Source organism: Pseudonaja textilis, chromosome 1 (assembly GCF_049901715.1).
Source record: "Pseudonaja textilis isolate UNSWEBS1 chromosome 1, rPseTex1.2, whole genome shotgun sequence".
NCBI classification, from domain to species: Eukaryota; Metazoa; Chordata; class Lepidosauria; order Squamata; family Elapidae; genus Pseudonaja; species Pseudonaja textilis.
In genome coordinates, this window is record NC_141990.1 from 147,966,876 (window position 1) to 148,038,964 (window position 72,089).

Here is a 72,089-nt window from a genome sequence, read left to right on the forward strand (position 1 = left end):
TTTAGGTTTGATGATTCTCTAACAGACTTGACTTAAATCTGTGGTAGCAGAACAATTCACTGGGTAAAATAATAAAGGAGACCAAAAGACAACCATTATTGCAGTTATGTCGTATAAACTACAAGGTTTTGTGCAAGCAAATTGGTCCTGCAAGGTGGTTTCAGGACACTTACAGAACAAAGTCATAATTTTTCCAAGACAGGCAACAAAGATTTATTTTTTATTTATGTAGGCAATTTATATAGCCACCCACCTCTTGGTATTGATTCTGGGCAGCACACAAAGGATTAAAATCCACAAAACATAAAATAAGAAAGAAAAATCTAAATTAAAGATGATAATAATCATCCATAACAGAACCTCAATTTAAAAATCTTAATCCATAGGGACCAACCAATAAACTCACTAATAGGGCTGATGTATTGTAATTTCCTGGTGCCTTGCCTGGGAGAACATCCAGGTCTTTAATGCCTCACAAAGGGCCATAATCAATTCGTGTAGGCAGCCATGGGATTTTTTTCTGTGAGAATCTGAAAGGCTGAGGATGACATAACTCTGTCTGGGTGCTCATCCACACATGTATGGGAGAGCACATCAGTGATGGTATTCAAAGTTTTTTATACTACCGGTTCTGTGGGCATGGCTTGGTGGGCATGGGGTGGCTTGGTGGGTGTAGCGCGGCTTGGTGGGCATGGAAGGGGAAGGATCTTCACTCCACTAACCTGCTTTCCAGCTCTGTTCTCCTGTGCAAGGCAACAAAAGAAGACCCAGCTGATCAGCTGGGACTGGGAGGTAGAGAATAGATGGGGGCGGGGCCAGTCAGAGGTGGTATTTGCCGGTTCTCTGAACTACCCAAAATTTCCGCTACTGGTTCTCCAGAACTGGTCAGAACCTGCTGAATACCACCTCTGGAGCACAACTCATGCAGGCCACATTAATTTAAGGCAGTTTTTCTTAACATTACAAATATTGTGTGCACTTCACCTGCCATGTCATGCTGCCTGGGAAATTCTGGGAGTTGGCATCTGCACATCTTAAAGTTGAGAAACACCAATTTAAAGATAGGGTGACAGGTTCTCAGCCCATGCTATATACACACCATGCATGTCTTTGAGTTTAACTAGATATAATTTTCCTTGAAAGCCCACAACATATGTGACTACAATCTGTGACCTGGTTTCATTTATCATGATTTTCACTTTGTGTATTAAATACTGTTAATGGTTATAAACAGAAGTGGTATTCAGCAGGTTCTGACCAGTTCTGGAGAACCAGTAGTGGAAATTTTGAGTAGTTCGGAGAACCAGCAAATATCACCTCTGACTGGAGATTTTACAGTATCCTTCCCCTGCCACTCCCACCAAGCCACGCCCACAGAACTGGTAGTAAAAAAATTTGAATCCCACCACTGGTTATAAATCATAAAAGGCATTATGTGATTGTTTCTCTGGGAGAGGGTGATCGGAGAAATGCAGAAATATGAGCTCGTTGGACATTCCAAGTTGTCTTTAAAAATATGGGATTCATCTTAACAGTGCTTAACCTTCAGCGGTGTCAGTCTGTATTTATTCTTATGTTTTTGCACCAGTAGAGTCTTCTCTTTTTAAAAAGATTTCTTTCATTTCTTTCAAATATTTCTTTCTCGCTTTCTACCAAAAGATAAATACCATAAATACCATAAAACCGAAAACAGAACAGAAATACTGCTGTTGTTCAGTCCTACAGCTGTTTTATCTATCTTTGTCGTAATAAATAACTCTGACTTAGATAACATAAGGAGCTATTTACTATTTTCTGCTTATGTGCCTTAATTAAACTTGGAGATAATGTACAGCACCTCTCACCTTTTAAGTGGTGGGGGGCGGGGGGAAATGCATGAGAATGAATCAGATTCCATCTCCCCTCACAGCCAATGTTAAGTAAGCTAAACTAGCATAAGTTCAGGAAGAAAGGCAACACCAAATCATGGTTTGATTTAGATTATAGAATGAAAGGGTACCAGTAATATCTTTTGCCCTATCTAGGCAAAGCCCAGGTTGAATCATACCTGAGAACTACTAAAAAGGGAAAGGGAAACATTTCCCCTGCCAGTCATGCCTGATTCTAGGGGGCAGTACTCACCCCAATTCATAGCCAAAGACCCAGCATTATCTGACGATGCTTCTAGGGTCATGTGGCTGGCGATGCTTCTAGGGTCATGTGGCTGGCATGACTATTCATCAAAGGCTTAAGGCAGGGGTCTCCAACCACCGGTCCCCGGACCGGTACCAGTCCGTGGAACAATTTCTACTGGGCCGCCGGTTTGCTGGTCACGCCATCTTGTTTTGATGAAAAAGTGCTTCCGGTGAGCTTTTCTGGGTAGAAAGCGGTGTTTGGGTGCTGAAAGAATCCTCGCGCCTTAGTTTCATCGAGTGGGGGGGTGTCTTCGAACAAAACTAAGGTGCGTGGATTCTTTCAGCACGCATGGCAAGGCGAGCCGAGCGACCGTCCTGAAGCCGTCCCGAAGCCCATTGACACAGGTACAAAGGAGGAGTTGAAGGTGGCGGGGAGAAGCGGGGGACGGCTGGCTGGCTGGTCACTCAGCTCGCCTTGCCATGTGTGCTGATGCCGGTGCTGGGCCGCGGATGATTTTGTGATGCTGGTACCAGGCCGCGGCACAAAAAAGGTTGGAGACCACTGGCTTAAGGGACACTGTTACATTCCCACCAAAGTGATACCCATTTATCTATTTGCATTTACATTCTTTTGAACTGCTAGGTTGGCAGGAGCTGGGGCAAATAATGAAAGCTCACTATGTCACCTGGTACATGGTCTCAAACTGCAACTTCTACAGTACCCAAGAATCTTCAGAAGAAACAGAACAAAGAATTACAGGTGACTCTCGCTTAACAACTGCCTTGATTAATGAACATTTGAAAATACAATAGCACTGAAAAAATAATTTTATGATTGATTCTCACACTTACAACTATTACAGGATTCCTGTGGTCATGTGACTGCCATTTATGTACTTCAAAGTCAGTTTCTAACAATCTGGGTCCAAGGAGAAGCTGGCAATAAAATTGCAAGTCATGGTCTGGAGATGTTTCACATAACCAACATGGTGGAAGTGAGCTCATCAGTCTGTCAGAGTCATGTGATATCTTGCTTAACTGCATTGCTAAGTGATGCAATTAACAAATTAACAGAGTTGGAAGGAAACTTAGAGGTCTTCTAGTCCAACCCCCTAGACAAGCAGGAGATCCTACATGATTTCTGACAAACGGCAGTCCAGCCTCTTCTCGAAAGCCAGTGATGAAGCTCCCAGAACTTCTGAGGGCAAGCTGTTCCATTGGTTGATTGTTCTCACTGTCAGAACATTTCTCCTTATTTCTAGGTTAAATCTCTCCTTGATGAGTTTCCATCCATTATTCCTTGCCTGGCCTTCAGGTGCTTTGGAAAACAGTTTGGCCCCTCCTCTCTGTGGCAGCCCCTCAAATATTAAAACAGTGCTATCATGACTCCCCTGGTCCTTTTCTTCACTAGAATAGACTCACCCAATTCCTGCAACTGTTCATCACATGTTTTAGCTATTCCTGCCATCTTAGTATCATCTGCAAATTTGGTAAGTTCTCCTTCTATTCCCTCATCTAAGCTGTATATGAAGATGTTGAAGAATACTGGGCCTAAGATGGAACCCCACTGCTTACTTCCCTCCATGTAGATGTAGTAGCATTAAGGACTAGTCATTGCGTATGGTTTGTCAGCCAGTTTCAAATCCATCTGATAGTGAATCTATCTACCCCACTTTATTCTAGCTTACCAAGAAGTAGATTGTGGTCTACTTTGTCAAGTGCCTTGCTGAAGTCTATTATATCCACAGTATTTCACTGGTCTACTAATTTAGTCCCTATGTTGAAGAATGAAATAAGATTGGTTTGGCATGATCTGTTTTTAACAAACCCATGCTGACTTCTAGTTATTATTTTACTCATTTCTAGATGTTGGCAGATCTCTTTTTTTTAATTATCTTTTTCAGTATCTTCCCAGATATTGATGTTAGGCTGATTAGTCTGGGGTGAATTATTGGTCTCAGTGTGGGCATTAAACATTGACTACTTTTAATGGAATGCAAAAACGAAAGAATCGAAGATAGTAGTGGTTAGCTGTAATAATTTGATTATATCCTGAAGAATTATAACTCCGTTTTTGGAAAAATCTCCTTCTGGGTATCCTGTCATATCCCAACAGGGAAAAGAGAGCAGCACTTTTACCCAGTACTGAGTATTGAGGGACTGATGTAAGATCTGTTCCCAAGTAAAGTAACCTTTGCAGAAATTGGCTAACCAGATTAAATGGAAAAAAACAAACAACACCAAGCAATGTTGTATTATATAGCAATTATACATGACATTTAGGTTGGTGAATCCCTATATTAGTCTCCCTTTTTACATGCAGAAATAGTTCTGCAAGATTTCCATGGGAATATAGTTTGGTAAATAATACTCCCTATTTTTTTAAAAGTAAAATGAATGTTTCTTCTAATAAACAACCTATCCATGCCACTAATAAAATGTATGCTATTTTAGACAGAAGACAATATGGATTGGGTCAAGGCAGAACTCATATTGTCAGATTCTCATGAATAGACCATGTCCTGATATTACAATTTTGAATCCAAAATATTCTTTTTTGTTATACCTTTGTGCACTTCTATCATTATTCTCTTTTTACTCTATCTAGTTTCTCAACTGTTCATTTCTATGGTTTTTTTATGTGTGTGCTTTATAAAATTTAATAAAATTACTAAAAAAAAAATACAACTAATCCCGATTCAGAATTATATGCTTCCACGTATAGATTTTAAGTTCTTTTAATTGAATTTACAGGAATAGGGTATGGCAAAGAATAAAGGAATTTTCCATTAATAGATGTACATTCTTTTTATTGCAAACATGTAATGAAAACTTAGTAATAGAAGTTTTGTGTTGTTTGCAGGATCATTATAGTAGAGAATTACCATATTTCCCCATGTATAAGCACCCCCTTTGTATAAGCCACCACCCCAATTTTTGGACTGTGAAGTTTTGAAAAAAATATTTTATTAGAGAAACAAGTTATGAAGAAAGAAAATTTACAAAGAAACAAAATTCGACGTCTAGATCTACAACTTCGGTCATAACGCCGAAAGCGGTGCGGGCGACGCTAGCAATCTATGCATCGGAACGAGAGTAGGAACGAAGCATTCAAGCCGATGCCTAGCGTATGCATTTCTATCGCGTACTCGCACTCATAATCGTATCATCACGTACAATTTTTACAAAAAAGTATAGCATACTGCTGGAAAACCAGTTTATTCCTACTTTATTATTTTATGCATTTTTCACGTATAAAAAGTGTACCTGCTTTGTATATGCCACCCCCCTACTTTTTGGGCTTGAAAATTTTGGAAAAAAGGGGTGGCTTATACATGGGGAAATACGGTAGTAGAGAGTTAGGTAGGGCTGTAATCTTCTGGCTCCTTTATTCTATAAATATTAATCTCCAGGTTTTGTCTTTATTTAATTTGCCACATCATCTCCTCAACACTGGCACACAAACATGTTTCAACCCTATTTTTTGCAAATGATGTAGTCCTATTGGCAATGACCCATGTTGACCTAAGATGAGACTTATTGTTTTTTGTAGAATTCAGGTAGTCCTTGACTTACAACAGTTGTTTTAGTGACTGCTCAAAGTTACAATGGTTTTTCAATACCAATGGAAAAAAAGTGACTTATGGCCATTTTTCATAGTTATGACCTTTGCAGCATCCCATGATCATGTGATCAAAATCCAGATGCTTGGCAACTAGTTCATATTTATGACCATTGCTGTGTCCCAGGGTCATGGGATCATCTTTTGCAACCTTCTCACAAGTAAAGTCAATGGGAGGAGCTAGGTTCATTTAACAATCAGGTTACTATCTTATCAACAGCAGGGATTCACTTAACAACTGTGGCAAGAAAGGTCGTAAAATGGGGCAAAATGTCTCCCTTAACAACAGAAATTTTGGGCTCAATTATGACCATAAGTTGAGGACTACCTTTATTGTTCAAAGGAAGCTTTAGAGGTCTATAATGATGAGACTAAATTATAGTCTTTGCAGAGATTGCTAAAATCCACAGATGAAAACTAAATAGATGTGAGTTACACAGAGAATGTGGTACTGCAGGCTGCTTCTGCTGACTGTCAAGCTGTCTGAAATTTGGCAGATCAAATCTCACCAGGCTCCAGGTTGACGCAGCCTTCCATCCTTGCGAGGTGGTTAAAATGAGGACCCAGATTGTTGGGGGCAATATACCACTTAGAGAGGGCTGTAAAGCACTATAAAGCGGTATGTAAGTCTAAGTGCTATTGCTATTTAATAATTGGACCTAGTTTGGCTCCTGCTCTGTTTAGCTTCCATCTATGGATTTGGAAATAGTCTTCCAAACTACAAGAATGCACATTTAAAGCATGCCTTCCAGAATGTATAGAGACCAATGTCGTCCACTCAAGCCTTTTATAGATCTGAGGCAGCAGCAATTAAAAGATGTAATACTATAGGCCGAGAACAACTGATGTATAGTTACAGAGAGAACTCTTTAAAAATATCTCGTTGATATAGTCCTTACTATTTAAATTACTGAGAAACACTTTTGAAGTGCCATGATTTATCCCAAAGATTGTTCACTGGTTGGAAACTTGTATGAATAAAATTGAATCTGCATGTGGTTTTATACAATGATTAAGTGATTAAAAATGATTTTCTGCTCCAACAGATTGGTCATTCTAATTTCTCCTGATAAATTTATTAATACTGTAACATAGTTATTTACAAAGTGTAACCCTTTTGTTCATTTGATTCCTCAATTATATTCAGCACAGCTAACACATCGTTGAATGTTTTATAAGAGTATAAAAGGACTGTGCAATATTTAGGATGTGATTTAGAAGAGGTACTTCAGAATGATAAATATATATAATCTTTTATTGTTTTATCAATGTATAAAATACAAAGAAAGGTAAAAATAGGAAATACATTCCCTTAACTTCAGAATGCTTATGAATGCAAACCCTCTCTGTGACTCATTAAAGCATTTGTGTCTTTCCCACTTTGTGCTACAGCCATATAATTTTGGAAATAGACATGGCTGCTTTAATGAATCATAGACAGCAGAAACAGGTGAATTTGGATGTTAGTGTTTGATATTGTCATCCTCTAATTGAATGTGCTTATTTGACATAATCAGACTCAAAGTAGTGGCCTTATTATGATTCTCAGACATCATCTCATCCCATGACTGAAACGTGCTTAGTTTCAGCAAATTTCTATAATATTACATCTTCAACCCATTCCCAAAGTAATTTTAATGCACTGTCCAGTATTTGTTTTTCATTTACTTCAATTTTACTTCTGAAGTTGTTTTTTTTTAACACAGACATACAGAAATAGATTCACCATAATGTATTAAAATAAATTAGGAGGCATCCGTGTAGATAGCAACGGGCATTTATGGAGCTCTGAAGCAGAAACAGGTGCGTTTCTTTAAGCATTTCAAAAGCACAGCAGACAAATAAATAGATTTTAAATCTTTATCACTGCTAATTCTCTCGGTGGCTTACAAATAACCATTACTTTTCATTACTGAGGAACTGCCCTGGAAATGAGAAATGAATTGCAACCCCTTCAACCTGATTCTTACTCTGCAGTGCTTCCCTACTCCCAGCTGAAAATAGAGTTGTGTATATCAATTTTGTCTGAATTGCCATTTTTTGTCTGGAAATCTTTAGCTCAGAGACTTGTTATTTCTGTCTCGTTCAGTTTATTACATCCTGCCAGCTATGTCCAGATAAACGGTAATGAAGGTGGCTTCCGCTATTGTAAGCCTCATCCTCTCTAGCAGCAACCTTTCAAAAGCATGGCCGTTATGGACAGCCTTAAAACTTGATCCACCACTGATGACAGAAGACTTTAATTTGTGCTTGCCATATAGCAGAACTGATCTCCAAAAGGCACATCATAAGCCCTCTCCCTCCCCACCCCCACCCTGACTTAGAGGACCGTTTCAAACTCCGCTTCCTCCCCTTTAGTATGAAGGTCATTCCCTTGAAGCAGAAATTAAACTTTAAAGAGCATCACTGAGATATAACAAATAACCCCTGGAATTTTGGAGCATTTTTTCAGAAACTTGTCATTTGGCAAAGCATTTCATTTATCTCTGTACAAAACACAATGCTCGGCTAGAGCAGTGGCGGCGAACCTGTGGCACGCGTGCCAGAGGTGGCATGTAGAGCCCGCCCTGTAGGCAGGCACGCTGTTGCCCCAGCTCAGCTCCACCACGTTTCTCTGTGCCGTTTCTCTCCGTTGTTTGCAGGGAAACTTCTTCAACTGACAAAACAGAAGCTCACAAAAGAAAAAGTTCCCTCCCCATTCCAGGGGTAGGGGGGAAGGATACTACAAAATCCCCATTCCCTCCCCATCCCACTAACCTGCTTTCCAGCTCCGTTCTCCTGTGCAGGGCAACCAAAGAAGACCCAGCTGATCAGCTGGGACCGGGGAGGCAGAGAATAGATGGGAGGCAGGACTAGTCAGAGGTGGCAAAATTTCTGCTATCGGTTCTCCAGAACTGGTCAGAACCTGCTGAATACCACCTCTGATGTAGCACTGGTCCAGTTTGCACTTAACTTCACTTACAAAATGCCGCTCATACACATGTAGCACAGTGGCGCTAAGCCTGTTTTTGCATTTGTTTATCAACCACATTTATATCCATGAAGGACAGGGAGGGAGCTGTATTCTCATAGGTCTGTGAAGCCCTTGCCAAAAGGGGAGAGTTTTTGGCCCTGCCTGAACTGGAAAGATGGCAAGGGTAAGACGGAGAAAGTGCCATAAAAATATAAGAGTGCAATGTTACCTCTGCTATTCAGTTGGAACAAAGATAATTTACGGAGATGATAGCTATGCATGAGCAATTTGCACAAGATACTAAGTAGTGACAAATGTTTATTACTGTTGTAAAACCTACTGTTGTATAATATAATATTACTAATAATAGAAATATACTGCTTGTGATAGGAAAGCAAATACTGCAAAATACAGTACTTAGCATATGCCAAATTCAGAGAAGCTGACAGCAGAAAAACTGGGGAATGGTTGTGGTTGTTTTTTTAGAGGGGAAATTGGTGAGGAAATGATGCGTCCTCTAATTTATAACAAATTGGCCTTTGGTGGGGGTTTCTGCAAACCAGCAGGATAGTATCCATTTCTCTGTGCAGAGAACTTTCCAGATAGCAATTGTTTGCATTTCTGTTTAAGCAGCTCGGAGACAAATATTCTGAAACAGATCAACATCTAATTTAATTGGCTTCCAACGTGCAACAACGGATGGAAAATTGTGTTATGCTACCCGAAACTATTTAGGTCAAAAGCTCAACTGGTAGAACCCTTATCAGTCCTCATTGCTCTTGTGAAAAAAATCAGAAAGAGAGAGAGGGAGGGAGGGAGGGGGAGGGAGAGGAAGGGAGGGAGGGAGAGAGGGAATGTTCTTTGCCATCACACCCCAGGAAACGAGATAATTTTACTTTAGCATTGCAAGTGAAACTTCTGTGCCATTTGTCACTGGTTAGATCATGAAGCGGGATTCATTTTTAAAAGAAACTGCCAAAATGAGTAAATATAAAATTTCAGTGCTCTCCAATTATACCAACATGAAGCCAAACCTTTTTTCTTGTCTGTGTGATGACAAAAAAGAAGAAGACATACATCTCCTTTTTTCAGATGTTCCTTTCCCATTTAAATTAAGATCTGTGAAAGTTATAGTTTGATTTGGTGTACATACAGCCTAGGAAGCAAACATGTAATATCCAAATCAAATCAAAATGTTTCTCTGTTATCATCAGATCAGTTGGGCATTCCTAGATGCAGCCTAACTGAACCATCAAATCTCTTCCAAAGTTGAGATTGGGGTCACTCAATACACCTGTTTTAGAAACGAATATTTTCAAATCATTGGTCAGCGAAAGAACCATCAAATCAAAGCTGTAAAATCTGTAGCTAATAAACAACATCAAGGGGATGATTAGAGAAGATGGCAGAAGCAGGAACAAATACCACAAAGGTCCAAGTATAAGTGCTGCAAGAGGGGGAAAAAACCCTGGTTCGCCAAACCAGAAACAAGAACCTGGATTGGTTTATTTGGTCAGGAGTGCATAATTCTTTCTGAAATTATATTGAGAAAAATAAATACTGTTTAAATATTCATTGCCACTATACTAATGATAAATGTAAAAAACCCAAAAAGTTCTTATATTAATGTTAACTCCCCCCTTTTAAACTTATTTATTTTCTTATTATAGATTTAGCTATTATCCATCCATCCACCCACCCACCCACCCAACCATCCATCCTTTTGCTTTCCTTTAACCATGTTTTTTTAAAATAAAGTTTTATTTGGGTTTTCACACACAAAATACAAGTAAAACATCTTTTTTGAAAATAGCATGGTCCCGGGTAGAACTTCTTTATACAGACACAAAACTCAATTTCATGCTCCTTTTTGTATTCTATTCCATATCTTATACTATTTTACATTTTCTATATAGTTTTTCCCCTCTTTTAATTTTCTCAATTTTATTTTGATTATCTCATCTCAACTCAAATCATTATATTTATACTTTTGTCTATTCTGTTTCAATTTCATATTATCTTTTCTCATTAAACAAATTTCTCCTGTAGTTACTAATTGGAGTATGACACCTTTATATCTTTTAATTACATCCGTTCAACTCTTATTTAAACTTCAATATATACCTTAAGGTTATCACCTTCAATATAATACATAATACATAACTTCCAATCGAATTCTGCTTGGTACATTCTTATAATACACACTATATTCTTTAAAAAAAATTATAAATATATGTAATTATAAACCCTCATTCCATTCCAATTCAGTTCTATCATTAATAATCATTAAAACCATAACATCTTTAACAGTTCTTTTCAATTAAATATCATACTTCCTTAAAAACACATATAATCTCCATAATTAATTTTTCCCTTATTTCTCTTCACATATGTTTTATAAATCATTAAATATACCTTTTGTTACATTTATTTATTGACAAGCATTCCACTGAATTACGATAGCTATTTTATCAGACATTTTAATCGTACATTGTTTCATATTTTCTAAAATTATTTCTGCTTCTAATATAACCATACTATCTTATGTACCTTTGCAGAATCCCTTTTTCCATTAAGTTTTCACCCATTATCTCTAAATAGGCCCTGTTTCTCTATATTTTGCTTTTGTCCTTTATAACTTCTTTTCCTTTCTTTCTTCCCTCTCATCTTCTCCCTCCCCTTTTTACCCCCTTGTCTCTCTAGTTTTAATTCTCTCTTCTGCATTTCCCTCTTCTGTTGCTTTCTGATTTTATACTTATTTTTCACTCTATTTTGGGGGGGGAGTTGTTTTTCCCAATCTTAAACTTTCCATTCTCTTTCCCCCCTTTCCTTTTCCCCACCATCTAAGATTACTTGTTCATTAAAGATGGCTTCTTCTTTGTCGCAATCTTCTTGTTCTGCAGACATTTCTTGTTGTTTCTCATAATTCCAAATCTCCATTTCTAAAAACTGAAATACAAAGCCAAAAGAACCTCTCCCTTCTTGTGCATCTTCTTTGTACTTTTTAAGTTCCATTTTCAGTTCTTCTAAAAGTGGAGCCATTTTAAAAAGTTTTAAACAACCCACCCGATTGATTTTAGTCATTCAAAACAATAACCAAGAATCCAGAAATCATCAAGTAATCCAGATAGTCCCAAGTTATATCTTCTTATTTCTTTTTCGACTTTCTCTTCCTGGATTTTTTGTTGCGATATTTCAGTTAGAATGTATCTTTTGGAAGTCTTGTGGAAATTTTGCTTTAAGTTCTTTTTTAATTCCAGGCAGTCTCCTCCGTTCCAGATCCTGCCCTTTTATTCTTGCTCTCTCCTTTCCTGTTTTCAAAAGCTTTTAATTATCCAGAAATCTTTATTATCCCTTTGACTTTTTATTTTCAGCATTAAATGCCTATTGATGTCAAAGTGGATTTTTTTCCAATTTCTTGCTTAAGTCTCTTAGCTGTCAGTATAGGAAAAGGAGAAAACCAAATCTTTTCCCTTTTCTCTCTCCTTCGCAGCTTAAAAATCTTCTTAGGGAACAATGTTATTGTTTTTTAACAGTTTCAATTCCAGAGTACCTTATTTGTTGCTTTTGCTTCTTATCTTCCTCCTGCACATTCTTTTCCAGTCAAGTTCTTCTTTGTGGTGGCCATTTCTGACCACTGCTGCAACCGCCTTCGGGAAAGGGAATAATGGCCAGCTGGGGAGAAGATATGCGGCTCTCCTCAACCCTGCTGGCAGTCTCCCCCCTCTTCACCACCTCTACGGGGTGGCTTAGCCCTGAAACCAGGTGGCACAAGGCGCTCCAGTGGCGAGCACAGACCGAAGCCTCGCGGAGAAGAGGTTTTGGTCTGTCGCTGAAGAAGCTCAAACCAGAAGTCCTCTTTAACCATGTATTTTTGCTTCTAATCAGTGGTGGGATTCAAAAAAATTTTACTACTGGCTCTGTGGGCATGGCTTGGTTGGCATGGTACGGCTTGGTGGATGTGGCAGGGGAAGGATACTGTAAAATCTCCATTCCCACCCTACTCCTGGGGGAAGGATACTGTAAAATCCCCATTCCCTTCCCTTCCCACCCCACTAACCTGCTTTCCAGCTCCATTCTCCTGTGCAGGGCAACAAAAGAAGACCCAGCCAAACAGCTGGGACTCAGGAGGCAGAAAATAGATAGGGGTGGGGCCAGTCAGAGGTGGTATTTGCCAGTTCTCTGAACTATTCAACATTTCTGCTACCGGTTTTCCAGAACTGGACAGAATAACATTTTCAGTTTTGTGTAGTGGTTAAATTAGTGTATAGAAACTAGGGCATCATGAGTTCTAGTCCTCCCTAGCATCAATGCCAACTGGGTAACTTTGGTCATTTTAATTGTACAAATAAAATCACGATAGAAATAAAAGAGTAATTAAATAAAATGTGAACAGAAGTTTAATTCATAGTGACATCAGAAATCAATAGCAATAGCACTTAGACAGCTTCACAGTGCTTTACAGCCCTCTCTAAGTAGTTTATAGAGTTGGCATATTGCCCCCAACAATTTGGGTCCTCAATTAACTGATCTTGGAAGGATGGCAGTCTGAGTCAAGCTTGATCCAGTCAGGAATGAACTGCTGGCAGTTGGCAGAGTTAGCTTGCAATATTGCAATAACCACTGTGCCACCATGGTTCTAGATGCTTACACTATCTCCTGCACATTCCCCTACCTTTCTGTCATTCTTGTAAATATCTACTTAATCCTTTATTTGTTTTAAGTATTAAGTATCATATAGCTGAACTATTGACTATGGAAGTTAAAAGTGTACGAAATTAAAAAAAACCGCGACGAAGCATAAATAATTATTTGCATCTGCCATCACTACAGAAGACATATGGTAGATTCAGAATTGAAAGGAATTAATCAAATAGTGGTAAAAAGAGGTGAAGGTCTAGATTTTGTTTGCAGAGAAATAAGAAGTGAAACAACATTTATCCCAAAGTTCTTAAGTTATTCACATGTTCAATGGCTAATTTCCAACCAAAAATGTACAACACATATCCCTAAATTCTGCATCTGTGCCAGAGGACTGGAAGGCAGCCAGTGTAAAATAGATTTTTAGAAAGTCATCTACAAAATTACACCCACTTTAATTTATGCTTTGAGAAAATTGAAAGACCATTGAACCAACTGAGAAAAATCCCACAATGAAGAAATAAATAACAGATTCATCTAAGAATCTGTAAAGTGTGCCCTTAAATTTGTCTATAAGTGACCAGGAGTTAGAGATGAGATTCTAACTCAAGACCAAAAGTACTGATGATGCTGAATGTTAAGAAAAATACTTATTTAGTCAAAATAACTAGCAAAAAATTCTACAAAAATATTTCCACCATCACTACCACCCCCAACATGTATGAAATTAAACAAACTGGTAAACACTGGGACAATAAATCCCAATTTTGTATATGCTCTATGGGTCTTGAGTTGGTAGTGAGTAGGAAGGCAAAGAACCCTAGTATCAGAAAAAAATAATATATCAATCTACTGGAAATTTCACCCAGCCAATATGAATAAGCAAATTGTATTCCAAGCAACAGAGAAGGAAAAATATGAACAGGAAATACATTAATGAGTATCTAAACATATGGGCTACAGATTGTCCTACTCTTAGGACTCAGATATTTCTGCTGAAGAACTTGGTGGAATTGTAAATTTATGCTGCCTTGTGACACAAGACACAGACAAAATTCAATAAATAATTCTGGATTAATTTTTTGGATATAAAATTTAGTTCTGAAAGGTCTTTTAAAATGGAGGTGGGTAGGATACAATATAACTCTTTATTTACGTAACATGTGAAATTCCATCCTGTTATGGATGAAACATTGTGGAGGTACTTAACTTGATGGAACTCTGTACTTTCTGCATGCTTATTTGGCAATCCACAGTTGCAGAAAGCTTGAGAAATGCTGTTTTAGCATTCTGGAAAAAGAAGGATATTATTCATTCATTCATTTGTTCATTCATTCATTCAAATTTATTGGCCAGCAATCTTCTGTGAAGTACAATGATAATTCCAAAGCTTGAGACGGGGTTCCAATCAGACTGCGCGGAAAATAAGAACTTTCTACACAGTTGTGAAAGGGTATTTCAATCACACTGATACTCTGCATTTCCTGGTAGTGTCTTTCTCTTAATGATACTTTAGCTGGCATTTTGCTTAGTAGAATCCCACTTACTTAACCAAAGTACTAAAGGTGATGCTAGAGCTGAATTGGTGCAAATCTCTTTATTCCCAGAAGTCATAGGGACAGTTCTTTATAGAATCACTAGCAGTTAACTCAACCCTTTTCTATAACTCGACAGCTAAAACAAAAACCAAAAATTGGGAAATGGAATTGCACCAATCTCTCCTCTTAACCCTATTCTTTATATGCAACTATATTAACCAGATTTAGAAAGGATCATCAGAACCTTTAATTATTATGAGTTTGGTTTTGTTCATATATTGTCCTTCATGAGAATGAAACAGGCTTAGTAGACAGCAGCTTATTCAGAATTTTTTTAAAAAAGAAAGTCGCATTGTGAAAAGTCACATTTATCACCAAATTCCACAAATGCCAACCAATACCCAAATGTAAATTATAGTGAGGATTTAAAGTAGCATTTTAAAATGTCATGAGAGCACCAAAGAGGATTTTCAAGATGCTGGATATTTCACATAACAGCAGCATCCTTCTGGTGGCAATGAATTCCCTCCTTCCTATTGTGAAAGCTGCACATTTATCCCCGTCCTCTGCTTCTGGTTCCTTAACTAGCTAGCAATCTACAGAATACTTGTGCTGCTCTTTGCTATAAATCCTCCATCACTGCACAAGGGATAATGGTATAATTGCTTCTTATTTTCTGTTATCATAATTTGATGAACTGTCTTCCTCTAACATTTCCAAGCCCCATATAGCAAGAAGTAAGAACCACACAGATTTCAGAAAAGGGATCTTTAATGCGAGTCAGAATAATACCATAATCTTGAAATCTGTAAATTAAGTTTTCAGGCAGACTTATAGCAAACCAATTAAGGTGGAATCTCTTTGAAATGTTTTCTTCCTTTCTTCCTTCCTTCCCAGAGCCTCCAACTCTGGACTATGCTGCTCTTTCGTCCACTCACAGGAACTCTCTTGCTTGTTCCTGTAGATACACATAAACATAGAATTATAATCAAAGAGAGTCAGTTAATGGTTAAAGTGCCAAGCTAGAAGCTGGGAGACTCTGAGTTCTAGTCCTATCTGAGATATAATGCAAGCTCTGTGATCTTGAGCCAGTCACTCTCTCTCAGCCATAGAGAGGAGACGATGGCAAACCACTTCTGAAATCTTGACTAGAAAACTGTGGAGACTTGTTCAGGGAGTCTTCAGGAATCAAGACTGACTAGAAGGCTCAAAATAAATAAATAAAACAAGAGGAATTACCATTCGCAATCCCCAATGCCTCAGGCAATCACTAGAAGCTTTGAATGCCTTGGCCTCCAAAAATGGTCAACATTTATGATAGTAAAAATTAATTATTATATGCGCTCAGAGCAGTCATATGAAATATATAGCACTACATTCAGTTCCTGGTGATATGTTCAGGTTTATATTAATTTCTTGGCAATAATATGGAAGTGCTATGCCTTTGCCTTCTGGGATTTCATCTGTGGGTTGATTCTCCAAAGCTCCCAAGAATAGGGCAAGAATTCAAAGGGTGACTCAAACTCAAGGAGGAATTTCATGATGATGAGAGCTATTGAAAGTGGCTCAGCCTGCCTCCAAGAGTTGTGAACACTCCATTTCTAAAGGTTTTTAAAGAAGGACATGGAGAGCCATTTCTTTGGGCTGGTATGTGGATACCTACCATGGCCAGGCGGCTGAATTAAAAAAATCTCTAAACTCTCTTCCAGCCCCTATCATTCTGTGATTTTATTATTGTATTCCTTGTCTAGCCTAAAGACCTGGGATATCCTAGTAGTTCCTATCAAAATATTGTATTAACAGGACCAACCCTGCTTTGCTTTTTTTGAGATCAGCCAAGGTTTGTTAGGTCCAATATCAAGCTCTGATTTTCATTAAATCAAATTTAGGGTGTTTTGTATTGGTTTCATTCCCTTGTTGTTCCTATTCTTGGGTATATTTTGGAACCTAGTCTCCAGCATGCCTTTTTGGTCCAAAAAGCAGCATTCTCCTATTAAATCTCAATAGAAATAAATCTCTTTTTAAGCAAGAATACATCCCCTGTTACAAACCATATTTAAAAGGCAAACCTGCAAAAAGCAAGCAATGCAACAGTCATCTCTTGAATTTATGACATTGAAATGCTGCTTACACTACTGTTGGCTCCAAGTTGCAAAGAAATACTTATTTGGAAAAAGTTCTTGAAAGTGTACACAGAAGAGTGGTTCTGTTGTAATCTATGATGCTTGCACCTGGCACAGCTGCTTGTCGCAGCCTACTAAATAATGCATTCATACATTTTTCAAAGGAGATTAAATAAAACACAACTTTAAAAATTCATCCATGGAATTTATATCTTCCGGGGCCATTGAATAAATGAATGTATGGAATCAACAGAAAATAGAGTGAGCAGAATCTGTTTGCTGGACCCAAAATTCCAAACATTTTGAACACTGAACTGCTGGGCATGCAGTGTCCAAAAGATAAGGCTGTGAGTAGGCAACATCTTTAGCCCTATGAGCACATCTGGAATTTCAAAAGCATGTCACAGTCAGTTTCAGAAATAGCTGCTGAGCATAGTCATGAGCAAAACATCCAATGACCTGAGGCAAACTGGTGATAAAGTGATAAACTGGTGGCATTTCTGAGGAACCAGCCACATTTGGCAGCAGGAAGAAGAAATAAGCAATGTAATAATCAGTGACAGTAAGAATTAATAAGTCATCATAAGAATGAATTCTTCCAAGGGCTTCCATCAACTATCAAATTAAGTTTGAGATTTTAAGTCATAGGAAAAGATGGAGAAATTTCAGAGACAGACAAGCAAGGTATTATGAAACAGTATATCTGTGAATCTGCCTCAAACCTCTTTTAGTAACAGACTTCTTACGTAGGCTCAAAAGCACTGGGACTGTTGTTTAGTAAATCCAGATGGGTGCAGATAAAATAGCATTTCAGACTCATTCTTGTCCCTAGTATGTAAGTGTACTTACATAAACTCAGAGAAGGCAGATGCTGCATGATTGGCTTAACTTTATTTGGGATTCATCAGACACAGGTAGTCCAATGCTATTCTATAGGTACAAGTCCTCTACTGGGAATTGAACTCATGGATCTTTGCATTTTAGTTGATGATGTACTATGCATTAGCTTCGGAACCACCCAGTTTTTGATGTTCAATGGTTGTAGGAAAAGATAAACAGAATCTATCAGAATGATACCTTCACTTAATTCCTAGCAAGTGAAGTAGGGATGTAACATTATGCTCTGGTAACATTATGATAACGCAAGGTCACCAGATTTCTAAGAAGAAAAACTGGAACAGGTTACATTAGATAAATTCAGAGATTCATTGCTATATACTCTTGATTTAATGGAACGTTATTTAATGGTCTCTGGAGCAATAGACAAAAATCTATCTGGATATCATATGCTTCTATATATCCTATTCATTTATGTGTATAAAATACTTGTGTAAATATATAAAATGCAGGTGCATACAATCCTATTCGCCATTATATCTCCCCACCCAAGAGGCCTCTGCCAATGGGTACCCTTTCCAGGTACTGCAGGTTTCCCCTATGTAAACAGGAATCGAATACCTGGTCAATCTTATAATGGGTCTTCCCACCACAACCACCACAATAGGCCTGGGTTCAGACTGTGGAGCGGGCTGGAGGTCAGACTCTTCTACAGGTTTTTAGATTTGATACATATATAAAATCCTATTCAGATTTAACAGGGATTCTGGCTTAAGGTATGCTCTTTCTCCCAGGTTAGTCCATAAACTCAAATACTGTACTGTTAATCCAAAACTCAGCTTCTCTGGAGTCCTTTGCAAAAATTTACAAAGAGGGTGAAAGAGACTGGAAATCCATGTTTGAATGAGATGCTCTCTAAAGAAGGCTGTTTTTTTTTAGTAATTCCAAACTATTCCTATTCCCCATTATGTGCCTATAGGGTGTGCAAAGTGATTTCCAGGTCAAACAACATTAATAGATGAATGGAAGCATGGAAGCATGGTGAGATTCAATTTTTTTTACTACCCATTCTGCGGGTGTGGCTTGGTGGGCATGTCAGAGGAAGGTTACTGCAAAATCCCATTCCCTCCCCACCCCACTAACCTGCTTTCCAGCTCCGTTCTCCTGTGCAAGGCAACAAAAGAAAACCCAGCCGATCAGTTGGGACTTGGGAGGTATGGATGGGGGCGGGGCCAGTCAGAGGTGGTATTTGCCGGTTCTCCGAACTACTCAAAATTTCTGCTACTGGTTCTCCAGAACTGATCAGAACCTGCTGAATACGACCTCTGATCACTACCTACCTCGTTGCTATGTTATGGTGATAAATGGATGGTTGGTTCTTCTACCAGCATGCTTTTCCCCATCTCAAGCACAGGATGAATAGAAATATACTCTTTCTCTTTCTCTCTCTCTCTCTTTTTCCTTTTAGAAGTTAGGTGGGTGGAGAAATACTTTTTTTTTTTTGCATTGGGAAGAGATTTGAATAAATCTTGACTAGATTAGGTTTGCATCCAAAGATAATTTTGGATATTTTACTGTTATTGTGGCATAGCTATAAGATAAACAAATAGCCCAATAATTATCCTATCTCATTTGAATAAGTTGTATTTTTCTGTCTGAAGGGTTGCAAGCAGGGGTGGGATTCTACCAGTTCGCACCTATTTGCTAGAACCGGTTGTTAACATTCTAAGCAGTTCTGAGAACGGTTGTTAGAAGAAATTACTGGCCTAATCCTGTAAGGAAGGCAGGAAGGAAACATTCTGGTGTTGCTTACAGAAATTGCCTCTCCGTTAACCCTTATTACATTCTTGGCAGGACTAGACTTCCTGTCTCAGGAACGTCTCTTGAGTTTTTCCTCCCTCCTTTGCTAGTACTTTATTTATGTGGAGTAACCATTCAAAATTACAATGGCACTGAAAAAAGTGACTTATGACCATTTTTCACACTTACGACTAGCACCCCCACAGTCACGAGAGGCTAGGCAAGGAGATGCATGCCTCGATGTGAGTGATATTGAGTTGGCCACACCCAGCCAATAACATGACCAAGCTATGCCCACCCAGTCACATGTCCACCAAGCCACACCCACCACCTAAGCTACACCCGCTAGAATCAGTTGTTAAAAAATTTGAATCCCACCCCTAGTTACAAGTCATTATGTCACAGAGCATATGCTTACACTCAAAAGTTGAATGTATTTATAAAAATGTGCACAATTTATTCCACTTATATGCTATCTGTTTTTACATTCACTGTAATTGCTTTTATGTTTCAGGCAAGAGGTATTGATGGGAACATGGGCAGAAATCTGAAATATAAATAAATGTGTATATCGCATACTGCAAATTATGTTTAAAATTATACAAATAACTTCATAGTTTGGAGATAGAGAATGGAATCTAATCCAGTCAGAGGTGTTATTTGCCAGTTCTCTGAACTACTCAAAATTTCCACTACTGGTTTTCCAGAACTGTCAGAACCTGCTGAATACCACCTCTGAATGGAAGCCTTGAATCATAAGAATATGGAATCGGGTCAGTTGGTCTTTTAGTTTTGAAGTTAATTTCCTTCATACATCTATCTTTTGATCTTTACCCAAAGGATGCTCTGCAGAATAACAGAAGAAGATTGTTGGGTTGTTTTTTTTTTTTTTGCATCTTCATTGAGAGGGAGACGGTGCCTCCCTAACCTTTTCCAAAGGCGAATGCAGGAAGATGGGAGCAGGAAAAGAATAATCAGGATATTACAGATTTACCTCGAAGGGGCACATCCCAAAATGTTTGTACATACATATCGTACATGCACATATAGTCTCCTCCATCTAAAAGAGGGTGGAAGGGTGTTTCTTTTTCATCTTCAGCTGCAATTTCAGAGAAAATTTCAGCAAACGCATTGGGGACGGAGAGTGCCATAAGAATGATGAAGAAGATTTCATTTTAGCAAAGTGCAAGAAGAGACCAGAGGGAAGAGGGGTGGGGGTGGGGAAGCATGCAGAAGAGAAAAGATATAGTGAAGAATAGGAAAGAAGGACAAAGCAACCCACAAGAAATTGCCTGATCTGAATCCGCAGAAGTGACACGGCAAGAAATAAATCTGGCATGCCTTGTTTTTATTACGCCTGTATCTTCTGCATCTTGCAGAACATTCACATTTCATGACAGGCAAGTTTCTTTTGTTGGTATTTTGAAGCTATCAGAAAAGGGAACTTAGAAATGCAAAGGTATTGTCAGAAGTGACATTACATTCCAAACTTAGGTAGGCAGCCTTCAAAAAGAGGAGAAAGATTGAATCATCACTGTCGAGTTCTTTTCCCCACCACAGCAAGATTGCACTATAATTAAAGTCAGAATTTCAAACACACGTAAGTGTTCTACATTCCACCTAGAAGCATCTTTCTCTAAGGGAAAAAGACTAATATCAGGGAATAAAGCTTTTACTCCTGTGCTGTTTGTGAGCTCCAGATGCAGCCAAGAGAGCGGTAACAGAGAAGCTCAGAAATCTGTTTTCATTTTATTTATTTATTTGATAACTCATTATTCTTTCCAGTCAGCATAGGTACGCGTAGCTCTTTCTATCCACAGAATTTTAATCTTATATCAAAAGACAGATAAAGCTGGCTGTCACCTCCATTTTGTGGCATCTCAGCCCATTTCACCTGATACAATCCCCCAGTGATTTCATGTACCTAATGGAATACATGGGGGATATAACAGAGTCCTGAAGAACTCTACAACACAATGATTATGGGGCAGAAGAAGAAAAATGCCAGTGCCACCCTCTGGGATCAGCTGGCTGTGTAAAAGATGAGCTGCCAAAGTTATATACTACAGTATTTCAAGGTAAACAGGTTTAAGAAAGATACATTGATCTATCTGGAACATGAAAGTCACTGAGAGTTTCAGGAGAAGAGAGAGAAGAGAAGAGAAGAGAAGAGAAGAGAAGAGAAGAGAAGAGAAGAGAAGAGAAGAGAAGAGAAGAGAAGAGAAGAGAAGAGAAGAGAATATAGTTCCATTACCCATCTGTCTCCTGCAGTAGCTCATCCCATAAGGTATTTCCAAAATCACACCTATAAAATGATCTGAGATTGACCAAGAAAAGAAAACCACATGCTCATTTGCCTTGTTTAATAAGGGGAATGCTAATTGGCTTATAGTTGTTTCCTCTTCCAAATGTTGGTTAGGATTTGTTTAAGAATGGGTCAATTACTCCCTCCTTAAAAAGGCTGATTTCACCCTTTTTAAAGGAGGACTTTGTAACTTTCTGAGCAGACATCCCATTCCCATAAGTAACCAACCATGAAGAGCAAAGATCAAACACACAATTGATTCAGCATAAATCTTCAGGATATATGTATAAAATAAAATAAAACTTCCTTTTCACTCTTAAACTGCCACTCAGACTATCTCTGAGGCTTCTCTGCATGGTATGCACCTCTAGTTCTGTCTAGGATGGGAGACCCCCTACTTTTCATGAATCTGGTGCTCAGTGCTTGCCTCCTCATTGCTGACATTTTAGTAAGCCCTTTCAAGCCATTGGTAGGATTTCTCAATGTCTACTACCTCAGCTATCAATGGTACTCCCCATTCAGAGTTCTTGTCATGGCACTTTTGCTTGATCTTTCTCCCACTGCTGCCTCAGATATTCTCTCAGCAGCTCATCTTTGGATGCCATATTACTGATGCTCTGGGTTTCATCCACAACAGTAGATTTAACACTCACCAGACCCCTGACCTCCCTCTTTCCGGCTGGTGTGTAGTCTCAGGGCTTGGGGTGGAAACCCCCATACGTTGAGAGGACCTTCTGGGTCTTCACATTGGTAGCTTTTATGTCCTTTAGTCAGCTCACCATATCAGTAGGCACAGCAAAAAATGTTGATGGCATGGATCTTGATCTATTGAGTTGGCTCTTCAGGACCTGTCAGATCCTTTGGTGGTTCTTGGATGTTGCTGTTTTCTTTGCCTTCTCCTCATGGTTCCAGTGTGACTGTGGGATACCAAGGTACTTGTAATTGGTTTGTATGTCCATTATGTGATCCTCTGGTAGTTCCATCAGTCTTAACTGCCTCTCTTGACTACCATCCACATACATTTCTCTAATCCCAGTGACATCCTGATGTCCTCATTGTAAATCTTTGTCAGGGGAATCGGTGAGTCAAATTCCAGTTCATTCATTGCATACACCATGATGTCATCTGTGTAGAGAAGGTGGCTGATGGTAGTTCCATTATCAATAGAATAGAATTCTTTATTGGCCAAGTGTGATTGGACACACAAGGAATTTGTCTTAGTGCAAATGCTTTCAGTGCACATAAAAGAAAAGATACATTCGTCAAGAGTCATCAGGTACAACATTTAATAATAGTCATAGGGTACAATAAGCAATCAAATCATACTAGGAAACAGTCAGTATAAATCGTAAGGATAAAAGTGGCAAAGTTACAGTCATACAGTCACAAGTGGGAGGGGATGGATGATAAGGAGTGATGAGAATCAGTATTATATCAGTATTATATTAACCACACACTGTAACTGATGATTGTCTTAATATCAAAATGACTTGTAAATGAGTCAAAGATCTCTGCATGGGTATACCCTCTTCTTTCTCTTGACGAAGTTGCAACAACTTTCTCCCCATTAGAATGACCCCACTGAACAAGGTACCAAGGAGATGGGAAGAAGACTTCTTTGCCATCCTCAGAATCACAAAGGAAGCTCAAGAATAAACTCCTATTTGGATTTTCTCCACTTGAAGTATCATCCCACTTTATGGTTCTAGAGTATATTTACAGCTATGTTGGAGGGCATATAAGCATAATATTGTATTCCAAATAGTGGCCAGGACTTTGACAGGAGCAACAATCATACCAACAAGAGAATTCTCCGCAACCCTCCATTAGCATAACTCCATTATGGTGTGTGGACCAATTTAATAAAGTCTCCTATCACTGCCGAATAAAGAGGGTTCAACAAAGAATGATCTGGATGTGAAAAAATAGTGAAATGATAAATCCCTTAATTCAGTTCGCCAGCATCCTGCAGTCAGAGTGTTTTGATACATGTGTTGAAATAATTGGACATAATGTACAACTTAATTTCCTTGCACATTTCCCCAGTCTTTACCATTGTAACAAAGTTCATCTAACAAAGCCTTGCACTTTGGAAATATGGGAATATTCATTTTGAGTTTCAGATTGTAACTGATGAACCTTCACAAAGTTTAGTGCTTTGGCAATTAATTTCATACAATTGACTGTTTGACCCTTGAAGATAATTCAGAAGTTGGAATCACCTAGTTTGAGCTGTGGATTTTTATTTTTATTTAAAAAAAATACTCTGTTGGAGTTCTGGATTCTGTAGGTATCATCTGCAGGCTTGACTGTTTTAATATTAAAATCTGTACATGATTTAATTTGGTACCTAACCATATTTAATGTTTAATATTTGCTATTACAAAGTTTCTATTTCATTTTATTTGATAGTTACTAACCAGTGATATTACTAGATACTAGATGCACTGATGCCTGGTATTCTATGCAATGTCGAAGTAATTTTTAAATGTTAATCTTCACTGTGGGTCTTGATGTCTGCCAAGAATTTTTGTAAGTCTTCCAGAGAACCTTCTGCATTATGGAGTATCCCCACAAGGCGATGTTAGACTTCACTTTATATGGTTATGAATTATAAAGATATCCATAAGTACAATAGAGTCATTCTTCAGTCTATAATACTGATCAGAAGATAGCTTGAAAAAATATGAGAAGCTATCAGTGCATCATATATGATAATAACTACAATTGGAATGCAATAATATTTAATGTGCAATAGTATTGATGAATGCTGTGATGTTTTTATAGAATTGCATTTGAGAGAAAGCAGAGTTATTTGATAAATAACAACAGGTGGTTTTGCAGCTGACAGCTTATTATATACCAGGATGAAAGTGTGCCAATACTCAAAATATACCACAATTCTAAGCCTTTTTTTTTGATTGACTTGAAAGTGAATGAAATACATTCTTAAAAGAATAATGCTGGGAAGGATAGAAATCTCAATTTTAGTCCCTGACAGTGTCTGGTAAAGGAACCTGAAGAGAAGAATCAAGAAAAAAAAAAGAGTGATTGATATTCTGCAGCATGGCTCCTGGTTAGACTAGATTTACTGAATTACAGGGATTAATTTTTGCAATGAAGTGAGGAAATAAAGTCATATCCACGGGGTCTTTTCCTAGTATTTCATTGTATTAGTCCCCACCCTTCCCCTCCCCAACTTTCCAGATAAATTGGTTTGGGGAAGAATACTTGAGAGCAAAGAGATAACGTTACAGAGGAACTCTATTTTCTTCCCAGAGAAAGCTTTCTGGCACGTTAGCAGCCTAATTCATTCAGTAACTCTGTTCCTTTTACTTTTCTAGGCTGCTCCTATCCTTTTGGGATTTACTATGTAATGGTAATTATATAATGATAATTTGGAGACCTACTTAGGGAGTGAAAGCTAGAAAACTCTTGGAATTTTTTCCCCCAGAATTTGACCTGCATTGTGAATAATTTAATGGAAACTTCTCTCAACTACCTTTTTTTCATTACTTTTTACTGTTGGTTTTAAATGTGTTTTTCATGCCCCGTGACTGCCTTAGATCATTCTTTCCAATTTAATATTATTTTAAACTGTAAGGATATGTTTAATTGTTTTATGTTGTGCTGTACAAACAGGATAATGTAATACGTTACTGTTATTTTAAGAGATCATCACGGGGAAAATCGATGGGGTTGCTTAGAGTCACATCCTCAGTTAATCCATCCATCATTTTAATATCACCATTGCAAAGGAATAAACATTTGCCACAAAACTGCATTTATTATATGGTTGCAGATCTTCTATCGCTTTTGAAACAAGGACTGTGTCTTTCAGGATCAACAACTCTTTCTTTGTGGTCAAACTTTCTTCTAGTTTTGGAAAATTCCTTGGTTACTAAATCTCCTTGACATTCAGATGGACATTTCAGTTTTGGCACTTATCCCAGTTAAAGGAGAACTATGTTCCTGAGCAAGGCTATAAATGTAGAACTACCAGTGGAGCACAGAAAATACAATGTCTCTGATCTCTTGGCATTGCAATAAGCAATCAATTGCTGTGCTTAAAGCTTCATTCTTACCTGCAGTAAAGATTCTTTTTCTGGGAACCTTTGAGAGATGATTTTAGGGTTAAGCTTCTGGCCATGGTTTACTGCGGAGCTTCACTATGCAACTTATAAACAGAAATGAGGCTGGACCAAGCAATTTTGTAAAAAAAAAAACCCAGAATGAAAACAGGTGAAAAGGAATTGTGGGGCTCTTCCCATCTTTCTTTTTTAGATCTTAGCAAACACTGAAGAATGATAATACAGAAAGCAAGGCAGTGTGAGCATCCAAGACAGTTGTGTTGCAGGATGAAGAGATTCCTCACGCTATCAGGCAATTAGTAGTAATTAATTCAGGCAATTATTTATTTTATTTCATTTATTTGATTTGCCAATCGCTTACAAGATAATAGGTATAAGTATAAAAATAGTTATGAATACATGAAATGGATACATATAAGAAAAATAAAAAGAAACAATAGGACAGGGACGTTAGGCATGTTGGTGCACTTATGCACGCCCCCTACAGACCTCTTAGGAAAAGGGTGAGGTCAATAGTAGACAGTCTAAGGTTAAAGTTGTTGAGGTTTGGGGAAGAAACCACAGAGTCAGGTAGAGTATTCCAGACATTGACCACTCTGTTGCTGAAGTCGTATTTCCTGCAATCAAGTTTGGTGCAGTTAACCTTGAGTTTGTATCTATTGTTTGCTCTTGTATTGTTATGGTTGAAGCTGAAGTATTCATTGACCGGTAGGACATTGCAATGTATGATGTTAGATACTATACTTAGATCAGACCAAAGGCAGCATAGTTCTAGGTTTTCTAGGTCTAGAGTTTCAAGTCTGGTGGCATAGGGTATTCTGCAATGAGTAGAGGAGTGGTTTAGTAGCACCTGGGCTTCTAGGGACACCTATACACACACACACACACACACACACACACACACACACACACACACAGCAAATATTTAAACCTGCATCTTATTGTCAGTGTTGCCAGCAACTCTCATTCTCTATTCAATTGCCCATAACTCTTACCTTCATATATAACCTGATCAGTTTTGCATATGACCTTGGCTATATTTCTCTTAGGTGCATTATTTTAGCAGGACCGCAACCAATACTTGATTGTTCTTTAGATCATAAGTGCCTTTTTGCTTGCTCCAACTATGAGCAGCTCAATTTAATGGGACAGCTCCTGTTGTGTATTTAGAGGTGCCAGGTTCAATCCACAGTATCTCCAACTGAAATGCGCAGCCTGGTCCTGAGACCCTAGAATCAAAGTTGGGAATACTGAGCTACATAAAAAAAAAAGTCTCTTGGACACAGCAGGGTTATATTTCCTACATATGATACGACGTGGCTTCTCTTTACATTTATTCAGAGATAGTGCCTCCCTTGCATCAAAAGATTTCATGGCTCAATTCAGAACAGACTCAGAAAAGTATACTCATTTTCCCCCAAAGAGCAAAAACAGCATAACACAAAAACCTTCTGAACTCTTCCTACAGATTGAAGTCTCAATTACCGAAAGAATGACAAAGCCTGAATATCTGATTTCCATAATGCGTTTTCCATGAAATTTTATGTCTCAACCGAGAAGCTGGAGATCCTGCAGAACCACATTCCTCAGGGTTTTTGAGGCCAGTGTTGCATTCAAGATACTTGGGAGGAACTGTGATTTTTTCTACAGAAATCCCCTTGGTGCATCCTATGTCCTCTTGTGGTTCACTACTACAGTTAGTCCTCTGTTCCTACATACCTTGTTTGAATATCTATATCTTCCAGAATCTGCTGACTGATCTACATGCCTGCTCAATTAACACAGTTATATGGCTTTCAGTTTCTTTGCTACTCTTCTCAGTCTTGACTTTCTACTGGACAGTGATACCTGTCAGGGAGCCTGTATCTTCCGGCAGGAGGCCAACCATCTCTCTCCTACTCAGAACTGGATTTGTGGTCATTCTGCCTCTTCCTATTTAGAATGTTCAATTTCTTCCCACTTGACCCAACTTTCATATCAGCTTACATCTCTGATTTTTTCCCCCGCTCACACAAGTGGATAGTTGGATGACTGGTGAGCAATTGCTTCAACACTTTTAGCTTTGTCTGACAGCGTACAGCTATTGACCTGACACTGGATCGTTCCCAAGTGTATTAAATCAGCTCGCTCTCCATCTAACCACTAGAGTGTAAGTAGCAGAAAGCTAGAATGCTGCAGTCCATTCCCTAGCAGAGGTTAAAAATAACTGCAACAGTTCTTCGGGGTAACCTATCCTGAACAAGCTTCCCATTAAATTCTGGGATTTACATCCTAGCAGGTACATATAGGATTGCACTCTTAAATATCACCCTCAAGGGAGTCTTGCAATACCCTTAAAGGGCTGGTTTCAATATCTCCTTTCAGTGGAATAGAGTGCTCTTATCAGTGCTAACTCATTCTACGCGGTGCTGTAGTCCATCAAAAATTGCTTTCTCTGCTAGGCTTATTATTATCCTGTCCCCAGTAGTGTCTAGAAGCAGATGCTTCGGAGGAAGTGTGTTTATTGCCAAATGTACTCAGCATAGAGGAATAATGAAGTACTGAATTCTTTTCAATAGCCCCAGTTTCAGGCCGTCTAAGGTTGGGAGAGAGTCCAAAATGACATTTTGGTTTAAAACATGAATAGTTCACCACATTAATATGGAAAGCTTGTAAGAGCCCCAGGATTGCCTTTGCTTATGTAAGAGGCAATGGATAGAGGGAGAATTCCAGCAGAGGAGATCCAGGTTTAAATCCCCTCCTGGATAATGAGATCCACAAACTGACTCTTGCCTGAACCCAAATTTAATACAGGGAGTCCTCAACTTAGGACCACAGCTGAGCCCAAAATTTCTCTTTGCTAAGCGAACCATTTGTTGTCTCAGCTGTTAAGAGAATCGCTGCCACTGATAAGTCAGCAACCCGGTTGTTAAGTGAATCTGGTTCCCCAGTTGATTTGACTTGTCAGAAGGTTGCCAAAGGGGATCATGTGATCTTGGGAATGCTGGAAAGATTGTAACCGTGAAAAATGGTCATGTCACTTTGTCCAGTGCCGTTGTAACTTTGAATGGTCACTAAATGAACTATTGTAAGTCGAGGACTACCTGCACGACCTTTAATATATAGTTATAGAGCCACTTCAATGTGCTGGCTAAGGCACTAGCCTAGAACCTGGGAGGCTATAAGTTCAAGTTCTGCTTTAGGCAGAAAGCTAGCTGGGTGACCTTGGACCTGTTGTTCTCTCTCAGCTGTAGGAGACAGGCAATGGCAAAACACTTCCAAAATTTTGCCAAGAAAACTGCAGGGTAGTCCCTGCAGTTTTCTTGGCAAAATTTTGGAAGTGTTTTGGAAGTGTCCAGGTAGTTACCAGGAGTCACAAAATAGACAAATCTATAGCAGACAGCAATGCTTGTTTTTTCTCTCTCTCTTACTTCAAAGACAATATGGAGGACATACTATACATCAGGAGCTTAATGCAGAAGGTCTGGGGAAGCAGTGATATTTACATATTTCTTGCAATTCTGTCAAGCTACTTAGAACAATTAGGTAAACATCCCAACAACGCCCTACTGACTGAGTCTTCTCTTGGACTGACTGTTCTCTGGCATTTCATGATAATTCAAATATTTAAAGATGCTTGGCATGTTCAGAATATATTACATAAACAAGGTTACTAAAATAGGAATTACTAATAATGCATATACCAAGGCTCAGTGATACAGCTGGCACTTTTCAACTGTCTGTTAAATCAGACCTAAAAGATAATACCAGAGAGATAAGAAGGGTAAGATAACGCAGTATTTGTTTTTCAATCTGAAAGTACATTCAGGAGAGTGCCCTTCAAGCCACATATTCTTAATCCGAAGAGGGATTACTGAAACATGCTAAGTTCACCCTGTTTTATAATCACAATATGTTTAAGAGACAGGCTGAATCTCATTATTTAAATATTAAGTATGGACCCCATGAAATCCCACTACAGGTTATTTATGGGGAAGGACAGGAATGAGCCAGAAATCAACCTTTGGTAGAATATGATTTGGTTCACTGTATATCCACTGAAAAAAGGACATATTAAGATTTGCCCTAGATTCTAGATAGAATATAGCTCAGGTAAAAGCACCCTTTTAACCCAGTGGCACACCTGGACTTTTAAAATCATGTAGAGGAAAGGTTAATAGACGCCATAGCATTGCTTGTTTAGAAAATAACTGTCCTGCTGAGAAAGATTAGTCATGAAACACTCTTTTAATCGAAGAAAAATGGATGAAATTATTCTAACTTTCCAGAATGCTTCTGACAGTGCCAGCTTAACTGGACAAGATGGTTTCGACCATTACCTTCAAACATCCACTATTCTGTTCTCGGAACAGACACGGACAAACTAAGGCAAGGCAACTTTAAACGTTGCTCGCGGTTTATTTGAAAAGTGCGCTAACAAGTGACACTCTTATTCTGCCATGAAGCAACCGCTGTTGGCTCATTTGACCAGCTCCTTTTATACTGAGCTGTCAAACCAGCAGCCAATCAAGTTGCGGTAGTGTGTCCCCTGCCGGTGTGGACCAGAGGGAGGATTCAGACATAGTATTCACCATTTCATTTTCTGAGCCCCATGTGGGGCCTAAAAAACATTCTTATCAATAAAGAGAGCAAAACACATGGTTTCTCATTTTTAAAAACTTAATCCTGTCCATTAAAAATTTATCCTTAAATTGAAACAGTGGGAGGAGTGGGCACTGCTCACCAAAGGACCTGCTAAGAAGTGCCAATGAATATCATGTTGCCAAAGATTGTTCTTGATTGAATGAATATTCAGCCTTAATATGTATTTTTTGCAGGTGAGGAGAGTTGTAAATCCCAATTGTTTTTTTGTTCTGTAGAAATTACCGTATGAAACAAAAGCAGCATTTCCAGGCACTACAGTGAAATTACTATAAACATAAACGTCCATGGCATCCTATTAAGTCAAACAACAATAATTAACTATATAGACATGTTTTTGTAGCCAGAAATCTGCTAGGAATCATAACTCTCCTATCTTGACTTTCTGCCCTCAAATTAGAACAAGCAGCTGCAAGATACTTTGGATAATCACATGGCCTATTTCATTTGCCATTTACTGCAATAACCTCACAAGCAAAGCAAAACTTGTGGATATGATACCTTAATTCAAGATGGCCAGAGGGCGGGTGATTACATCAGAGATCTCCTCTTCTACAACGAAGGCTACTGTTTGAGGACATCTCATCCTGAAAGGTTCAAGAACGTCCTGGTGCTTTTGCCCTTTCTTATTTGTATCAGAGCAACTAAAGAAAAGGAAGAAAAAAAAACTTGGGAGGGTTTTGCTTCAGAATAGCAGCCTTTTTTCTTGTTGTCACGCTTTATTTATTTAAAGCATTTAGATAACCATTCCTGTTAAACAAAATCTCCAGACGCTTTCTAGTGGGATATTACATTATACAATACAATTTATAATTTATTGTAGTGAAGTACTGTAAGTACATAGTACATGTAAGGCATAAGTTTAAATAAAGATTTGAAAAAGATATTGATCGATCTAAAGCCATCAGATAACTGAAGCAGAAGAGGGGGGCAACCTTTTCAGCCCAGAGACTATTGTTCCTTTGACTGTGTCAAGTGCCTGGCTAGGAATGTTATAAATAGAAGAAGGGATTTTGTTGGTATATGAAAGGGTTGCAAATATCATGTTTTAAGATATCTATGGATTTAAGGCATCTGTATTGTGAAGCTGCTTACTCCTGATATAAAAAAGGAAAGCAACCAATTAGGTTTATATTCTTTGAAACTCGAAGGTAAGCACAACACCTTTTCTGCCATTTTTCAACAAGAATATTTCCCTCTTCGTTTGCAGGAGTACTTAGCTTGTAGTGATATGTATATGTCTGTGTTTGTGTGTACTGTTACGATTTTAATCATTCTTAAGCTACATCCAATATCATACATGTAATTAAACTTCCACAATATGTCTGTATGTATTGTATATATACCAGTGCTGGCAAACCTTTTTGGCACCGAATGCCGAAATGGGAGCACGCGTAGAAGAGCAGCTCTCCAGCGTGCCATCCAGGAGCGCCAGAAACCAGAAGCTCAGCTTCCTGGTGTGCGCATGCGCGCCGGCCCCCTGTTCTTCTGGGGGCTTCCTGCATGCGTGAAAACCTGCATGCGCAAAAACCAGCTGGCTGGCATGCAGGCACATGCCGGAACCCAGAAGAGCAACAGGTGATGGCTGGCATGCCCGAAGAGATGGCTCTGCATGCTACTTCTGGCACACATGCCCATAGGTTCACCATCATGGGTACATACAGTATATATAGGATGGAGACTTCTTCATTAAAGTTATGGACCATAATCTACCAAGCTTGTCCTGTATGGGTTGCTGGGTTTAGGGCTGAGAGAGAATGATTGGTCCAAAGGCATCAGCTGGTTTCTATGCCTAAGAGAGAGAAACCTACACACACACACACACACACACACACAAATAAACACGTGGGCACACACACACACACATTTAAGCATATGCATACATCCTTTTGTGGGGGTAAGTAACCATTCACAAGGGACAAAGGGACATTAAGCAACATAAAATTATCACTTTTTAGACACAGTTGTAAATTGTGGAATGAAGATTCTATTTCCCTGCATATAGCTATGGCAGGTGTAAAATGTTTTGGAAGACTTTTGGTTATATTCAGGTTCCAGTCTTATAGTCTAAAACAAATACAAAGATCCTCTGAGTAGATAAAACCTCTGATGATAAGTGGAGTTATGAAAGTAGGAAATGAGTTGCTACAGAAAGAATATCAAAGGACCATGGCATCTACCCCCGGCAAGAATAGCAAAGATGTTCAAGGACAAATTGGAAAAAATCCTGGAAGTGTCATTAGTCACCTGGATCATATTATCACATGTGGTGGATGTGTGTGGAAGCTAAGAGATACTGGACTAAAATTCATACACCGTTGGAAAAAAAATGACAAAATGGCATATAGACTTGTAACCAGAAATATTTTTATTGGGTATCTTACCTGAACGATACAGTAAAGAATGGACATATTTGATTATAAATGTTTTGACAGCAGCTAGAATTGTATTTGCTCAAAATTGGAAAAGTGGGAAAATACCGATAGAAGAGGAGGTGATTATGAAAATAATGAAATGTGCAGAAATGAGTAAATTGACATTAGCAATTAGAGAGCAAAAGATAAAGATTATTATAAAATTTGGGATTTATTTTCTCAATGGTTAGAAAAGAAAATAGGTAAATAAGATACAATACAATATAAATATAACAATAGAGTAAAGATAAGATTTGTAATAAGTTATAACAGATTATAATGGAATGTATGACATCATGAATTGAGATATTTTAAAAATTGAAATTTGCTCGAAAAGGATGATATAGCTTATGAATAAAGTCCAATAAGTATATTGTTAATAACAATATAATACAATATGCATATTCATGTAAAATAAATTTTAATAATGTAGTTAAAAGGGAAGGACTGTTGATATTGTGCACAAGAAGATTTGTACCGACTGACACACTGTACAGTGGAAAGAAGGTTTTATGTTTTGTGTTTATGTATATGTTTGTTTATGTTTGTTGTTAAAAATAAAAAAATAAAATCTTTTAAAAAAAGAAAAGAAAGAAAGAATATCAAAGGAGCACATGAATTAGAGTCACATTCCTCTATGTCATAAGGATAAATTTGTTCTGAAACAGGCTATTGTTAGATCTTTCTTCCAATATCATGGAAGACAAGGAATCAAAACAGGCCAAAGAGAGAGCTATATAGTGCTGGAGAGACTATTTATACGTAGCTTGCTGATGTGTGAAGGATTTCCTGTTTATATCCTACTTTTGTAAGTTACCTTGATCATCATGGGAAACTATATCGAACTTTGTCATATTAACCTCTAGCTCTTAATAGATAAGAAGGACCAACAGATCTTGACAAGGAGTACTTATTAGAAGAATAGTAGTATCTTGTTGCCAAGCCAATGCCTGGTATTATAGTTCTTAAATATAGCCAATCTTCCAATCCTTTCTGCCTCCCATGTCTGCTCAGTCCTACAAATGGCTGAGTCTTTTTAGTTCAAATGAATTCTCACCTCCTATTCTAGAAAGGCCACCTGCTATCCTTTCCAAAGTGTTTTCTCTTCCCCCTCTTCCCTCCCGCCTTCTTCCTTCCACAGTTGCCTTCTCTAAATACACAGTTTCCTTGGCAACTGTCTGGTAGCACCAGTAGCTGAGATTTCCCTCCACCCAACGTTCCAAAATTCTTGGGCCAATATTAAAGAGCAACTACAAGTCCATTCTCCTATAATCCAAACTTGTATATAATGTTTCAAAAATCATCTTTCCTCTACCCCTCTACACACACACACACACACACACACACACACACACACCACATACACCCTAAAAAGCAGACTGTGTGTCAGAATATGTTATAAATGTAGAACACACTTTAATAGGTAGCAAAGTCTCATCCAGTACTACACTACTTTCTAGGTAATGTACTACTTTAATTTAAATTCACTTTATAGTCCATGCTCATGAGAGTAATGCTTAAAGTTTAATTTTGCTTGCTGCTGAAAGCAATATGGTGGCTATCAACAGAGGAGGAATAGTGCCACTGTTTATTAATGCTCTCAGGCTGCATGGAAATACCCTGGGAAGCTCTAACTGTGGATCAAATAAAATCCTGCAACATTGATTATTTTTGGATATTTCATAGCTGTGGGTTACATTTCTATTTCTTTAAAGTGATCCTGTATATGTTTGGCCAGATTTTCAGATTAAAAAAACAAACTATAAATGGCCAGCAAAACTAGTGTTGGAGGTGATATTATGAACTTTATCTATGGCTACTTTTATTTGTAACCTAGTTATTTTAACAAGCAGTTACTTATTTTGTAACCTACTTATTTTAAAAAGCAGCTCCTCTATTCGGTTTAGTTTGTGAATGTTATAGATTCTAGTACTATTCTAGTATATAATACTAAAGATTAGATGCCATTCCCTATATCCAAACTATGAAGTTATTTGTATAATTTTAAACATAATTTGCAGTATGTGATATACACATTTATTTATATTTCAGATTTCTGCCCATGTTCCCATCAATACCTCTTGCCTGAAACATAAAAGCAATTACAGTGAATGTAAAAACAGATATAAGTGGAATAAATTGTGCACATTTTTATTAATACATTCAACTTTTGAGTGCAAGCCTATGCTCTGTGACATAATGATCTGTAACCCTTCGGACAGAAAAATACAACTTATTCAGATGAGATAGGATAATTATTGGGCTATTTGTTTATCTTATAGCTATGCCACAGTAACAGTAAAATATCCAAAATTATCTTTGGATGCAAACCTAATCTAGTCAAGATTTATTCAAAGCTTCTTCCCAATGCAAAAAGAAAAGTGTTTCTCCACCCACCTAAACATCTAAAAGAAAAAAAAGAGAGAGAGAGAGAGAGAGAGAGAAAGAGTATATTTCTGTTCATCCAGTGCTTGGGATGGGGAAAAGCATGCTGGTAGAAAAACCAACCATCCATTTATCACCATAACATAGCAACGAGGTAGGTAGTGATGAGAGGTGGTATTCAGCAGGTTCTGACCAGTTCTGGAAAACCGGTAGCATAAATTTGGAGTAATAAGTGAATACCACCTCTGACTGGCCCCACCCCCATCTATTCTTTGCCTCCGGAGTCCCAACTGATTGGCTGGGTCTTCTTTTGTTGCCCTGCGCAGGAGAACAGAGCTGGAAAGCAGGTTAGTGGGGTGGGGAGGGAATGAGGATTTTGCAGTAAGCTTCCCCCAGGAGTGGGGAGAGAATGGAGATTTTACAATATCCTTCCCCTGCCACACCCACCAAGCCACGCCCACAGAACCAGTGGTAAAAAAATTTGAATCCCATCACTGGTAGTGATGCTGCCCTTGCAGAAAGCTCCATGGTTTTTTTTTTTTCAGACTAGCAAGTAGTTATTCGTATTAAATCTGAGTTGGAAAAAGACATCCCCACTATTCAGAGTTCTCATGCTGACCATTTCCAAACCCCAAGTCCAAACTGGGAGGTTAGGGTTACTGGAATAATTCTATTTTCTTGAGAGGTCTAAACTAAAAGCCCTTTATTAAAATGATTTTGGTTTCCAAAAGAAGAGAATTGTTGGGATGAAAGTAAACACTTGTGCGTGATGGGGAAAAGGTGTCCCACCAGAGTCTTTCTCTGTAGGTTTTCCCCATCTGTCAGTGATGCAACACTTTTTTCTCATTCCATGAAGTTGTTATCATAGAAGTTGAGCAACAAAATCATAGAAGAAGCAAGATGGGCAAGTGAGATGTCTGGTTCCTCTGGCAACCATAGCTAAATGGGCAGAGCTGCAGCAGGCTAGTTGGAGCCCAGCAGGGAGACCTTATGCCAACAGTAGATGGACAAACACTAGTTTAAAGCTAGAGTAACATAGTGGCCACAGTAGCAGGCTGGCAATGGAATGGAGGCTTCATTGTGAGGACATGTCTTGGAAAAAATAGTTAAGAAGCACATATTTGCATTATAGCAACTAGTATATGCAGATGAACTCATTGTCTTTCCAAATTAGCAGCAGCTAATTATTTCCCAAACCACTTGAACCAAAATGAAAGAGCTTGAATTTGGGATTTTTCTGAAAGATTCTAACAATATTTCATGGGAAATTAAGATGTCCTTCTCTCCACACTCAGGGAGTCAAGTATGTTTTAGCTATCACAGATAATAAGTGTGTTCTGGAATCGGAAAAGATGCTGAAAGCTAAATTTGTTTTCTGTGAAGATTCTGTAGTTTGGTGTTGAGTTAGAACAGGGGTGCCACTACAGGCTTGTGGTCCATTTGGAATTGGGCTGTGGGAAGCGGTGGGCAAGCATGTTTGTACGCACAGCTCCACTTACACAGCAGGCAAGCATGTGCAAGCCATTTCATTTGTGTTTGCCGCTCGCAAGGAACTATCCTCTTGTGCACAAAGCCAGAAAGGTTGGAGACCACAAACTAAGAAGATCAAAATGAAAACAGAAGACTGTTGGATAGTTTTGCTGTCAATCATTATCTTATGTCATCCCACCCCTGCTATCATGCCCCTGGTGGAGACTGACTCTGAGGAAGAGGAGGAACAGCCAACAGGGAGTGGAAGTGTGGCTCCAGAGGTGGTGGAGGATGCTGGGGAAGGACAGAGGCTGGCTGAGCAGTCAGAGGAGGATCCAGGCCCATCCCCTATCCATCCTAGGGCACGCAGGGAGGAGAGGGTCAGGGTAAAATGTGGTCTACTCGGGAGGAGAGGGCCATGATCATCTTCATGGGTTGCAGGTGTGAGTTCTGCATAAAAGGTTTGACCTGCGTGCTAACAGACACTGGAGGCATATTAGTGTTTTATTTCTAAAGAAGGTTCATCTTGGTTGGCGTTCTTCCAATGGACTGTCCCTGGTTATCTTCCTGAAGTTGGCAATTATCTATCCTGGTCTGTCAAGGAACTTTATTCAATGTGGTTTGTTTTTGGTTTTTGCTTCGTTATTGGCTCTTTGAATGTGAACTGTGTTTCTTGACTTTGAAATGTCATTTTGAAAATAGTTTACTCCTCCACTGTGAACAATTAAACAGTGAAGCCAAGCTGAAGGCATTAAAGGACTTTTAGTTACATTTTGGATTTTGTTATATTTCTGACCATCACACACTCTCTCTGTTTGTGTTTGTATCTTTATGTCTTGTGTTTATAGGAGAACTGAATATCATCAGGTTGCCTAGGAAAGCACTGCAACTTCTAAATTTTTTCATTGGTTGGAAACATTATAAAGACAGGGAGATATAGTCATATTAAAGAAGAGAGTGAATTAGAAAATTAACATGTTATCTATTAATGATGGAAGGAAGGAAGGAAGGAAAGAAGGAAAGAAGGAAAGAAGGAAAGAAGGAAAGAAGGAAAGAAAGACAATAGGATTACCAACTATATTGAAAGAAAATCCCCAGATCCATCAGGAATGTATATTATTTGGAAACAAAAGTGAGATGTAAAATATGAAGAAAATTCTAGCACTTATATCTTCTGGGAAAAATCCTATTTTACAATGGCCTCTTCACTATTATTTGAATACACTGAATAGAATGGCTTTGTCTATTAAGAGTTTGCTTCCATTTTTAGTGGAGAAAGTCAATATGTAAGAATCCAAGCATTCGTCTGCTAAAAATTCACCTCTCTCTTGACAATTAGGACATAAGCTATTTCAGAGCATCAGTTATTCATGTACAAAAGCACAGGAGCCAGAAATGACAATGTTGCAATCCTCCTCTGAACATCCATTTAACCCTCTGAATGATCTGTGCGGTTGGAAAGAATTTTAGTTGCAAATCAGTAAGGCTACCACACAACACTTTTGCCTTGGGGATTCCAGTATGTCTGAAAGTATTTCTGCCAGTACCATGTAGTTATAGTTACATGGTGTACTGCTGTTTTACAAGGCAAGTGGGAATTGATGATATTCCAAAAAATGGCTAAGAGCAATTTTGCCAAACTGCATAATTTCATAACATATAACACTGGTCTACAAGGAGAAAGCCTTGGAAATGAAAGTAGCTTAATTTTACCACAATTGGGTCACTAATAAAGGAAAGTTAAGATCTGAATATTAATTGGCTCCAGTTTCCAAGATGCAGCTTCAGGTCAAAATTGCATCAAAATAGTTCAAAATTATGAAGAGTGTGTGCGATTATGCTCCATAACTTTTCTGCAAAATGTGCAGAATAGCAGATATAGCAATGAGAATGATGCCACACCAATTTATATAAATTTATCTTTTTATTGATATCAATAACACAACTTTCCATTCTTTTATTGGTTTTTCCTGTAACATTTTCATGCTTTTTGCATGAAAAACTGACAGGCTCTAACATCAGATTAAATGACAAGGTTCCATCTTTATACAGTTTCTAAAATGCACTTTTTGGGCTTTTCTCTTGTGAACTAGCAATAATCAGCAAGCATGGACAGGCTCCATGTCCCCTGATATATTTTCTCCATGTCTGCAATATCCTGGCAGAATCTCTCCCCATGATCCTCAGAAAACTCTCCATCTTCCTAACACTGACATTTGGAGAAATGTCATTTCCTGTAGTCTGATTTGCTTTCCTTATTTTTGTAGTGAGCCACAGTGAGGGCCTCATGGAACTCATCAGGCATCTGCTTAGTGGACCAATTGTCTTCCAAGATATCTTGGAATGATTGAAAGGCACTTGGGTCTAGTGGGCTTTGAAGACCTCAGCAGGAATGCCACCCTGCTGTGTTGCTTTATTTGAGTTCATCTGTGAGATTGATTTTCTGATTTCATCAGTGGAGGGAGGGAGGTCTAGGCCAACGGTATCAAACTCAGGTTGTCACAGCAGCATCACATGATGCATTGGGACATTTTCCTCCTTCTCTAAACCAGGCATGGGTGTGGCCAGTGCGTGACCGATCCAGCCCGTAGGCCAGCAGTTTGACAGCCCTGATCTAAGCTATTCAACACTGGAAGCTGAAAACTCTGCTCTAAGTTATCATGATCATAGTCTAAATGTCTATGGAAATTCTCAGTCATCCAGGTCATGGTTATCCCAAAGATAACTTTCTTTCAAGGGGCAACTGGACTTTCTTGTTTTTCTTTGAAGTTGTTTTACTTAAAGAAGCTAGTTGGATAAGAAGCAAAATGTTTTCAAAGAAAAACAATAAAGTCCAGTTGCCTCTTGAGGGGAAAAAAAAAGCACCTTTGTGGATGTCTTATTGAGTACATTGGAAAAATGTTCAGCTCAGTGATTTTTCAGGCCTACCTTGTCTTTGATCAGATAATAGACCCCTAAAAGCAAATAGGAAAATGAACAAATATAAACATTACACAAATAAAGAAGGTCAAATCAAAAACACTGGTATTTGCAGAAGGAGTTAATGGCTTTACCTATGGGCTGGTACACTGCCCCCTAACCAGTGGTACAGTGCTCTTCTTCAGATTTTTTTAGCTCTGGTTTGTTTGTTTAAGCTTTTCCAAACTTAGTGCAGGCACATTTGCTACCACATGCAAGGGAGCCATCATTCGACCCTTTGCCTGTGCTAGGCAACTTCAACCTTATTCCAAACATAATCTGTAATATTTTTTCATAGAGAGCTAGAGAGATGTCGAGAAATATTCTGTACTTGGCAAATTTAGAGGACAAGATCTTCAGAAATAATATTTTTTTTATTCTTGACCCCACACACTCATATGCATACTTTGTACATGGAAGTAACTGTATATTGAATTAATGGAAAAATTAATACACCATGCAATTGAATATTTTTGCAAAAAATAAAATAAAATAAAATATCCCTATAAGAAAGACACTTTCTAAGTTGAAGTTTAAATTAGCTGCAAGCTGGACAGTAAAAGCATTGCTTAAGTCTATTTTATTGTATGGAGAAATTGAATATGGGAGCCACAGGAAGGCAAGAAGAACTTATCAAGAGATAATAGCTACAGAGAAATTTCTGATTAATCTCAGCTTACTAAATTGTATGGCATAGATATTATTATGGAGGATCGTTAAACCTCACTACATTTCAGATTGTATTCTCCCTTAAGCAAATATTTATCCACTGAACCACCTAATACTACAATCACTGAGGAGCTATTAGAAATAATAATCAGTACCAATATTGGTATACCAAGGCTATGAACACTTAAAATCAGTACAGTCCAGAATTTCTAAACAGGGATTAAATGTAGATTTTTTAAAAAACTTTCCTACAGAATAATAGATGATACAATGATATTCTGTGTAAACCATTGGGAGGCCATTGAAATAGTGCAATAACCCATCGTATTTATTACTTGTGTATGAAGAAAATGCATATCAAAGCACATTTTATATTCTAGTATATTCTGGGTATTCCAAAAATAATAATAGAAAATAAAATACATTGATTTAAGATGCAGGTATTACACTCATTCCAATTCCCACATATCTATCAAAAATCCAACAAACAAGAAACTAAGTGCTTAGTAACTATGCAACATAAGCAGTAAAGACTTTGCTGAGCCTCAGGTGCTTTTATGGATTTAAAAACAACGCTTCTTCTATCATTGGGTTTCATTAGCTTGAAAGTGGAGATTCCTCCATTATTTTAGCCAGGTAGCCAAGAATAATTTTGCTAGAAAAGGTCACCAACCTATTCTATTCTAAAAGTCTGCAGAGATTCTTAGTCATCCAGGTCATGGTTGTCCCAAAGCTTCTTGGATAAGAAGAAAACGTCTTCAAAAGAAAAAAAAACAAAGTCCAGTTGCCTCCTGAAAAAGCACCTTTGGGACTATTCTATTCTAGTTTGCACCCAAAGCAGAGTCTGAAAGACTGAAGATGTCCCGTTGAGTCTTCGCTGCTTACTTATTGTGTCGGTAGGGAAGACGGAGAAGAAAGAAAGCATTTCTCCCAAGCTTTGAAGAAATCAACACTAATGGCTGCCCAGGAGGTTTCTAGAGCACACCACACATGTTAAAGAAGTGGTATGGCTGCAAGAGATGGCAGCGCTGCTTTTTTTCCCTCCACCAAGTAAGGGAAGAGTTGGGAATACTGTTTCCACTCCTCTAAAGAAGTTTGAAGTTGGCTGTGCAGTCATCTTTTTTTTCCCTCCAGCTGGCCATTGGGAGAAAGCAAAAATTATCACTGAGTCAGTGTCTCATCTTGTGAACTATAATAGTTACTTGGATACCAACAGTGCTCTTATTCTCCTCCCATGTAAAAAGAGGAACAATTCCTGGCTTCCTCTTCTTTTTCTGTTTTCTTTTGCATATGTGTTTTTTTATACAAAAGAAAAAGAAAATAATAATTGTTGGGCTATCCATTCAACGTTCTTCCCTTATGTTAATTCCCACTAAAACAAGGAGCAACCACAAGGTTAAAAAAAGAAAATCAATATGGCAATAACAGCTATTGGATCAAAAGCCCCTTCTCATTTGTGTGGGCACTCATGAAATGGGGCTTTGAACACACACAGTCAGGACTGTAATCTTGACATTTTCTCTCTCCTTCCTTGCAGACACTCCTGTGCTGAAAGGCAAGCAGTGGTGTCATGAGATGAGCTTTGAGGGACATAGCTTCTGTGGTTGACGAACAAAGAGAGAGGAACCAACCATTCATCTGAACCCAGGCGTCTTAGAAAAACTGGATTCAAGGCTTGGATGTTCACTGCTTATGCCGTATAAGCAAAGAAAATGAAGCCCAGCAGTTTTTATAGGGGTTATGATCTTGATCAAGAACTGAGTCGGATTAAGATGGAGTTCACTGATCACTGCTGAGTTTGAGAAATCAGAACTGGAAGGGTGAATGTAAATGTTCCTGCAAGTACAAAAATAGACAAAGATCTGGGGCTGCAGCATCAAGAATCCCAGCCTTATAACTTGCCGTTTGTGCTGAACTGCAGCTGAGCCAGTGTTCAGATCAGTGTTCTGTTTCAATTACCCAGCAATTAGAAGAGATTTAGAAGCAGGGGTGGGCTGCTCAGCGTTCACACGGGTTTGGCTGAACCCTTTGCTCTGGTGATCGGTGGGGCACGCTCACCTACTCCTGCTTCAGTCTGTCCTTTATTTCTGCAGTTTTGAAGCTCAGCTGAGGCGCAACACAGCGGATTACTGTGCATCAGCTGTTTTATTCACCAACGTTGCATTGAAAAGTCAGTTTTAAAGCTGGAAAATGGTGGTTTTGCTATGTGCTCAGCAAACCCGTTGTGAAACTGGCAGAAGCCCAGCACTGATTAGAAGTTATTTCAACAGGCTGCAAAATTCATTATGAGAGGTGTGTGTGTGTGTGTGTGCGCGCGCACGCCTGCCAAATAAATAACAATAGCCTTCTCTTGCATGCGTTTTGATTTTTACCATGGCATTTGACTGAAAATTTATTTGGATATTTAATGGAAGTTTGAGTAGCTCAGAGTTGGTTTCTTGAGTAGCTCAGCTTTCAGGAAGGATTCCTGATTTCTGTGTCCCAGAATACCATATATTTACACTCACCATATTCAGGCTAAATTTCACCTAGTCTTTTCCACACTTGATAAGCTTCTAGAAATGACCCAAGGCTTCATACTAAGTTTCATATTTCTAAAATGCCTTCTTTTTTATGTTATGAGCCATATGATTTTCAGGAAGAAAAAAGAAACGAATGACACAATTTATGATTAAAGAGAGAAGGCATTGTGGTGTCCAAGTAGGAGGCAATAATATTTACAAGTGGAAAGAGAAGAAAATGCAAACATTAGAGCAAGTCTTATTAGATAATGTAAGCAGGCTAATCCAGGGAATAAATCCACATGCAGAAATATATAGGATTATTCTCTACCCCTCCTTTTTTCCTCCCAAACATATTTTGCAGTACTGAAGTTTCTATGCTTGACTGCAATTTTCTGGTCTGCAAAACAGCCTATGCTCAGTATTTTCGTTCAGACATTTTGTCGCTTTCAAGTGTATCTTCAATCTGCTTATTTTGGAGAGGTGGGAGGTTAAGAGAAGGTGAAAAAAAAATCGTAACATAAAAAAGAAGGCATTTTCAGAATGTGAAACTTAGTATGAAACCTTGGGTCATTTCTAGAAGTTTATCAAGTATGAAGAAGACTAAGCAAAATTTAGCCTGAATATGTTTAAATACAGTACATTCTGGGACCCAGAAATCAGGAATCCTCCTTGAAAGCTGAACGAGTAAAAAAAAAAAACCTGACTCTGAGCTACTCAAACTTGTTTGACGGAACATTAGGATGACGGAGGAGACACTATAACTTCAAGCTGTGAATAGAAAACTGGACCACAATATTCCCCATGCTAGTATTGGCTACATTGATCATTTGCAAAAATAACAACTTTTATTGTGGAACAACTTTTTTTTAATATGGTTGGACATTCAAAAGGGTAGTTATTTTTTATTTAGGCCTACTCTACTTCAATAATCTGCTGTTTGAATAGTAAGGACATGGGGGAAATAGTAGTGTCCAACTATTCCTGAATTATAGTTCCCCAGCTTTGAAGCTTTATGTAAGAAAATGGGATTCATTATAACTTCCACTCCCATGAAACATTTCAGTTCAGGATTTTATTTGGCGGTGAGTAGAATTTTATATTCTGCAGTTAACATTCTCGTGCTCACCAAGACAGACCTTGCATCTAAATGTTTGATTATTGTAGTGTTTGATACCATTTTTTTTAAATATAAAGTCTTCAAGACTTGTGATAAGCTGCACCGATTAAGTACACAATAGAAAGTAATCCGGTGTTCATGCATTTACATTTCCCCCTTCAGGTTAAAAAAATAGCCTCCCCCATTAGTTTGCTGAAGTACAATTTCCAATGTAATTGACATCTTGGCTGTGTTATTGTTGAAAGTTGTGGTTTGGCAATATTTAGAAGGTCACTGGTTCCCCACTCTTGGGGATACCTGTGTGCTCCTCAATTAGTAGAAAAAATATTTTCAGACATTGTGACCTTATTACAATAGCGTTTTTAAAATTATCATTGTAGCTAATAGATTAATACTTACTTTCTCCCACATTTTTTTTCCTGTAAGTCAATCTATTTCAGGGCTGTCAAATCACACGCTGGCCATGCCCACATCCGGTTTAGCCAAGGGGGGGGAAAGTCCCGAAACATCACATGATGCCACCGTGATGACGTGAGTTTGACACCCCTGATCTATTTTGATATGACGCATTACTTCTTGGTAAATATAATTAGGGAGGGAATGTTTTCTGGTTTCACAAAGGTTACCATGCTACATAATTTGGTTCAGACAACATACTAAATGAAAATACCAATGAGCAGCTTGTTGTTCAATGCGTTGTACCTAATCTCTAAACAATTTGTTCTTTTTCCTAACCTACCTTTTCCTACTTTTGATTGTAGATTAAAATCTGGGGTGAAAGAGAGACAGGGAGAACTTTGTCTTTAAAATTCTGCAAGGGAACCTTGTATAATGAGATATACAGTATCTACATCACTTCCTTTTTTGTTAAATCATCCCTTTTGCTCCGAGAAATGACATAATTCAATATAAGTTCAAGGATTGGGTTTACAGAATAACTATGCAATGGAAATGAGAATCTGCTGTAAAAAAAACGTGATGTCTGTATTGAGTATTGCTGTAAATGGCATACAAGTTACTTATAGCCTAACAAATGTCAGAGTGGCATTAACGTAGTCAGACAATTATGCCAGCATGCTGAGATTTATTTATTTATTCTCATCCAAAGCCTAATATTTTGAGATATGTGTTTTTCTCTACACCCCACCCTTCTGTTTTACAAGCTAATATTTCATTTCCCAGGAGCACAAATATGTATGTCCTTCTCCCACAAAAGGATACTGGTTAATGAGGCTTCAGAGTTTTACCTTCAGCATCTTCCGAAATCCTATTAATAAGCTCCAACTTTCCATTGATTATGCATCTTTATTGCTTTGGCTAAAAGCACAGAGTCAATTAAATCCTGTTACCTCTTCAAGGACAAGCCGGCTCATCATAGCCATCCTGCAGTAACCCAGCTGTGTGCTCTTTTTGTGACCCAGGCAACAATTAACCAATGGAATGAAAATTCCTAGGGATAAGTACAGGATGATGATGGAATGGTTTCTCTCCTGAATGGGGTGTACAAATGAGAAAAAAAAACATTACTATGGGTAGGTTTTTATGCCTCCTCTACCTGATACACACTCTCACCTGAACGGAAATAATGGTATTTATGGGTGTCTCGCTATTGCATGGTTCCTTAATGAGAATACCTTTTACAACTGCTACATGTGAAGGTAAGAACATCCTAATCGAAAGACATTTACCAGACGTGTTGTCCAAATGCAGCTCAGATATTCCCCTTACACTTTAAATCAGACATGTAGACTTCAGAATGGTCTCTTTCCTCAACTGCCTTGGCCAATAGGATGGAGCTATAACATCTTGCATTGTTATAACATTGTCGTTGTTCTGAATAATAAACTCAGGGGAGTCAGGCTTCTGACCCTTTGTTCATGTTCAAGAGATCCTTTATTGAGTACATCACATTGGCACTTAGAAAGGTGAAGCGAGCTCTAAATTATTCACGCATTTAGGGATAATTCAAAGAATAAGACCTCCCCCCCACCCCTTTGTCTCTCAGGTCACATGGGCCGATTAGTCCAGATATAGGTTCCTGCTCAACTTCAGCAGGCGTCCATTGACATGACCTTGGTTCTCACGTCGACTGTTATGGATGTTATGGCTACCCAACTGAGACACCATATTCCTGAGTTCCACCCCATGCTCTCCCTCATCCCCCTTCAACGGTAACCAAGAAATGAAGCAGAAATAAGTATAGCTTCAGATGAAGTTGTTTTGCAGGCTGACATTTCTTTGAAGTGCACTGGTATCCCTCCTGGTCTATTCCCTTATTATTTTTCTCCACAACCTTCTGAGAGCTGAACCACCTACAGAAAGAGGGAGAGGGATGAGCAATTTAACAGAGAAATGGAAAAATAGCAGTTATTTTAAGCCATTTAAGGGGATTATCTCTGAACTTTCACCACATCTTACTTTCATTAATTTTCTATCCCGTTTCTTCCTTATTATGCCCTCTATAACTCTCCTTGGGGAAAAGTTTGTATGCATTGTTTCTTTTAATTAGTGAACTCTTTTTCAGCAGATGCAAACCTCGGATGTAGCTGTTTGAACGAAGTTTACATGGAAGACAATTCATTAGCTTCAATAGCCTTTTAGCTGGGTAAGTATAGGCAACTGTCTGTACTTACAAAGCTTAAACTCTTTGGGGTTTAGAAACTGGACATAGTCAATTATTGGACTTGGCTTCAAAGACTACATACGTTTAGATTTGCTAATGTGCCACCTGGTGGAAAATACTTTTGTATTGAAAGTGTCCTTACAAGGGAGCCACTTAAGTCCATGAATATGGCGGCGTTTCTGTTGTCAGCTTTATTTATGGCTTTGCAGATGGAACAAGCCTTCCAACACAAGTACACACGATTATCTCTTATTAATGGGAAATTGTCCATAAATGGCTGATGCATGACTCACTTTCTCTGACACAGCTGCAGTCTTTTTATCCTGGGATAGTCTAGCCCCATGGGGATTTGAAAAGTGGGGAGCGCAGAGGAGTGACTGATCCTGAAACAGTAGAGTTGAGCATAATGTTCTTCTATAAAATACTCCATTGAATCAGCATGGGAGCCAGAAAGTAGATCTTTCACAACAGTTAAAGCAGCTTCAGTCCATGGATCAAACAAAAAAAGGAGTTGTGGGGGGGGGGGGAATCATTATAGATGGGAGAAGTAGCAGAAAGAAGGGGAAAGGAAACTGTATTTTAATATATTATTTCTTTTTTAACCTTCCTTTAAATATAGGCACCATAGAAAAAATGAAGCGTAATATAAGCTTGCATTTGGTTCTTGTATCAGTCATTTTTTTCTTCTTTCTCATTAGAATTCATTGGTATCTTAGGAATAGGGAAGGTTGTTGCTGTTTTGAACAGTTCTGCAAGGTTTTAAACAGAGGGAATTTAGATTTTTTTAAAAAATACTTTGGCTCACCAAAATATAAAAAAATATGATCTGCTTTCATTGAACACGCTTTGAAACTTGCATCAAAGATCTTCAACATTTAAAACTTTGTGTTCCAATACTGAGTTATTTATGTGACAGAAAAAGAAAAAGAAAAAACCCCTATCTAAGTTGTCCCATTCTTTGATAAAAGGAGTCTTGGCATTGTAGTAGAAACTCTCAACCATGGAGAAGGAGAAGAGGAGGAGGAGGAGGAGGAGGAGGAGGAGGAGGAGGAGGAGGAGGAGGAGGAGGGAGGAGGAGGAGGAGGAGGAGGAGGAGGAGGAGGAGGAGGAGAAAAGAAGAAGAGGAAGAAGAAGAGGAAGAAGAGGAAGAGGAAGAAGAAGAAGAAGAGGAAGAGGAAGAGGAAGAGGAGGAGGAGGAGGAGGAGGGAGGGGAAAAGAAGAAGAGGAAGAAGAAGAGGAAGAAGAGGAAGAGGAAGAAGAAGAGGAAGAGGAAGAGGAAGAGGAGGAGGAGAGAGGAAGAAAGAGAAAGAAAGAGGAGGAGGAGGAGGAGGAGGAGGAGGAGGAGGAGGAGGAGGAGGAGGAGGAGAGGAAGAAGAGGAAGAAGAAGAAGAAGAAGAAGAAGAAGAAGAAGAAGAAGAAGAAGAAGAAGAAGAAGAAGAAGAAGAAGAAGAAGAAGAAGAAGAAGAGGAGGAGGAGGAGGAGGAGGAGGAGGAGGAGGAGGAGGAGGAGGAGGAGGAGGAGGAGGAGGAGGAGGAGGAGGAGGAGGAGGAGGAGAAAAACTGGGACCCAGAGACAATATTTCCTTTTCTTCCTAAAATCTACTGTTCATGACAAACGGGAAAAAGGAGCAAAATAGATTTTAAAATACTTCTGAAAAGTGTGGGAATGATCATCATCTCAAGTTATGCAAATGGCCCTAAGCAATCAAGGTCAACCCAGTGCTTGTAGAATTGGGTATCAGATCAAGCACTATTGATTCAAAACCCAATCATGTTGCATTTATGTCTTTTGGCAGCAGACAAGTGAAAAACCTGTCATGAGGCAGAAATCGTGCCTTGAAAATGTTGGCAACAGGATGAGTGATGAGGCAAATAAACAAACAAACAAGCAACATAATATCAAATCAAAAATCCCACCATCTGTTGTATTAATGGGGAAGATCTTTGCAGACCTTGGTTTGCTTTGCTCAAAATCTAATCACATAGACGCTTTAGCATCTGGAAGAAACCATTATGTGAGGCTTAAAAAAATTAGGATTTAAACCAAAACTGACAACTCCAGGTGAAGGTCAGGGACAGGAAGAAATTTACTTTAATGTGTTATAATTTCCTGGACTAATGTACAAATTGAAACGTTCTGAATTTCAAACTCTTTATTTTCCCATTTTTTGAAATATAGTTCTCCAGTCAAATTGTGTACACAAATTAGCCCTTTTAAGAGGAAAATTTGTACAAAAAATGTTTTAGTTTAAGCACCATAAAACAGATTTCAAGAATCGCTTGCAAAAATGTGCACATTAAGAAACAATGCAATGAAATTGCATATATTAAAAGAATGTGTCCAACAGCACAAATGTGAGCCCTATTTTCTGCAAAGACTGATAAATGAAAGATCAAAATAAAATTGAGAGTGGGGAAGCAAAGTAAACTCAGCAGATCCAACCATCTATCCTTTAAAAAAGGACTTCCAATGAACCATAAAACAATTATGATCCATGGTGTGGTCTAATTTTGCCTCATTGCTATAAGAACGAGGCAACAAATATTTAGCAAACTGATAGGCTATTAACTTTCACTCATCATCTGGACTTGTTTGGGTGGGCGAGAGGGTTGGGTGCAGGGGAAGACCTTCTTCCTTGGGGAACATTACCTCCATTTCAAATATTATACATCATTTTGGGTCCCATCGATAAAGAAATTGTGTGCCGAGCTAAAACAACTAACAACAATTAATGAATACATTTTTGTTTTCTGCATCATAGGCAGCTTTTTGAATAAACCATGTGTTAATTTCTGATGATAGCATATGGCAGATGAACGTAATTTCCTTGCAAGTCAATAGTATATATTTCTACTCTTAAAAATCCCATTGAGCTTCTTTCTCAGTGAATAGAAATGCATGTCTAAAATCCATTTAAAGATACTGATGGGTTATATGTATTATTCCTATCTTTTTAATTCAAGGATAACCAACTGGTTCTCTCAGACATTTTGGAGAATAGATCATGATCACTTATCATAGTTATGCCAACTGGAAGCGATGGGAGTTGAAATCTAAAACTTTAGGATAACCTAACAGATTGCCTATCTCTGGACAAGATTTGAAAATGCTGTATTTTGGCTAGTAACAAACTATCCAGCAAACTAAAATAAAGACCATATATGCACTATCCTAGCTTAGTGAAAGAAAACAGATTTACATAGAACCAAGCCAATTACAAACATCTATTCCCATTTTATTTTCAGAAATTGATTGCCTGGAACTAAGGAAATAGAACTGGCTGCAAAAGTTCATATATGACTGTCAGCACTCAATCATTTATAGTTCATTGCATTAAAAATAAATAATATACCTGAATGGATTGATTATATTTCTTGTGCACTTCCACCCTACCCCCCACGAATAATTAATTCATCTTGAAAAACTAGATGGCTTTCGTAGCTTCCAACTTTTGATATTTGGGGGAAACTGTGAGAGATGAAGCTTTCTCTCCAAATGCCAGTTAATGGAGCAAACCTATTAAAAGGTATTTCTTACAAACTGTAAAATCCAATAACCTTTATTTCCTACTGTTCAGAGATCACCAGCAAATTTAAAAAGCATGGACAAAGTGCTGCATAATTTGTTCCCTTGCTTCCTACAAGTGGGGCAAGTAATTAATTTTCTTTCATCTCCGAGTTTTAATGCATTCATATTGCCTAAACAGCCATAGCATTGCAGTTACAACGATGTTTGATATTATTATCCTGTTTGGATGAAACCTTTTTAAAATGTGGTCCCAACAGAAATATTTATGAAGAGGGAATAGATGGAGAGGAAAAACTTTATCTCCTGGTAGTTATCCTGTTTATTCAGTTTTTTCTTCTCCTTTTCTCTTTTTAAAGCACTAATTAAAAACTTGATTCTTCCTTTTGCTGGCCCACAGAAATCTATAAATAATTAATGATCACCCTCTATCCACAATTTCAAAGTCATGGATGGAAAGTTGCCATGTTTGGTTATGCAAATCAAGACATGTTGCAAGGAGCCGTTTTGTGTGTGTTTGTATCAGTGCCACAATAAGATTTATTATAGCAGGGTTTTGAACTGAGACCAGACTCAGAAAATAAAATGGGGATTTTGTAGTAAATAGAACAGAGAAGTTTTATTTCTCAGTCCTGAGAAGTAATAACTCTCCAAATTCTAATATGTGCTTGATGCGCTGAGTGCAGCTCTAAATATGCTTAACTTCAGAATAAGCAAAGAAAATTTGATCCAACTCAACTTACATATTTGTTTGCAGTCTCTGCACTTTTCTTTGGTGTTCAGAGTATACGATTTCTAGACTGAAATTCCAAATTCAAATGACAGCATTTCTAGGGAAGCTCAGAAAACTTTTCTGAAACGGAGAGATTTCCTACCAGACCATATTGAGCTTGATGGATTAATATTTTGACCCAAGAAAAGACAACTTCACATCCACATATGTCCCCGGAAACCCAAGGGTTTCAAACAGAGATGGTATTTAGCAGGTTCTGAACAGTTCTGGAATACCAGTAGCGGAAATTTGGAATAGTTCAGAGAACCGGTGGTAACCTTCCCCCTGGAATGGGATGGGAATGGAGATTTTTGCAGTAACCTTCCCCTGGAGTGGGGTGGGAATGGAGATTTTACAGTATCTTTCCCCTGCCATGCCCATCAAACCACACCCACCAAGTCATGCCACCAAGCCACGCCCACAGACCCGATAGTAAAAAAAAAAAAAAAGAATCCCACCACTGGTTCCAAGTTAAGGAATGTCTCAGAGAATAATTGTCCAGATATATGGATAAGACAGTCGCACCATATAGAGCCTTTTGTCAACCTGTAAAATGACTTCAGCAGAAACCGTGCTTGCTCATGCTTACTCCCGCTTCATTTCTTGGTTGCCATTCATGGGGGGAGGGGTGGGGGAATCTAGGAATGTAGTGCCTCAGCTGCTAGTCATAACATCTACCAGCCAACATGTAAACCAAGGTCATGTCAACGGACACCTGTTGGAGCTGCATGGGAAATGATGGTTGAATTGATTGGCCCATATGACTTCAGAGACGGGGGGGGGGGGAATCTTATTATTTTAAGTATCCCTAAGCATAGGAACTATTTAGAGCTAACTTCACCTTTTTAAGAGCCGACATCATGTACTCAATAAAGGGTTTCTTGAACCTGATCCAAGGGTCAGAATCCTGACTCCCCGGAGTTCATTACTCAGAACAATAACAGCAAGCTAGCTCCAAATACCCTACCGAAATCCACCCAGAATCCCTGAGACCTGGCCCACCACCCAGGATGAACCTGGGGAGTGTCGGAGAAACTCTGTGTTTCCCAGCGAAGGGAGTCGTGGCCAGTGAGACCAAGGTGGTCCCAGTGGTGGCAGAGGTGGCACCTTTTCAAGGACAGCCATGCATTTTTCTCTTCATGTTTCTGCAATACACACGCCATCCTTTTTCACTGCTTCTTAGCAGTCCTTAATTTTCACTGTGTAATACGTACGATGACTTGGCAACTAAAATTGGTTGCAGCTGTGCGCTTTTATGGCGTTCCCATGAAGCAGAGTGGATGCAACTGAACTTAGTTGTCATCATGATTTCAACAGGCTGTCCAAAGTGCTGTAAAAACCCACTTGCCAGGAAATGAAATCAAAGTTCAGCCTCTGATATCTCAATATAGGACTGGAAACCTTTTCCTGTCAAAGAGGATAATATGAAACACCCTCCCAGTAGATGTTAAGTTGTTTCCACTGTCATAGCCTTCCAGAAACACTTTTCATATTGTGCCTGTGGACCTATGGTGAATCCAGCTATACCCAGTTTGATTGATTGATTGATTTTATGATGCACAAGGTTTTATGATCTTTGAATAATATAGTTTGGATTCTACCCTAGATGTTTCTTTTAATGCCTTTGTTCTTATAACTACTGTAAACATCAAGAGTCTTGGAACTGCAGTGGGTATAATAGAAAAATAGAAATAGATAGAAGGATATATATAACTATATATAAATAGAATCGGACAGATTAACCTTAGAATTAAAAAACAAGGGGGAATCTGTGTACTATGAAATGTAGAATAAATTCTATCAGTGGTTATATAGAAGAAGGCAAGGTTGAAACATAAGTAGCTACATAGATCAGAATAATTAGTAAACAATGCATCAAACAAGATAATTGTAAATGGTGAAGTAACATATTTATATATGTATAACAATTGTAATGCCAGAATGGCTGCACCGTGTTGTATTCTTATAATTAAAATAAAAAAATAAATACAAACAAAGAAAGAAAGAAATAGATAGAAGGAGAGAAAGATAGGGCAGGCAAAAGTTCTGTGTTGGTGTGTTCAAGTCTAGAAGCTCATTTCTAGACAAGAATATATTTACAATATCCCAAACTGGTTTTGGTTTTAGGACAGTTCACATCTAGAAATGTCCGAACCATGTCCTAAATTGGTTCATCAGACTGCCCAGTTCTAGAAAGAAATGGGATGTTCCATAGCCAGATAACACCAACCTAGAAAATTTTGCATATCCTTTATGGGCATGATTGACTTAAGGTAGTTTCCCACCACCCGGACTGTTAGATCTGGGAGGATGGTCCAAGAACGGAGGCAAGACTCAGATAACAACAACAGCTCTTTATTAGTGACTTCAGATCTGAGCGAAATATCCCGGCCGCAGCAGCCCCTTATATAGGGCTGGCTGCAGCTAGGCAGCCAATGAAGGCGATTTGAGTTTGCCGCTCTTGGCTGGGCCAATCGCGGCAGCCCGTTTACTAGCCAATCAGATCAGTCTGCGGTGACCAATCACAATCTGCTATTCACAGGCCAATCAGAGTTGCAGGCTTTTGAGCCTGCTAGTCCGGAACATCCCTCCCCTCTCGGTTCCATTTAAGGGGTGGAGTTATATAGTCTCGCAGGTAGGCAGGTCTTCGTACCTGTCTACCCGACTTACGTAATTCTGATTGTCCGTGTTCAAATTCGGGTTCAGATGGACTGCTTGCTGGATCTAGCTGGAACGGTGAACCGGTGCCATAGTTGGGACTCTCCTCTGATGCCCTCGGGGTGATTGAGTCATCAGCTTCGTTGCTACCGCTATGGCTCCCCAGGCTCTCTGAACCTGTTTGGCTGCTGTTTCTTGGTGAAGTGTTCGTCTGCCCAGGTTCAACTACAGCTGGTGAGTATTGCAAGCTATGGTGTGGTGATCTCGGGGTTAGTTCTGAAGGAACAGGTGTTGGTTCTATTTCCGGGCTCACGGCTTCCCCTCCCCTCCTGGTGTCGAGGCTGGGGTCAGGGATGGAAGTTGTGGTCAGTCTGGAGCGTAGCTGGTCAATGTGGCATTTCCACGCTCTGCCATCAGTGGTCAGTAGACGGTAGGAGCGGGGGGCCGTGACTTGACTTATTTGAGCAGGAATCCAGAGGGGATCCCCTGAAATTTTTTTTGCAAATACAAGGTCTCCTACCTTAAAGGCGCGATGCTTGCTGCTGGAACCCAGGGGCTTTTCCGGGGTGTAGGCAGGGTGTAACCGGTCTAGAGGCGATCTGAGTTTCCTGGCCATCAGGAGTTCAACTGGGCTCTTGTTAGTCGTGCTGTTAGGTGTGATGTGCTGGAGAAGGAGCATCCTAGTGACTTTATCGTGGATGTTACCTTGTTCCATTTTTTGTAGGGTTTTCTTTGTGAACTGAACCATTCGTTCAGCCCTACCATTCACCGCTGGATGAGCCGGCGATGTGAGTGCGTGTCGGATGCCCCGTTCAGCTAGGTATTGTTCAAAGGCTAAGGCAGTAAATTGGGGCCCATTGTCGGATACCAGGACATCGGGTAGGCTGTGTGTGGTAAAGAGTCTGTTTAATTTCTTGATGACTGCATCTGTAGTGGTTGTTTTCATTTTATTAACCTCGAGCCAGTTAGAATATGCATCTACAGTTATTAGGAAAGTGTGTCCTTTAGTAGGTCCCGCAAAGTCAATATGAATACGTGACCAGGGACCTCTGGGTGTTTCCCATTCTGCTGGTGGAGCTTTTGGTGGGGCTGAGTGGTTTTCCTGGCATCTGTTACAGGAGGCGACCCAGGTTTCAATTTGTTTGTCCATACCTGGCCACCAGGCGTAGCTCCTTGCCAGCGCTTTCATACGCACGATGCCCAGGTGTCCATTGTGTAACATTTGCAGGACTTTTTTTTTGTAGTTTAGTTGGTATGACGACTCGGTCTCCCCATAATACGCACCCTCTTTGTGAGAAAAGTTCTGTCTGTCTGTTTTTGAATGGTTTAAAGGTTTCCTTGGGCTCGTTTTCTGGCCATCCCCTCTCCACCCAGCCAAGAATTCATGCCAAACATGAGTCTTTTTTGGTTTCAAAGGTGATGTCCTGGGCCATTAGTGGAGGTGAGGGAATTGTCTCGATTTGTAGTATTGGTAGCATGGGAGCTGGGTCATCTTGTAGTTCGGGTAGTGGTGAGTGACTCAAGGCATCAGCGTGAGGAATAGATTTTCCAGGGCGATGTCTTAGTTGATAGTCATAGGCAGCTAGGAATTCCGACCACCGCGTCATTCTGGGGGATAGAATGTGTGGGGTAGGTTTGTCACCCGCCAGAATGCCAAGTAATGGCTTATGATCTGTGATAATGGAAAATGATCTCCCATATATATATTCATGAAACCTTTGATCGCAGAAACAATTGCAAGGGCTTCCTTATCTAGGTGGCTATAGTTTCTTTCTGTCTTTGACAAAGTTCTCAAAAAAAATGCAATTGGTGCTTCGGAACCGCTTGGTAGGACGTGGGTCAGAATGGCCCCCACCCCAAAAGGTGAGGCGTCACAAGTAACAGTCAATGGGAGTGTCTTGTTATATTGTATTAGCACTGCATCAGAAGTGAGAAGGTCCTTCACTTGCTGAAAAGCATGTTCCTCCCGTCGTCCCCAAATCCAGGAGGCCCTTTTATCGAGGAGTCTATGAAGGGGTTCAGCAACAGTCGCCTTCTGGGATAGGAAAATGTTATAAAAGTTAATGAGTCCCAGGAAGGCTTGAAGGTCAGTTTTGTTTTTGGGTCTTGGGGCATTTTTGATGGCTGCCAATTTCTTTTCTGTAGGGTGGATTCCTTGTTTGTCAAGAAGGTAGCCAAGAAATTCTACCCTTTCTGTACATAACTAGCACTTTTCCTTTTTAACCTTGAGGCCAGCATCTTTGAACCTTTGTAGGACTGTTCTGAGGCGTTTCTCTAATTGACTTTTCGTTGGGGCTGCTATTAGTACGTCATCAAAATAGGGCACGACCCCTTTTATGCCTTGCAATAGTCTCTCCATCAGGCTTTGAAAAATGCCTGGTGCTACGCTTACACCAAACTGGAGCCTGTTACATTTGAATGCGCCACGATGTGTAACTATAGTTTGGGCTTCTGCAGTTTCGGTATCAACTGGCAGCTGTTGATACGCTTGGGTCAGATCTAGTTTTGCGAATATTCTGCTACCCCCAAGTGAATGTAGGAGATGCTGAATGACTGGTACCGGATAGGCGCTCTGTTGCAGTGCATGATTGAAGGTGGCCTTGTAGTCTCCACAGATTCTCAAGGACCCATCAGGCTTTATGGGGGTGACAATTGGTGTCTCCCATCGGGCGTGGTCAATGGGCTCTAACACGCCTTGTGCAATTGATTTGTCCAGTTGCTCATCAATTTTGGGTTTGAGAGCAAAAGGAACTCGGTGCGGTTTTAGGAGAATGGGCGCAATGTCAGGGCGAAGATTAAATGAAATAGGGGACCCTTTGTACTTGCCTAATTTTTCGCTGAAAACTTCTCGGAAATTGTGGATGAGGGCTGCTTCCCAGTCATCGTCTTCGGTATGATGGATGCCAGCCATTCCGATTCCTAATGGCGTGAACCACTGAAGGCCCAGTAGACTTGGCCGGTCTCTATCAACAATGGTGAGTGGTAGTATTGCAGTATGTCCCTAGAAAGAGACCTGGAAATGGCTGGTACCTGCGACTGGAATCCGGTTGCCTTGGTAATCTTTTAGTATAAGTCTCTGACTGCTGAGGTCTTGGCGTCGGATGTTGGGAATCAGCTGCTTGAGGGTTTTCCAGGATACCATGGATAGGGAAGACCCAGAGTCTACTTCCATGATGCACGGTTTATTTTTGATGGTGACTTCTACACGAATTTTCTTTGTATCAAGCAATGAAGCGTGGCCAATGGTGATGGTTTGATGAGCCTCTTCTCATCTGGGCATACCATTAAACCTTTGGGGTCTGTTGTACTGGTTCCACTGGTTGCTAGGATGGTCCCTCTGTGTGGTGGGGTTGCTATCAGTTCTTTTCGGACTGCTCCCTCTCCGTCTGGGCCTGGAACCTCTTTTGTTTCTGCATACTTTAGCAATATGCCCACGTTTTTCGCAAAAATGACAAATGGCGTCTAGGAATCTGCACTCGGATCGTGGATGGTTCCCACCACATCTGGCACATTGGTAGTTTGATTTACGACCCCGCTGGTCCCGTTGCTCACATTCTGACCGGAGTCTGTGGACTCCTTCCTCCTCGCTGTCTGAGGATGACTCGATGTCTCCATGATGGGTGGCCGATGTGTACTTGTCTGAAGGTTTCCCAGAATCGTTGGTGGGTTGGCGGTTGGTCCCACTGGATCAGTGCATTCATGCTGCTGATTTCCGAGTGGCTTCAGCTGCAGTAGCGTCTGCTATGGAATCTGCAAGTGAGATGTCTCCTTTGGCCATGATCTTGCTTTGGACAGTTGGATCTCTTAGGCCAAGGGCAATTCTGTCTCTCATGGCTTCTTCGAGATTAGTGAAGCCACATAAACCGCCCAGGTTTCTCAGGTCTGCCACGAAATCCCCGACGCTCTCACCTTCACGCTGGTCCCTCTGATAGAACTCGTGCCTGCGAATGAGAGTCGGTACTGCTGGGGCGTAATGGTTGCGAAGGATGGGAGCAAGGGTATCCCAGTCCATCGTTTTAACTTCAGCTGGTTTCGCTAGTGCTTTAGCCATTTTAAAAACGGCAGGTCCGCAATGCGTTAGAAAAATGGCTCGTTTCTTGCTGGGCGTGGCATCCTTGAGGTTGTTGGACTCTAGGAACATTTGAAACCTGTCCATATATGAGTCCAGTCCTCGCTAGCTGGATCGAATGGGGCGGGTGGTATAGCGCTGCTGGCCATGTCGCCGATGTTGTGCTCTCTCAGCCACGTGCTCATTCAGCTTAGCTTGTGTTCAATAGACTTCGTTGCCTCCGCATCCCATCCTCGTCGCCAGTGTTAGATCTGGGAGGATGGTCCAAGAACGGAGGCAAGACTCAGATAACAACAACAGCTCTTTATTAGTGACTTCAGATCTGAGCGAAGCATCCCGGCTGCAGCAGCCCCTTATATAGGGCTGGCTGCAGCTAGGCAGCCAATGAAGTCAATTTGAGTTTGCCGCTCTTGGCTGGGCCAATTGTGGCAGCCCATTTACTAGCCAGTCAGATCAGTCTGCGGTGACCAATCACAATCTGCTATTTGCGGGCCAACCAGAGTTGCAGGCTTTCGAGCCTGCTAGTCCGGAACACGGACAAAGCTTTGCTGCATTTTCAAACTTTTTCTACAGTACAGAAAATGTGCGTCAGCCATTACTTGATTGCATTTGAAATGTATATCTATCTTCACTGTTAGTGACAGGCCAGAAATAAACATTCAAAGGCATTTCATTCTTTCCCTATCTTTCTTTTCCATGTTTATGAATCCTTACTGAGGCCATTTATTTTGTGAGTGTGTGTGCCCACGTGGCCTAATTATTGAAAACATATTTTACAGTAGCAAGAGACACCTGTGCTGGAAAGGATATGGATTTAAATAGGAAATTATGGCACAGTGGCATATATGAGCAACAGCTGTAACTGTATTCAACTCTGAAAATACTGTTTTCAAGGAAGAACAAAGCTTTAAACAAGAGGCCAGAGGTTATTACTAGAAAAGAGAACCCTCTATCTTGTCCGTTCCACTCTAAAATGCAGACCATATCTCCAGACTTTCCCTTGGATTACAATTCCCATCATCCACAGCCAGAATGGCCTGTAACTATGGAAGGCAGCATTCTGGAGAAGGCTGGTATCTCATCTTTTATGTCAAAATATGCCTCATCCTTTGAATTCATTCCATTTGTAGACAGGTGGATATCTGCATTTGTTAAATAAATGAATGAATCCATGTGTGCATACTTCTATGCATACTTTATCTCTGCAAGAGGCTGCTGATCCAAGAAACAAAAACCCAGAGTGTGAGATTAGATAAACTACCTTTCCTAATTCATTTATTTAGGGAGAACATAAGAAAGAGGTGCTGTTATGTCTTTGGGACTGGTTGGAGTCCCCAACCAGGTCCGCTGTTTGAGCGGGAGCACCAGCCGCTCCCATTGGCTGGCACCGTTTGACAGCCGTCTATAAAAGGCGGCTGTCGGGCAGTGTCAGCCCCGTTGCCGCCAGCTAACCTGCCAAGTTAGAAGGCAGACGCGGCAACCCTTTATTCTTGTAATAAAGCCTTTAACGTTTCACTCTGGCTCAGCGTCGTTCCTCCGCCGCTCTACAACACTGGCGACGAGGGCGGGACGCGATCGGAGGCTGCCAGAAGTGCGATTCTGAAGAGCTGAAGCCACAAAGAGCGAAGCCACGGGCGCTGAAGCCGCAGCCGCTGGCGCTCATAAAGAGCGCGAAACTCAAAAGCCCCTCAGCCGGGGAGACAGACACTGAGCGGTAGCCACTAAGAGCGAAGCCACGGGCGCTGAAGCCACAGCCGCCGGCACTCACAAAGAGCACGAAACTCAAAAAACCCCTCAGCCGGGGAGACAGACACCGCCTGATAGGCGCAGCCGCAAACACTCTTCTAAGAGCGCGAATTTTTGAATCACAATGACTAAGGTGACAGGCACTACCACCTCGAAAATGAACGCCAATCCGACATTTCCACCCTTCAAGCCTACCGAGGAAACGTGGGAGTCATATAAAAACCGTTTCAGCTACTTCCTCGACGTTATTGGTCTAACTGATGCTGCTGAACACAAGAAAAAATCCTTCTTCCTCAGCTACTGTGGGGCTGCGGTTTTTGACACTGCTACAGCACTAGTTGCCCCTCGCGCTATCAGGAGCGTACCTTGGGATGAACTCCAAGAGATCCTCACCAACCACTACTCACATCTGATGCAGTTTTAATCCAATATAATCAACGACTCCCCCTGGTCCTAGCTGCTGATGCATCCCCTTTGGGATTGGGGCTGTTCTGAGCCACAGGCTTCCCAACGGTTCTGAGGCACCAATTGCCTTCTTCTCCAGGACCTTCTCTACTGCAGAAAGGAACTACAGCCAAATAGATAAGGAGGCCTTGGCTGCAGTAGCTGCAGTAAAAAAGTTTCATGAATTCTTGTTTGGGCACCATTTTGAACTTATAACTGACCATAAACCACTCCTGGGGCTTTTATCAGGGGATAAGCAAACCCCACAGGTACTATCACCTAGAATGACCAAGTGGACTTTGTTCCTGGCCGCTTACTCATTCAAGTTGGTGCATCGCCCTGGAAAAAACTTGAGTCACGCTGATGCCCTTAGTCGCTGCCCCCTGCCAGTCCCATTCGAAGACCCAGCACCCGTTCATGCCATTTTTGAAGTTAATGAACTAAAATTGCTGGTTACAGCCGAGGACATTGCTGCGCACTCAAAAAAAGACAGAATAATTGCCCAAGTCATGGACTGGGTGGGAAGGGGGTGGCCTGAAACACAATACACTTCTGACTTTGCTCCTTTCAAAACCCGTAAGCAGGAATTGTCAAAGCTACAAGGATGTCTGTTGTGGGGAACAAGAGTAGTCATCCCAGCCACACTTCGGGTACCCATCCTAAAGGTACTTCACGAGGGCCACCCGGGCATCGTAAGGATGAAGGCTCTGGCCCACAGCTACGTTTGGTGGCCCAGCATGGATGCCCAAATCTCCAACTGGGTAAGCTCATGCCAACCTTGCCAAGGAACCAGGGCTGCCCCTCCAGCGGCCACGCCTACCAAGTGGGAAAGTGCTAGTGGTCCTTGGTCTCGCCTGCACATCGACCTGGCTGGGCCAGTACATGGCAGGACCTTCTTGGTTGTAGTAGACTCTTACTCCAAATGGATAGACTTGGCCCTACTACCTTCGACAACCACTCAAGCAATTGTTAAGGCTCTGACCCGTTTCTTCGTTACCCATGGGCTCCCTGATACGCTGGTGTCTGACAATGGCCCCCAGTTCACGTCTTGTGAGTTTAGCATGTACATTGCCAACTTGGGCATCAGACACATCCTTACAGCCCCTTTTCACCCCGCTAGCAACGGGATGGCTGAGAGGGCAGTCAGGTCAGCAAAAGAGGCACTTGCCAGGTTTGGCCAGGAAAACTGGCACTCCAAGTTGTCACGTTACCTCCTGAGCCAACATACGACACCATGCACCGCTACAAATAAGTCCCCAGCAGAGCTCTTGATGGGGAGACGCCTTAGGACCACCCTGGACAGGTTGCACCCCCACTACTGCCCAGACACCCCTTTAGGATCTGACAGTTTGGTCAGGGACTTTGCCCTGCATGACCTGGTGTACGCCAGAAATTATGCAGGGGATCTTCTGTGGGTACCAGGTCAAGTTGTGACAGTCACAGGTCCTAGATCCTACAGGGTTCTCCTGGAAGATGGACGCCTGTGGCGTAGACACGTGGACCAGCTCAGAAGGCGATGGAGAAGCACAGCTGATACCAACCCAGCCCAACCCCCTAGCACCGAGGACTCCCTGCCGGAACCAGTCTACCCAGACGGAAGCTCCCTGCAGGACCCGATCTACCCCATCGACCAAGAGAGTTTGCTGGAGGGCCCGGGCTACCAACAAGGGACCCCGAACCAACAGCCAAGCGAACCTGTCTGCCGGCCGGACCAAGCGACTCACCAAGGTCAGCCCGAACAGGGGGACTTAACCTAATTCACAGAGCACCACACCTGACCGAGCCCGCCCCCCAGCATCCTCCGAGACGATTCCTGGGGGCGAGGACTTGACGCCAGCCAGCAGCTTGCCCGGGCTGCGACGTTCCTGCCGCCAGCGCAGACAACCAACTTACCTGAAGGACTACGCATGCTCCCAGCTGGGGGAAAGGAGTGTTATGTCTTTGGGACTGGTTGGAGTCCACAACCAGGTCCGCTGTTTGAGCGGGAGCACCAGCCGCTCCCATTGGCTGGCACCGTTTGACAGCCGTCTATAAAAGGCGGCTGTCGGGCAGTGTCAGCCCCGTTGCCGCCAGCTAACCTGCCAAGTTAGAAGGCAGACGTGGCAACCCTTTATTCTTGTAATAAAGCCTTTAACGTTTCACTCTGGCTCAGCCTCGTTCCTCCGCCGCTCTACAACAGGTGCAATTTTTTTTTTCTGTTGCAAAGGGGCACAACCTGAACCGTCTACAATCTAGGATTGGCTACAATCCTCAAAACCTTGGCTATTTTCCCAGAAGCCCCTAAAATGTTGGTACCAAATTATTGCGTTTAATATTGCAAGTGGATGTTAAGGATAGTATTCTTTAATACGTAAGGAGCAATCATATTAGCTACATTTAATTAATTTGCTTTCAACTGAATAACATTGAAATGAAATGTGGGTTTGATCCTGGCTCATTATGACATATCAGTTGTGTCTTTAATTGTGTCCTGGAAAAAAAAATAGATCTACCCAATCCATCAGCCTTAGAGCTGTTTTAAGAGAAAATATTCTCTTCTGAGGATCACCATGATAAATGTTCTATACCACCAATAAAAGGAAAGGTGTGTAAAGGATCTAGCAGATCTGTATCCAGTTTGAGCACCACACCACCTCCCTGCTGAAGACTCCATTTCAGATCTTTCCATTCGTGAAAGATTATCAGCAGAAAATCCATTTTAAGCCATTCAATTTATTCCAAGTTGAACTCCACCAATTGCTTTGTAAGACAACCCCTTTTACCCTGAAAAGAGAAAGAAATTCCATTGGTATCAGAAGGTAATAGTGGCATGAAGTTTGGTGCCAGTTTGCTTTAGTTTGAAAAGTGGTCAAATATTTCTCTCCCCAGTTAAGCGGGGGATCTAACTAGGATACCTATCTATATCTCTATGGTACAGAATGTTTGTTCCTCCATGAAGATGTCAGTTCGGGAAAATCAGAAGTTTCCCTCACTGAATAAAGAGGCATGTCAATTTTGTGCTTGAAGAATTAAAAAACAAAACAAAAGGCTATTTCTATTTGATTTCAGAATAAACAGGCAGGATAGCCAGTTCTATAACTCTTCATTATACAGATAAAGAAGACATTGGTTTTCCTTTACAAATACACACACACACACATGCACAAACACACACATACACTCAGATATACCTGAGGAAAAAAAAATGACAAATGTAATGCAAAATGTGCTAAAACAACTGTTCAGCTAATTGTTCCCTTGTACACCCTGCAGAGTTATGTTCCTTTTTTATGTTTACCTAGGTTTATTCTTCCTCTTTGTCCAAGGCTGCAATTAACACCTATAATGAACACGATAACATGCTGTTGAGAATTCCCTAGTGTTAATTAAAAGCATTAAGGTTGAGAGGAAAGTAGTGCTAGGAACAGGCTAGGATGAGTGATGATAGTGATGTGTGTGTCTTTGTGTGTGTGTGTGTGTGTGTGTATGTGTCTGTATGAGAAGGTGTGAAAATATATAGAAGTCTGGGTGGTTGTTGTCTGCTTTGCTGCTCAGGCTAATGCCCTTCTCCTTTCAAACATCCCAACATAAGTGATGAAAATATATTGATAAAGGTGACCAACAGATTAAGAACCAATCTCTGTCTTCCTGAAAAGTGAAATATTCAAGAGTTGTCATAGCACTATTCTATAAAGTTAAATTTCAGTCTCGTATTCCACAACTAAGGATTTTGAGGAAGGTTCCATAACAATTAATACAATGTTGTAAGGTTAATCTACTCAATACCAGGCTGATATCTGACTTCACTTAAAGTGAAATTTGAAATGAACCTAGAAATTTCCCCATGGGCAAAACAAGAGCTCACAGATCACGGATGCCCTACATGCTTTGTAAGCAGAAGGCTCTAATACAAGCCTTGGATTCATCGTTTTCCAAAGGAACAGGTGGTGTATAATAAAAAAATAATCCTTCTTCTGTCCTAGTCATTCCATTCCTGGTGATCCAGGTTTCTCGGCATTAGATATAGGAGAAGCAATACTGCTAAACTATAAAATAGCTAGACAGTTAAGCCCTTGGGTCCTGGGAGGTATTTACTTGCACATGAAAGGAACTAAAACAAGGTGGGGGAAGAGAAGCATTTGCTAAGTCTGTGCCTTGATATCTCTGCCCTCTTAATTATTGTGTAGATATTCACATATTTATCTGAAGATTCAGAATGCCTTATGTAACGAGCTTAGATCAGGGGTCTCCAACCTTGGCAACTTTAAGACTTGTGGACTTCACCTCCCAGAGTTCCACAGCCAACCTTGCATTCCTGCCCCGATTTAGCTTAAATCACATGTAAGTAAACCACACAGGCTAAAGACTGAGTTGCTATGTGCTATCTATCTCTGTAAATGAATATTAATGTGAGGAAAATTCTGCAATTCAACACAGTCAGGAAACTATGGCAAGGTTTTTTTTTTTAAATTAGTTCCCTAACAGATTGTTACAATCCAATTAAATAGTCTCCCACCTTAAGTCCTCTTTCTGTCTATTGAGAACCTTCTTCTCTGGTTTTCAGTTGGAATTCTTCCCATGTACTGGTGAACAGAACCACAGCTACATGCATAAGATAAAGCTGCCAAATCTCAAGTGTTTATCATTTAGCTTAAGTTGAGGTTATATAAAATTAATGTCTCTAACTATCCACATTAGATGTCTGTGTTGTTTTATAATATAGAAGAGGAGGGGAGGGGGAGAATGTTTACAAACATCCTCCGGTATTTATTTTTAACTTCCCTCCCAAATAGAAAATTGCCAGGAGGTTTAATACGAAACAAAGAGCAAACAGAAAAGGGAAAGAATGCTATCTACTACTCACAGTGAGAACTAATGCGTTAATGAAGATGGGAAAGTACAGCCAATGTCCCTATTATGTATCTTTTTAGAACAGCTTGAAAAAAATGGGTATAAATAATAAGAATTGGCCTGAAAGGGTGAATTTATCTTCTACTAGTCTCAGTAGCCATGGCAATCACTTGAGAAATTTTTTTATTGACCTGAGCCCTCAAATATATCAAGATAAGTTTATTACTGCTGTGTAGCTGTCACCTCCAGAAAGGTGAGGATTGGAACATTTGAGCCACTGTGGACATATAACTATGATTTTTTTTTCTTCATTTCTTTTCTACCAGGTAATAGCTCTAAACACTAACCCCAAAAGAAATGGGTTATAACCAAAAGACAAAGCCAGACGGCCCACCAGCTTTCCATCAATTCTCCAAAGCCCAATCCCTGTGAATTTCTTTCATCTCCACAAGCCATTAGAGCAGCATTTTTTTTTTAATTTGTTGGGCATGTCATCTTGTGTAGTTCCACAAGTAAATGTTTATCATTAAACTTTAACAGCATTCTAAGGTGAGTTGGAGATTCTTGATGCCACAGGAGGGAGTTTTTTTTACCCAGTGCTGATTTATGCACGAAGGACAGGTAATTGGTGAAAACTAAGGTGTGAAGTTGAATTCAATTCAGAAGGGGTATAGCAAAGTTTAAGGAAATGTCAGCATGGTTTATAAATTAATAGTAGTTTGCATTTCACTCACAATGTTATCAGGCTTCCCTTCAGGTAGGCCTAAAGCTGTAACCTTCTATATTGGATGGAAAAAATCCTACTGTTTCCACTATTTTGAAACAGGAAACACATAACACAGTAACTCTCAAAACAAATAATATCCTTACTCTTCAACTTCTAACTTGCATTCCTGTCGCATTCTTTCCTGGCTGTATTTTGGAGCTTAGGATTGGCATTCAGACTAAATTCACTTGGCACTCAAGTGGCTCTTCCTTTCTTGCTAGCAAATTATGATGACTCAAGGTATAAAGCAGGTTACTGACATTTTTTGATCTTTCTAACTCTTAACTGTTCTTTGGCTAATTGCCCAATTTCTGACTAAAATCAGAATTTTACGTGCCAATGAAGCCTTTCAAAATTTGCATTTGCCTGGCTTTCTGTTTTGTATTAGCCAGTACAGGACACAGTGATGGAGTAGCTGCTACACCCAGAGTGGGGGGAAGGGCGGGAGTGGGGAAGAGACATCAGCAAAAAGTTAGAATTTTTCCCCCTTTGTTCCTATTTAGTGCTTATGCAGATACCCAAATGTGATGATGGCTCTAAACCAAAGCCCTGGTAAATACATTATATTAATGCTAAATTAGATGCATTTGTTTGTCTTTCTGTTTTTGGTCTAAAAATATATCTTATCCAGTTGGACTGGTTCCATGTATGCTAAGCAACAATTCCAATCTTACAATGAAGAATAATAATGGAAAACAAAATCCATCCATTAAGATTATTTTGGAAATACCTTCATGTGCTAACTTGTAATTGGACAGCCAAAATGATAATATAGGACCCTCGGTGGCGCAGTGGTTAGAGTGCAGTACTGCAAGCTACTTCTGCTTACTGCCGACTGATTGCGATTATGCAGTTCAAATCCCACCAGGCTCAAGGTTGACTCAGCCTTCCATCCTTCCGAGGTGGGTAAAATGAGGATCCAGATTGTTGAGGGCAATATGCAGACTCTGTAAACTACTTAGAGAGGGTTGTGAAGTACTGTAAAGAGGTATATAAGTCTAAGTGCAATCGCTAGTGCTATCACATATATTGGACAGAGAATGACAAACTAGTCCCCTTCCTTTTCTAAACATCTTAAGCAGCTCTGCCACTATGCATGGGAAAAACATCAGGAAACATCACGTGATGGCAAACGTGGCATCACGAGTTTGACACCTGTGCAGTAAGAAAACTATTCTGCCTCTGAATTAAAAAGAAATATTTTCCTTTTAATCAGTTTTTAAACAAAACAAAACATATTTTTTTCTTTTTATCTTCCCTTGCGTAATTTGGTCTATGTCCATAAACTAAATAAATGAAATGCAATAACCTTTAATTAGATTTGTTTGGTTTTGGCTTAGGGAAGTGCAATGCGACTCATTAGGACATATCAACTCTGATTCTATGACTTACTTCAAAAGAACACTCATGTTAATCCTTTACATTCTATTCATCTTTTTCTATGGCGGCCTTAACCCAGGACTCACTGCGAGAGAAAAACATGAGTCTAATTCATTCACTTATGTACTGGCATAATGGCAGAATAAAGTCATGTAGCAAAGAACAGTTGTTTTCCAGGAGAAAGTGAAGAGGCTTAGCTCATGGCCTCACAATGCAAACTCTATGACTTACATTCTTGCATCTAACTTGGAGTGCAAATGCAAATAGAAGGAAGAGAGGTGTTGCATTGTGACATGTTATTGTGGCTGACAGCAGAGGCCCTACAGATAAGAGTATGAATTAGGAATGGAATGTTCTTTTTCCACCTGGATTTGTTTGAAGCTGACGACCTAGTTGATTATTACTATTGTTGTCGTTCTTGAAGCCAACTCAACGTCTATGATTTCCTGAAATTTCTTTGAGCTGCAGTTCTGCTGGGAAGCTGAGCTGTGGGGTATGACAAAGAAGCAATAAAGTGCTTTGCTAAGCTTTATACTTGCTCATAAATAATGGAAAGAGAGAGACAAAGAAATACACTGCTGATGAGCCAAGGCTGAGCTGAATATATTAATCTGAATGGGAAAACACAATTACTGCTTATGATCTGCTAGCTGGTTGTTGTTGTTGTTGTTGTTTTGCAAAAGTACGGACTTAAGACTGATGGAGTAATTACCTTATGTTGTATTCATCCATTATTGCATGCTACATATGCTGTCCTCTTTGAAGCTCTGTGGTTCTCTTTAACATAAATATTTTACTCAAAAGCTGCTATTATTTCACTCTCTTTTTTTATGTGGTTGATCTCCTCTCATTTGCATTCACCTAAAGATGTCTAAACCACAGCCACAGGCCTCATGTGGCCCTCTGGGTTCTTGGTCTGCTCTTAAATTCTTCTAGAAGTTGTTATCCAGTTGTTGTGTTGAATATGACAAAGGGTCACAACATTTATGAAAGAGCCAGCAGAGAGTTTCATTGAATCATAGAGATGGAAGATCTTCTGGTTCAACTTCCTACCCAGGATAGGAGTCCTCAGAACATCTCAGAGAAATGGCTGTTCACTCTATGTTTGAAAACCACCAATGATGATATATACCAATGATTCCAGAAGTAGATGTTTCATTACCAAGCTAGGTAACATCTTCAGTATATTAGTAGTAACATCTTCAGTGCATTAGCTGGGTAAAACTCTGCATGAAAACAACCAAGCTCGCATTGTACTAGGGACTTCACGTTTTAATCCTGAACTACATATATTCTCTTCAACTGGTTCTTGCCCTACTTTCAAGCATAGAATTGATTAATTTAAAGAGAATTGATTATTTTCATTTGACAATCCTTCAGGTATTGGAAGATAACTATTGCATCTCCCTTTAACCTTGTCTTCTTTAAGCTAAACTTACCAAGTTCTTTTAAACGTTCATCCTAAGATTGAGTCCCCAATCCCCCTCTGTACTTTTATTGCTGTTCTCTGCACTCTTTTCAGTTCCTCCCAGTACTGTGGAAACCAAAATTGGACATATGATTCCAGTATGTTCTGACCTGACCATCATAGAATGGAACCATATGACCTCAACAATGACTTCTGTTGCCGTATTGCATTGGCTGTGCTAGCACGTGCAGCGCATTGCTGACTCATGCTTAATCGGTCATTTACCAGGACACCCAGTTCCTTCTTACAAGCATTTTTGTTGAAGCTTGTAGTGCTTACCTTATATCTGTGCATTTGTTCTTTAGTACTTCAGTGTAGAACCTTACAGTCCGTGCCATTAAACTGCATTTTGTTGGCAAGGATCCATCGTTCAGGTCTATCAAGATTCTTTTGACCCCTAAGTGTCTTTTTTGAAGAGGCAGCAATCCCTTGCCCCAGTTTGTGTTGTTTATTGCTGTTCTGGCTGAAATCAAGCTGAGGTTATTCTCATGACTAGAATGAATCATCTGCATGAATGGATCTAATTTTAAATATTACCGTGAAAGTGGCACATTTTTTAAAAAAGAAGCGTTTATCAATCCATGGCCATCTCTGCAATTTTTGACTCTTATTGACTATAACAAAAGGGAAAATAGTTCAATAGAGGGGGATACAATTATTAATGTCATAATTAAATACATTTGTTTATTTAAATTAAATTAAATATTAAAAATAAATCATATCTAGATTTGGTCCTAGTCTCATTTCTCCCTCCTATCTCAACCCACTTTTTATCACACATACACTTGGCAAATATAGTACTTTACAATAGAGGTTGCATGCTCTTGGCTTAGCCTGTGCAAAGGTAAGTACATCATGCAGAACAGGGGTTTGGTTAATGCCTGGATGGCAGATTGCCTAACCTTGAAAGCTTCCTTGAATTCCAGAAAGAAAGATTAAGTTCTAAAGCACAAGGCGACTTCTTCTCAACTTGCCTGAACTTAATCAGATATTCTGTGCCTCTTCCAATCAGAAAAGGCACAAGTTGTTTCCTAAGCCAACTTCAAGACTTTGGAAATTAGGCCATTTTCCCTTCTTTCTGTTTCATGCCTGAAGCATTTCTATCTCACGAAACATCTCCTTCCTCTTTTGTTTACTGGCTTCACAAAGGAAGTCTTTGGAGGAAGGAGTTTCATTTTATTGTGTTTTAAAATAGCTTTCAGGGAGAAAGAAAAAACACCTCACTTCTGATACTTGGACTCTTCCCAAAGATTTCTTAGTATATTCAAATAGGCCCGTCCCAAATCAATCGTGATTGATTCAAACTAGAGATTCACGATTGAAAGAGACATGTTCAGATCATATTGATGGTTCACATTTTTCAGAGCAAGTTGATTTAATTCAAGACACTTTGAAGTCTGAGATATGATTGGGGGTGGGAAATGTTCATATTCTAAAATATATGAATATCGATTCCTTCAGGTTAAATAGAATGGATGAAAAGAGGGAGAACCTGCATATTCAATTTAGCAAATTTTTAACTCAATATTTTTTTATTCCCCCTCGTTTATGTCCTTTATGTCGGAGAAAGTGGTTATGGAGGAAAATGTTTCCCCAAAAAAATCTATAGTAGGAGTGTCCAACCTTGGCAATTTTAAGACTTATAGACTTCAACTCCCAGAGTTCCCCAGACAGCATGGTAGGCTGAGGAATTCTGTTAAAGTTCACAGACCTTAAAGTGGCCAGGGTTAGTCACCCCTGGCCAATAAAGTACTTGGGTGCAGTATAGTAAGTGTCTTACTCCAATACAAACTTTCAAAATCTGTCTTTAAAAACGGAGGTCTTATCTTTCCAGAATCCAGCCTTAAGATGATCTTCCTTCATGGAATAGTGTGGGTTTCCTATTGTTTTGGGGGGAACTCTTAGGACCTCTGACACAGAAAGTTGGAAAATAGGGTTCTTTTAGAAAGGGCCTGGTCATCACTGGAACAACTCCATTATGGCAAGATTGTAGTTTGTTGTCAATATTTGTTTTTTTAATTGGTTGATTGATTGAATTTAGAAACCACCCATCTCCCTCAGAAAGGAGCTCTGGGAAGTGTACAAATACAATATTAAAAACATAAAAACTGAATATAAAAATTTAAAACAGAGGCAAGGATAGGTGAAATTCGACCTTATACGTTAATTAAATATGCTATGTTAATTATTTAGCAGACAAACCAAAAGCACAAAGCACAATGAGATATGGTGCAACTGAGAAAGAATTGGCACAGAGGAAATGGACTTTCTAGCATTGCCACCCTACCCCATTTTTAAAGCAGTAAAAGTTGCATGTATCCTAATGGGGGTTATCTTTTCATCCATTTACTCTTCAACCTACTTCAATCAAACAACATTTGCAAGAGCAGCCCCGAGCCCATGTGCTAAGAGATCTGCCAAGCTGAGATCCAAGTTGCAGGGGTAACATTGCATTAGCAGGAGAAAGAGAGACAGCAATAAAAACTCGAGGCTGGCACACTAAAGAGCTGACAGTCGAAAAAAACGAATGACGTCCAAGGTATTGTTCGCCTTGCCATCCACAAAGACTTTAATAGAGAGTTTAATGAGGCATTAAACTGATAAGCTGGCTTCTTGTGTCAATCTCATACAGACCATCTCATCCTTCAACTTCCTCCTCCCCCGCCAGCATTTTCCTGAAAAGGAACTAAAGTTACTGCAGGGTTGATTTTCCATAACAACCCCAGAAGCAGTAGAAATGCTGCGGAATCTGTGAAGTGCCACTGATTGGATTTGCTCCTTCAAAGAAGGTCTCTCCTTTGATTCATAACTTTGCTGCAGTGGGGAGATTTGATGGAAGCTTCATCGTATCCTTTGAAGCTTTGCACAGCCAGATGATCAAACAGTCCCAAACTCTCATGTATCCTTGCTGGGTGTGATACGGCAACCTGCTTTGGAAGTCTTCCTGATTTCAAATCAGGGGTATTATTTATACAATGTTGTATGCGGTAGAATCGATTCCCTCCACCCCCACCCCCCAATTTGGGTTATTTTCTCTTTCTTATTTTCCATTACTGATTATTATTAATTTTTCCATCAAGACATGTTTGCATACATAGCCTTTTCCCATAATGACTGCACTCAATGTGGGTTATTACGTATAAATGCAGCAGCATTTCTTAACAATCTCATTGATACCAAAAATAAATTATCAAAAGTAATACAACCACAGAGTAACTTTGAGTGGAAGCAATAATGCTTTACCCCTAACTGTTCATTGTCCTAGAATGAGCAAACAAAAATAATAGCATTTAATAGTGCTATCATTGATTTCTCAAAAGAAGCACTGAAGCACCGACAAAATAGCAGCAGGTTAGAAAAATATGTTGCAGAAATGCCAATGCTAGATATAAAACCATTGTTAGCATGGTTAATGCCTTGTCATGTCCCCGTTGGAGCCTGAATCTGTGGAGGAAGACAAGATGAATTGGAGCTGAGGGAGACTGAGGAGGCGGCTATGTTGGCTTCAGAGGAATGTGGGGAAGAAGCAGGCCAGGCCCTCTCAGGAGTGGCATGGCTTGCGAGCAGGGAGGAATGGGGCCAGTATGACTAACAGAGAGCAGGCAAGGGAAACGAGGAGCAAAGGA